The sequence below is a fragment of the Perna viridis genome, chromosome 1 (assembly GCF_037379345.1).
Source record: "Perna viridis isolate PV_CMFRI_1.1 ecotype Kerala chromosome 1, ASM3737934v1, whole genome shotgun sequence".
Lineage (NCBI taxonomy): Eukaryota > Metazoa > Mollusca > Bivalvia > Mytilida > Mytilidae > Perna > Perna viridis.
Window position 1 is genome coordinate 59209748 of NC_142445.1, and position 66997 is coordinate 59276744.

The following is a 66997-nucleotide window of genomic DNA, read 5'->3' on the forward strand; positions in this document are numbered from 1 at the left end:
ATCCCTGATGAAACAGTTACTGACACTTAACGAAACAATAGAAGAAATCAAGTTTAAAAGGCTTCATGCATCTAGTAACAATTCCTTGGAAACGAGTTCGTGTTACCTTGGAAACAGCGAATGGTCCATGGAAGGTTCCGAACAAGTGATAAATTGCAACTTGCAATCAGACCGATTGAATGTTCCAAAGATTCAAATAACCACGAACAATTGCAGTTATGATATGACTTCAAAGTATAACGACAAAAGATCGAACAATAATTTTGTTGAAAAGGACATGGTTATTGGAGGGAAAACGCGACACATAATTCATGGAAGAGGCAATTTTTCTTTGGATTCTGGTTACGATGAAGCAGACGACTATCAAACAGATCACGAACTGCCGGTGTAATGGACTGTTGTCCGTCACAACACAGACATTATCTAACCGCCCATCATATTGGTACATTAGTCCACAAATATAGACATTAATCAATCAAATTAACACGGCTGTGGACGGCTTGTTCCTTGATTATAATCTATAAATGAAGGCAGACGATTTGGACGGAACACGAAATACAGGATGGCGAAAGAGATTTGTCCACAAGGTAAATATGTAATCTGATAAAAATAATATATATTATAAGATTATCTTAATCAAATCTTAATTTCGATAATCATTCGTGTTAATCTTATTAATATAATGAATAATATAGTTATCTGTCAATAAGCACTAATAATCTTAATCTATCACAATAGTTGGTCATCGAAATTCCTTCAAGCCTTTCTAAAAACTTGACTTTAATTACTGACACTTTGACACAACTTATTTTATAATCTCGTCTAATTCAATTATTGTTTTGCCTTTCAGTGCTATGCCCGAAAAGGACAACAAGACACGCGGCATTTGACATTCTTGATGCCATGATTCTGGTCGGTATATGCTGTTATATGTACTATTTTTGATTTGTTAATTATCTTGTTACAAATAAATTGTTGAAATGTAACCTTTCCATTCATTGTTTTGAATGATGTATATGCAAGTGAATAAAAATAAAAAGACTGCCCTGTATAACAATGCTATATTTTTACATAGTACTTTCGTAAAGAAGGATCTGAGATTTCCACACAAAAAAAATTTTTAACATCAATATGGTTTCATAGGAGACATTTTAAATCTTTACAAAGAAAACTACATTGTCAAATCCTGCAAACAATCAATCTGTGATAAACACTTAAATGTAGATCTGTTGATTTTTTATCTCTAAATTTGTTAATTAATTAAGATTACTTTTACAGTATATATTTTAATGTAAAAATACGTCTGGCTGAATATAAAAAAGCATTTGTAAACACATTTTATTAAAATTTGAAACTGGTATTATGAATATTCTTCCAGATTCAAAATTTTGGAAAACACACAAGAAATAAAGTAAAAAAAAACGACTGTTACAAGTGTAGAACGATAGATAGTGACGTAAATTCCTACTACATTTGTATAAAACAAAGTACAGTTAACTTTTAACAAAGGGATTTGGGTTATATTGTGTAAATATAAGGTTTTGATTTTTTCTTGAAAAATAAACACCTCAAAACAAAACCAAAACCGTTGTCATACCTAACCTTACGACAAATGCTGGCTGACATAAGGTATATAAATGACCTTTGGTAATCTATCTTACCTTTAGACCAGACAATAGCCTGTTCAAACAATAACTGAAAAATGCAACTAAACAACACTGAAAAGTAAACTACACAATACCATATATACAGGTTCGTATATATAACATATTATAATGGTAATCATATATGTTTCACTGAATCCATGACATATCTAACGCCATTTGAGACAATTTTCTTCTGTCTGTTTTGCCTACCAGATAAAGTATTTGTATAAACCTTGTTTAGGTCATGAACAATGTGCTCTATTTCTTGGTCTCTTTATCCTGATATTTCGAAGGCATGATTTCGTTCATAATGCTTGTCTTTCAAGTTGATTAGATCTTTTTTATTGAAATACTACATGGGACCAATAAGCGCTGGAGACTACGGTTCTCGCCTTCACTTTCTCTGGAGACTACGGTTCTCGCCTTCACTTTCTCTGGAGACTACGGTTCTCGCCTTCACTTTCACCAATTTTAAAGACAAGAAAACCATATTAATAACCTCAGACACAACAGATGTACAAGAGGACATTATCATATACAAATCACATAACAATACATACAATAATTACAAAACATACAAATAATGCACAACACAGTATCAAGATGTAAAGTGTCTAACAGAGGAAAGGTTGGTTTTCACAGCAATTTAGCAAGATTTCTAACAAATGATGTCAAATTAATGTACAGTTCTTCATAACAAAATTCAAGAAGCCTTTTTAGTTTATACAACGATACATGTATATGATATCTTAGATAATTTTGATGAAAATTACTGGTGGTCGTTATCAAACGAACAGTAAAAATAGTCCATGTTAGCAGTATAATTATTTAAGTTTGATTTTTGTATGCTTCATCGCTTAATAGAAAACATTTTTCATTTAACGTTTCAGTAACATGTATTTGCTTGATACAATTTGTAAGAAAGACACATCAACCAGCAAGGCTAAGGTGCTATGTTGTGGATGTGTAATTACAACTGGGCGTATATCAAATAACATAAAACGTTACAAGAGATGGTATTACATTTGTGGTGTATGCCTAGTGCCCTTGTCTGATTTTCAGCAGTCTTCTAAAATGGCCAACGGTTTCTTTCAAAGAAAACGGTATAAATAAAAAAAAGAAGTTTGCAATATCCAGTCGTAGCCTTCTGCCTTTCCATACAACATGTCAAATGAAAATTGCGAAGTGAAATTTCAGCGAAGTACGACTTGCGGTCTAAGAGTAATTTGTCAACAGCAAATAGAACGAACGGATTCACGGAAGCAGGGACGAACGGACAGACAGAGGCAGGGACGAGCGCAGATCATTTCTTTTCGCCGGCTAGTAGGGGATTTAATATTGACTAGTATCATTTAAGAAATTCTCATCTAAGAGAATAAAGCATCCTACCAAATGCTCATGTACTTGTCTATTTTATTGTGAAATAGTCAACTGTGGTAGAGGGTAGGATACAATGTCAGAGACCTATATAAAAGATAGTTATAACGAGAATGGATATGGTGAATATGTCAAAAAGACCCCACCATTATGAAAAATGTCAGCCCAAGGCAGGTCTTGAGCATAGGTATTGGTTGAATCATGTAACTTAGTAAGATGATTCCGTTCAAACCCGAAGTATTTTGGATAAACATGAAATTCGAACAAAGCTGTTTCGACACTGCACGTGTTAACTGCTTTCATTTGGTCAGAGACTTTAAAATGCTAGGGGAATAAAATCTACCAACATCAATACCCGAATTGTCACTGCTACTACTGGGTAAAGATTAAAACCCAAAATTAAAATGACTTTAAAAACATTTACAGTTCTGATATCAATGAAAAAAAAAAGATTGTATTTTATATGTATTTAAAATGAAATATATAGTTATTAAAAAAAGTGAATTCGATATTAATGACATAACAGTTCACCTAATAAATAATACAAAAGGAACAAGAATTCAATCATTATGCTTTCAGAAAATGAAATATTAACACCACGTTAAGCAGGAACGCCCGACATATTAAGGACATAAACAACCATCTGTCAATGGCAGGGGATTAATGCACACAATTAAAAGTTGAAAACCAACCAACGTTAAACCTAGACACTACAAGGACGATTGCCGTTTCTGTAGTCTCCTCGGTAAATCACAAGCGTAGCTATAACCTTGCATATGACATTTCATTTTTATCATTATGTTTACTAAAAACTGACATCTAGTTCAATATCTTGGTCTAGATATAAGACAATGTCCATCAGAAAGTTTGTCATTTAGGTTTTTAGACGGTATTTTATAGTTCATTTAAAAGACCATTTATAACGGATTAGAAAGACAGACGAAGCGACGCTGCTTAAAGTTATGTTGATACTTTCATACACATTATTGAGAATGAATTCAAATAAATATATTGTACATAGAACCAAAGTTTTGAATTGCCTACGTTATTGATACGGAATATCAATCTCTACTTTCGCTTTCAGATGTTTTGATGTTGTTTGAAGAAATCCCTTACCTATACATGTACAAATAAATCTCTGTTTTTGAACAACACATAAGAGCTGCTTCATTACACAATGTAGCCTTATGTAGTCAAGAATCGTTCTGTAAATTTTCATTCTACACTGCATTGGTGTAATGATGTGTACGTATTCTTTCAGCTAAGCTATAAATACGATATCATATTTATGCATTAAAAGCACGATATTATATTTATGCATTTGTGGTCATTCAAACTTTGAAAAGTGGAGTAGGTCATTACTATTTTCGGAGAAACCCCTTTTAAGTAAGTGTTTGTTAAAACGTCCTATCCACCGATTTTAACCTTGAACCTTTAATCATATTCATTTAAAGGCGTTGAGGTTGTCCTATGTCCATTTGTTTTACACAAATAGGACCGCAACCTCTCAGTCTTGTTTGTTTGTAAACAGAGTTGGCCGAGGGTTAAGCATCGCCCTTAAGTGGTGTAAAAATTAATCTTTCCATTAAGATCTAACAAAATCGTTGACATTTATGCATTGTTGCCGCCATACGGACATCTTGTACTATTAAGTTGTCATTTATTAATAAGTAATCGCCTATTAAGTATCTTTTCCCCAAGGACTGGCTGTTTTGATTCGGACACACACACTATGGCTGTCAGTTAGCTTGTCACCTAAGAAATTAATGAAAAGGTTGTCAAATTTAATTTACTCATATAATTTAAATCATTTAATGACCGTTGTGTTTAACATGGTAGAAAATTAAATTTGCCATGATCACACATGTTATAAAATTATGTATATACACAGGCATACACAAAAGCAAGTGGCCCAATGGAGACGCTTCGTAACTGGCTCTTAACCTTCATAATACTGCTGTGGATGTGTACATAAAAACTGGACGCACATTTCCGAGAAAATCAAATGCATTTTTCAATATCGCGCGTATCAGTGATGAGTGCAATAACTGTGCCACTTGTGAACAGTGCTAAGAAATCAGAGGAATAGGTTTCACAGTTCCGTCAGCGATCGGAAACAAAGCGCATTGTGACAAGTATTTCATAACTACTTACGGCTAAAAATAAACATTTTGGTCAAGAACTTTGAACAGTGGGTGGTTTTATTTCACCGTCATGACAAGGAAAGTATGCACCACAGATGAAGCTAAGCACAAAACAATCTGTATCTATGCATTTCTTAGTATTTATTCTTTTGAAGTCATATTAGATGACAAAGGAAGACTATTTGTTTTAACTAAGCCATATTGTGCCGATGGTACAACACTAGATTGGCAGCAAAAGATCATCTTCAACATTAAAAGATATCATAGCTTATCAAAGAAGAGTTTGTCACGCTTGAATAAATAGTTATTCCTACTAACGACAGATAAGGATAAAAACGGAAAGCAACCAGATGTTGTCGAAACAACGTCACTAAGGGTGCACTATACAGTTACATTAAGGCGCAGTGTTTCTCACGCACACTAATTTACCCCCGTCAAATTTTGTAAAACTTAAAATTAAAAGTTGAAATTTGGTGGATATATTGCTGAAATGTAGATCAGCATTTATTCATAGACAAATGCAATATATGTTATGGTAAACAGAGGTAATTCAAATGGAGAATGGTATCCGGTACGCTTCAGTCCCCTGCCGTATTAGGTTCTCTCCTCAGCATCAGATGGATGATTTTCAAAATACCTTATTTCGCACGAACTTTTGGAACTAAAATTGTGAGAGAATGAATCGAAAAGGGTCTTATTATTTGTACCCTTTTTCTACCTACTCCATGCATGCTTTCATCCTGTGGTAATGTGTAAGTGCCTGATATTTTATAAAACATAGTATTTGGCTTTTAGTTTTGGAAAGACACCCCTAATTTGTACTGAAACTCAGTAATATTTTTTTGCAGTATGTTACCATGGCAACTACTGGATTTTATAACAATAATCACTACATTACTTTTAAATTACTTGAACCTCCACACGCCGTGGATTTCAAAAGTATGCACTTTTTTATCCAAAAAAAAAACAGAAGAAATTTCTGTGTGGACTGCCTCAAAACAGCTGTATTTCAACAAAATGAGACCAAATTTTCAGAAATGACCTAACTGTATTGTACTACCTTATAATAGTTACATGGGTTTAAAAAAACGAATGCGCCAAAGTCAGACTACTGTTGACGAAAAAGGTGGTAAAGATAAAGACCTTCGCTTTGTGGGTGAAATTGATGAATTGCAGCGATTTTATATGTAAAATGAATGAATCACAAAAAGACCATGTTCGCTTCAATCTTAACTTGTAGGAAGTACAGTTATTAGGTCAATTCTGAAAATTTTGTCTTTTTTGTTGAAATAAAATTTTTTTGAAGTAGTCAACGCAGAAATTTCAAGGTTTTTTTTCATAAAAAGTACACATTTTCCTAATTTTCCTTCCCAAATCCTTGATGTGTGGAGGTTCTAACAATATATATACATATTGCCATAAAAACCAGTAGCCATAGCAACATGCTAAAATAATATTACTTTTTTATATTATTTTCTTTTTTTACCATTATGCAGCGTTAAGTTAATTCCCTGTCGTGTTTTTGTTCCGTTTCGTTTTGTTTTGTTTGTTTTGTTTGTATAATTGGCAAAAATTAATATCACACATTTCTTGGCCAGCTAGTTTTCGGTTTGCTTGAAGAATACATTTCTGCATTAACTGAAAAATTTATTCTTTTTCCAGCTGAAGCGGGTGGAACCGTAGCTACAAACACTAAAATGCAAAGTAAAGGAATAAAAATTCGTAAAGAAATCGCAGCGCAAAATAAAAAAGAAAGCGAGAAAAAAAATACATAAAAAATTTAAATGTACGGTACTAAGATACGAAAGCCCATTGAGCTCATTTTCGTAGACTAAAGAAAAATTCGCTTAATAACGCGAATTTTTTTTTGTTTTGTTTTGTTTTGTTTTGTTTTGTTTTGTTTTTTTGGTTTTTTTTGGGTTTTTTTTGTTTTGATTTTGTTTTTGGTTTTTTTTTTGTTTTGTTTTTGTTTTTGTTTTTTTGTTTACGAAAAAAGCTCAATGATCATTCGTACTAAGATAACACAAAAGTGCACACCAAAAAAAGGAAAATAACTATAGCGCTTACTTGTATAGCGCAGATGGTTATATACTATTGATATCTTATGAAACGTTATTCTCAATTTAATTTGTACAAATCGGGAAAAATGTCTTTGAAAAAGTGAAGTTGCTGTAATTCTAACAATTTAGGTGTTTTAAAGAAATTTAATAACACATCAGATGGCAAGAATAAACACAAATTTAACAGAAACAGTTTAGATAACTAAAGTATCAGATAAAGGCGAAAGTGGCTTTGCCTTTGCAAAGAAAAATAGACAAAGAACTTTGGACAACGTTCGTAATATTTTGTCGAGAAAAGCACTCTCAAATCAGTGTCAACTCTTCCGGAAATAATTAATTAATCAATTATTGGTCACAAATCGAAAGACTATCGATTGATTAGCTATGATACTAGAACACGTATAGACCACAGACATAAGCTATATAGAAATCAGAAATCCACAAAATAAACTTAAGTGTTTTTATTGAATAAAGCAACCGTATTTCGTGAATTTAAAATATCTGAAGCATTTCTTGATATATTTCTTTGTTGCCATAGAAACTAGTTAGTAATTTGAAATGTTTTGAAATTCCACATTGATCTTAAAACTCATGTCAATATGAAAAATTAAACAATTAAAAATTCACTATGATGTAGACCTTACAACCGTGCGATCTAACGAGTACATCTTGACATTTACTGACAAAACACAAAATGTATTGATTTTAACATAAAAAGTGAAGTACCAATGCATGACAACTGTAAAGCACTTGTCATGTTTCATAAAACTTTGAAGGCTAAACATTTATAACGTCACGTAAACGCCATAATTACTATCAGGAGGCTTCCGACATTTCTGTGCTTTATTCTAAATCAATGTATTATATTTTGTGTTTGTTTGGTTGGATGGTTATTTCTCTATTTTAAGGTTTAAGCTATTACCGTCTTTCATGCAATCATGATTGAATACTGTACGTGGTTAGATTGAATGAGGATGTCTGCTAGCAAAAGTATGTGTAATGTTCGGGCATCTCAACCAAAAAGCTCTTTTTCCGACGCAGTCGGTGTATATTTTCGGTTTTTACCCTTTGATTTCAAAGACGCTCTTCCATGGAAACGCATGTCACCTGATCGCAAGTCTGTTTCCCGATTGGCCAAATACTGATAACATAGTGGCGTTCGAAAAAAACTATCAAAATTGCGTGCCATGTGTTATTTCCTGAATGAAATGCAGAAAATTAAAAGTAGAAAGAAAAACATTTTACTGCGTCGGCTATCTTTTTTAAAAGACAGTACATGTACTTTTTTAAGAAAGTGTACGACTTCTCCTTTTATCCCAGTGGGTATGATTGTCTTGTAACTGGTGGTCTTTATTCTTTTACGAATGAATAAAAAAAACAAGAAGATAAAGTTATATATGCATGAAATAACAAATCATATTATATGAATTTCCCCGTGCAGTTCCGGGTGTAAAAAGAATAGACCTGCAGCAGCGCTAAGCTTGTCGTAAAAAGCGACTAAATAGTGCTGAGAACCCTAGCTGGGGACTAGGGCGCTCGGCCCACAGAGCAACTGGGTTGGGTACCCTTGGCGTGTTACATGCTGGGGTTGTCAGGCTATAATACGGAAACCCTGACCACAAACCATAATGGTGCACCGTGTTGGGAAAGATGCCACGTTCCTCGCACGTGGTATTCGATAGGAGTAGGAACTTTTGCGCTCCTTTGCTAAATTGCCCGACCCTACCCATACCTCCCCTTTTCTAGTGGCAATCAAAATTTGTCGACCCTATTATCCTTGTGTCCCATCCCATTTTTCATTTCATCATCATTTCATGTTCATTTTATCATCCATTTCATGTTCATCGCCTGAATGTAGCTGAAATATTGCTGCTCGGGCGTTAAACCCCAACAATCAATCAATCAATTTATGAATTTCCGGTCTTTTTTTTTTTGTATTGTTTCGTTTTCACTTCATTTTCTTTTATGTTGCTGGAGTATAATGGAAGGGGGGCAACTATTTCGCTGTACCAGTATATAACGTTGTTTTGGGGACAGCTGCAGCCTGCCCTGTGATGTCATTCATTGAAGATCCCTGGGTGGCCTTGACCTGACATTTTTCATCCCGGTGGGGTTGTTGTCTGTTTGACATATTCACCATATCCATTCTCGTTATATTATGACTGACGATATACCTTGATGACTATAACATCTATGCAAAACGTATAAAGGCCACTTTTATTTTATCCCGTGGTGGTATTAATTCTGAAGGTCATCAATGAGCTTAATTCAGTTGACGTCATGTTTTACTACTATAAATTCAAGTGAATTTATAGAATTCGATGTTCCTGTTTTGCTCCGATATGTCCTTCTTTTAACCGATGCGTTCTTTTTGACCGATGCGTTCTTATGACCGATTTTACGCATCGATGAATTCTGGAAGACCCTCCTTCAGTTGACATTGCAAACGTGACCTGGTTGTAATTTTCAATTTTTTTTTATACGAATCATGTCCCTTGCTAACGATATTTACATTAAATATGTTAATCTTGATAATTATGCGGTGTCGAAAATGAATGGAATAATTGGTACGATTCCAGAAATTTTTTTTAAAAAGGGATTCTTGAAAAAAGTGGTTACAGGCTATTATTTGTTCATTTCCCCCACATTTTGTACCAAATCCACAAGCATAATTTTCCAAGAAAATGCAGAAGATACCCCACCCAATTCGCCACACACAAAGCTAAAAAATTACCACTGTATGCCTTTAACAAGATCTATCGTGAAAAAGTGCATGTTTAAGCATTCGATTTAGACCAACTCAGACATAGGGAACAAAAGAAGTTTTGAATGTTTATACTTGAAATACTCACAGTTGAAGAGATTAATATAAATTTCAGTCCAGTTCAAAACATTCTACTACATATAGTTACAAGAGAGAAATTCTTTAAGATAAGATACCGATACAGTGACAAGATTGTGTCCTAAAGACAATAAAAGCAATTTCGTTTGCGGGAGCTACAAATGTAACATAATACATAAAATTTACACGTGTAAAAATGTCATTGCGGAGGACATCCAATTGTAAGAAAAGATAGATTATCATATGATGTTCATTTCTTTGAACTGCATTTATCTATGTAGAAAATCAATGTCCAAAAAAGTCACATTGCTTTGCTGAATAATTCTGGTTGCAACTGTCTAATATTGAAGGTAATATATAATATAAAAATAAAAGAATAAAATATGTTTTATTCAAATGGAAGGGTCCCTACAGAGCACATATGACATTTAGCACCTGGAGTTTTCATAGCACAACTCATACGTTGTTAGATCTTACCGTAACTACGCAGACCTTTTGTACCGTGCTAGACTTCTTACGACTGGGCTTCTGGAACAGGGTTGCACTGCTTCAAGGTTGAAGTCATCGCTACAGAAGTTTTATGGTCGTCATCATGAACTCGTGGATCGTTACGGTGGATCCATCTGCATCATGAGAACCGATTTGTTCAATGTGTCATAGTTTTCCTTTCCTCTTACGTCTGTCCCTGACTTGACATTTTTATGAGCAACTCGGCGGGTGTTTCTAGAAAAGCAGAAGCCGCTTATCCTACCGGTGCAACCGGTCCATCCTCTCAGTTTTTAGTGGCGTCCGAGTTGCTCGTTTTCTTTTTGTTTCTTTGTATGTAATATTTTGGTTATTTCATGTTCTTTGTTGTGTGTGTCTGTTTTCCACAGCTGTTTGGTCTTTGTCCATGGATTGCGTTCTTTTGATTTCCTGTAGAATCATGGTTCCCTTGATTACTCTTTCATACAATTATAATTATGATCAGGGAGTTACAAATTAGAGACTGTCCATTTAGAAACCAGGGGTGGGGTTCTCGAAGCTATCTTATGGATAAGACGTGTCCTAAGACTATCTTAGAATTCGTCTCTGCCCTAAGTCGTGTTCTCGAAGTCATCATAAGTTAAGTCGAAGTCATCATAAGTTAAGACGAGTCGCAATTTTCATCCTAATATTAAGACGACTAAATAGGTGTCTTAGGATCATCCTATCGAAGAAAAAAACATATCACAGAATGACCGACATGCGTCGGTTGAAACATATTTTTAAGGAATGTGCATGATTTTAAACTTTGACCTGAATGTTTAACGATTCAGTGACACTTTATTAAAAAAAAAATGCTACTGTTTTATTTCTAATACATACATGTAACAATCGAAAATCAATAACTTCATTCGGTTTTTAAATTCTCACACATGCATATAATTAGGAAGCAATCATTTTATTATTATTTTTTTTTCATCGCATAAGGAAATAAATTGCGTTGTAGCATTTATTACAAACAAAATTATCTTTAGACAGCATGCTACCGGTTTCTATACACTAATCATTATACGAGCTTATTTAAAGTCTTTCATTTTTGTACTACGTTCCATGCAAAAGTAAATCATAATGTAGAACAATCTTTTATCGATGAGATTTTTACGGATATTACTATTGGATTCCAATATTAAATCCACAGAAAAAATCCCACGTAAAGGACAGTAATGCAGTTCAAAGTATATAAGTGGATTCACGTACATGCATGCATGTTTATAGCAGTGGCTATATCACAATCGACGTCTGACCAAAGATTATTTCAGACTTTATTTCATTCTTTGGCATAAAAGTGAGATAAAAGCTCTTTAATTAATATATCTACTCCACTTGTAGTGTAATTGGATTTCAGTGTATATTACACGGATGGCCAGGTACTTAATCATGTGACAGTTAGCTAGGTCACATGATACATGTACAGGTAAAGTACGACAGTCATTTTTGAAGGGATTTTTAGCATGATTTTAGAAGGTTTTTTGTTAAATGCACATAGACATCCAGCGTTAACCAAAAAAATCCTTTTTCCTGAAGAAAAATTTTATAAATGCACACTTTCAATCTTTTTTTTTTTTTTTTTTTGGTTAACGCTGGATCTTACTATAGAATAAGTAGCAGAAGAGTGAAAAATGCTATTTTATCGACAGAATAGCCTTCCAGGCGGTTTTTGTGCATTCGTTGCTGTATTGTTACTCATTAAATCACAAACTGAATGCTAAAAATTGAAAATTTACAATATATATTATATTATTATTTAGTTTTCTTCCGAATTGATTATAATTTTTTTACCAATTATTTCAGTAGGCAGAACAAGGCCTTATGGACCCCCATTCTTTGTAATATTAAAAATGAATTTGTTATATTAAAAATTCATTTTTTAATATTAGAAAACACTTATTTTTGTCCACTTTGGCTTGCCATATATACTGGAATAGTTCTGGGTAAACGTTAAAACTTATAAAAGAACATTATAGAAAAGCTGCAAAAATCATGATTTTCATCCTCTATCGATAATTTAATGGGGGCATGGCGTTATCATTTCGGTTGCAAGAGCGACAACTCTAAGTGGCAAAGTCATAATCTAGGACGTTCCGTCGATGTTATAGGTAAGTGGATGATTTGCCATGTCAGACGTTTCTGAAATGCCAGTTACTTTTAGTTTTGTGTATTTTCAGTTGAGCTTTGGACGCTGTGCTGCAAATTTTGAATTGAAGGGTTACGCAATTTTGAAACGTGTATGCGGAATCAAAACATGTTTTTATATATTTTTATATAAACAGTAATTTGTTCGTACTTTAAAAGTAACTGCTTACTGAAGCAGTTATTTGTCAATTAATTTTTATGGCTTACATTTATTTCTCATCTGTGAATTTTCATTGCCAAGTCCAAGGGAGTGTTTTTAAAGTCCAAATCGCCTAGAGCTATCTTGTGAGAGTTCTTTTTTTATCGTTTTTTTTGTCAGTAATGTAGAAGTATGCAGATGTCTATGCATTATAGGGTCAAAGGTTCTGTTTGTTTGTTTGTTTGTTTGTTGGGGTTTAACGTCCGAGCAGTAATATTTCAGCTATATTCAGACGATAAACATGAAATGGATGATAAAATGAACATGAAATGAAAAATGGGATGGGACACAAGGATGATAGGGTCAACAAATTTTGATTGCCACAAGATAAAAGGGAGGAATGGGTAGGGTCGGGCAATTTAGCCTCCTGTGGCGGAGCGCAAAGGATCCTACTCCTATCGAATACCACAGCAGGGTTCTTTAACGTGCGAGGAAAGTGGCATCTTTCCCAACACGGTGCATCACTATGGTTTGCGGTCAGGTTTTCCGTATTATAGCCTGACAACCCCAGCATGTAACACGCCAGGGGTACCCCATTCCACCACCTGGGGCACACATCCCAGTTGCTCTGTGGGCAGAGCGCCTAGCCCACGGCTAGGTTTCTGAGCACTATTTAGTCGCCTTTTACGACAAGCTTAGCGTTGCTGTAGGCCTATTCTTTTGACTCCCGGACCTGCACGGGGCTCAAAGGTTCTGAGTCTGACACTGCAATACATTCGACGAGTTATGAGTATCTCAGTCTGCTATACATTTGTGTATGGGATCCAGAGGGGGTATCGGACGTTTGGGAACTTTTTTAGCATGAAATATTTATTTTTGCAAATTCACGTAATTTTTTAGCATATAAAATATTAGGAGTAGACTTTTGATAGTCGTGTAAATGAAAACATTGCAATTTCAGGGTCTTTCAGAAAAAAAGCTGAAAATCTATCCATATGTCACTTGAAAGTGCTTAATTACCGTTTATTGATACAATTTAGTGTCTATTCATAGTTCACTAGCTTGTCTGCAGAGCTGGAAGACTGAAAACTCGATATAGTTAGGTTTCTGCTCTCCCATCTTTTTCTCTCTTTATCTATCTGTCTATCTATATGGGTATGTGCAACCGTTCCTGGGTTATTAATTGTCAGTCTCATGCGCAAACGGCATTTCGCTGTTCCAAAGCAAGCGGACTAATACGTAGTCAGTCAGGAAACGGGATATATAGATCTGCAGAGATCCCTGTAATATATGTTACAACCGTAATAAAATTGTTGGTAAAAAACATAGATATTATTTTGTGTCATGACTATGTGTGAGTATGAATGTGATGTTACGTTTATAAATGCTAAGCTGCACTTAAAAGAAAATCTCTATCTATCTGTAGGTCTGCAGATCTAGAGAAGACCTCCGTTATGTAGGTCTGCAGGGGAGATCTCCGTTATATAGGTCTGCAGAGGAGATCTCCATTATATATGTCTGCAGGGGAGGTCTCCGTTATATAGCTTTGCAGAGGAGATATCCGTTATATAGGTCTGTAGAGGAGGTCTCCGTTATATAGGTCTGCTGGGAAGGTCTCCGTTAAATTGGTCTGCAGGGGAGGTTTCCGTTATAGAGGTCTGCAGAGGAGATCTCCGTTATATAGGTCTGCAGGGGAGGTTCAGAGGATATATCCTCCTTTATATAGGTCTGCTGAGGAGATCTCTGTTATTATATAGGTATGCAGAGGAGGTCTCCCTTATATAGATCCGCAGAGATCTCCGATATATAGATCAGCAGAGGATATCTCCATTATATAGTCTGCAGATCTAAAGAAGACCTCCGGTATATAGGTCTGCAGGGGAAGTCTCCGTTATATAGGTCTGCAAAGGAGATATCCTTTATATTGGTCTGCTAAGGATATCTCTGTTATTTAGGTCTGCAGGGGAGGCCTCCGCAATATAGGTCTGTTGGGGAGGTCTCCCGTATATAGATCCGCAGAGGAGATCTCCGTTATATACATCAGAAGAGGACATCTCCATTATATAGGTTTGCAGAGGAGATCCCCGTCATATAGGTCTGCAGAGGAGATATTCGTTTAATTTTAGACCATAATTTTATCCTCAACATCATTCACAATTATATTTTTGTACATTATAAATGTATGTAAACACTTACTTCGAAATAGTGGCCGCTTTCTTTTCCTTTCTAAAATAACAGATAGGTACATAAATTTGGAGATTTATAACTTACTTACATACATGGAGCATTAGAGTATTATCATTTTAATCCCTACAGATACTTGGCCAGTAATAAACAAATTCTTCTGGTTAGATTTATTTAACAAGGCACCCACCGAAATCAAGCCGATCTTGGCTAGTTTGACTTTGGTAAAAATATAAGCACTCATTATTTGAAACGTTATACATGTAGTATTGCTTCAGTGAATGGTCTACACAAACATATACGTTGATATCTCACAGACTGTATTTTTCTTTTGCTCTGTGTTAAAGGTGGTTAAATTCTTGGACATTATTTGGGATTTGTTCTACTAATTTGTAGAACAGCTATATGGAATGTTGCATTTAATCCAATTTATTATTACAGACGGAAAAAAGCAAAGAATATATCCACATTTGAGTTTCTCCAACCAAATGCTGTAATTACCTCTGTCGAATAATTTTTCAGATTTGTTGTGCGAAAGTCTAACCAAAGTATGTCTGAAGATACTGCAACCATGAACTTAGAGGGAAAATTTACACAGATGGACGCCGATGGTTGGAATGAGAGATGGAAGCAAAGAAAAATAGGCTTCCATAAGGAGGCTATTCATCCGTCAGTTGTTTTTAATTTGGTTTAGCTACTGAGTTATGAGATGCAATGTTCAAAGTATGGTTTCTAGATAGATATTGTTTATGCATTGTTCCAATTATGACGAGAATGGATACGGTGACTATGTCAAAGAGACAACAACCCCATCGGGAGGAAAAATATCAGCTCAAGACCCCAATGGGTCTTCAATGAATCGCCAAGAAATATTTACACCACAGGACAGAATGCAACTAGTCCCAAAACAATATTATACACTGGTACAGCGAAATAGTTGCCACCATATAATTAAGCCATTAAAAAAGTGATGTAACAAGTTAAAAGTCTTGCTTATGTTGTGATTGATTTCAACGCTGATTAAAGAGAAATGGTTAGGGAATCATGTTTCTTCATCTATTCTTTCTTTAAAAAAAATTTCACTTTCTCTTTGCAGACTTCTTGAAAAACATGTAGATCAACTGATAAAGAATCGGAAAAATATTCGTGTGTTCTTCCCTATGTGTGGTAAAGCTCTTGATATGAAATGGTAGGTACATGTAGTTCCTAAAAACTTAAATAAAAACCGAAAATCAACAGTATCAACTTAAATTTTTTTTCTAGAAATTTTGAAATTTTTCAGGGTGCTTGTAGGAAACAAAATTAATAAAGGAACCGATCCACAATTTACCTGAACAGCAGTTATTTCATAGACCAAACGAGTGATACGTTACATGCGATACGATTACATTTCAAACTATAATTCATGTTATCATTCACTTAGCTTTATTTGTATTTTATTTTAAATCTGTGTTAGTCCCATTCTAAAGTTTGTAAGTACTGAAATACTGAAATATCTTTTAAGTGACTCTTTACCTTAAGCTGATAATTACTTTACTTGTACTAGTATCTTCTGTACTGTATATCAGTGTGTAAAGGGTAAAAATCTAAACAGGAAATATAATAAATCAGACCCATACCTATCTGGACTTCCATCATCGTTATTTATTTGTCAGCACATTAGTATCTTCAGTATTTGTATAACTATAAAAAAAAAATTCAAAATTACAGTGTATTTTTTTTTCTTAAAGAAATTAACTAATAATAGCATATACTGCCAAAAATGGCAAGGTTCAACATGTTTAAAATGAAGGGGGAATGATTGAATTCTCCACATCATGAGGTACCCATTTTCAATATGTATATGAACAATAAGCAAAGTTTAAATAATATTCGTTTAATACTTTTTGAAGTACAGATTACCCAAAGTGAATACTCCCTAACCACGACGGACGGAGTGGAATGGCTACTATACCTGATTTCACCGTTGGGGATGCAGGTCAAAGCTAAGAAAAAATAGTACTTTGCACGATGGTGAAGTTGTCATGTTTTTAAAGTCATTTTCGATACATCCAAAGCTCTGACAACAAATGATTAAATTGCTGATTTACTGGTAGATACTTAAAATCAGTATGCATCAGATAAAATGAAGGCGTGCGGTAATTACAAGTGCGAAAGAAAGTTATTTACAATGAAGCAAAATTGAAAAATTATATGTGTAACTTTGTAGTGAAACTACAGACATATTTGGAACAAATTTTGCAGGATAGCTGATCAAGGGCATACAGTGATAGGGGTAGAGTACTCAGAAATGGCTATTCAAGAGTTCTTTAATGAGCAAGGGCTGGAATATACTGTTGAACCTGTAGCTGCCGTTGATGGTAAAGTATTCAAAGTATGTTATTGTTTGATTTAAACAACTCATTAATTGTATTTGCCAAGTGGAAGGATGAAAATAAAGCATTTTTAACTGCACACTATATGTATATATGTATATTATTACCTGGTATTAGTGTAAACCTCGAAGGAATGCTAATATAATTCCATCAATAGATGGAGTCTTCTTTGGACGTTTTGGCGCTTATCTATGCATCTTCGTAGACCATTATACACTGATCCCATCAGTATTCCTCAATACTCCAAATATCTCTCTAGGGCAAAGATCTACTTTTAACTCTGTGCCAACTTCCCTGCTGTCTCATTCCTACTGCCTTAACATTCCTGCTCTCTTCTTCCATCTGACTTATCTCCTCTTGTACATAATCCCTTTGTTCCTTCTCATTTACTGTGTCCCACCTTGGTTTTGTCATCGTACAGAATGCATGTCTGGCAACTACTGCTACACCAACGACGACTGTGTCTTGGTATAATTTCAGATTCTTTCACTGCTTCTTCCGCTTTCCACGTTCGTCACGTTGGCTCCTCTCACTTTACCATATTTGGTGTCCTTTAAAATCCTAACCTGTTGAGCCTTTGTACTTACATAATCTTCTGTCAATGCAACTTTAAAGCGGTGCTTTACAAGGCTGTACTATTCAACTACTGAAAATTCTTGGTCACTCAACCTGTAAAGTCCGTCTTCCCTCAGTGATGTTTTTTGCTGCCACAGTCATGGCATCTTCAATTAGAGGTCAGACTGGTGACAATGATAGACCTCTGCTTGGTTTTCCACCGACTTACCATGTTGCAAACAGGACTACTTACACTATACACCCGTCAATATTCCTTCTCCTAATCTTTGCTGAGTTATGGTGAAGTTTCCTGATGCGATTCTCATCTCAGTCTTGTCAAAATAAAGCATTGTTCTGATTGTGAGTGGAACGTTGTACCACTCCAATATCAGATCTTCTTACTAAATATGATTCAATCAGCAAAGACAAGATCTAGCTATGTAAAACACTGCCAAGGCACTCCTCCTATCTAAAACACTGCCAAGTCACCCCTCCTGTCTAAAACACTACCTTTTCACTCCTATCTAAAACACTGCCAGGTCACTCCTCCCATCTAAAACACTGCCCAGTCACTCCTATCGAAAACAATACCAAGTCACTCCTCATCACTTCCCTTCAAATCTTTGTTATAATGTGGGTGTATTCAATGGACCAGGGTACTTCTGGCATGCCTTCTTTCTGAGCTGTGATGTCTATATATTCGTTACCCAACTCATGATGTTCTACTTTCCGGAGTTATCTTCCTCCAGTCTTAAACATCTGTCTTGAACCAAGACTGTCATATTTCCTCTTTTCCATATTACTCCCAGTAGCTTGCACAACTTTTTTTTTATCAATTTGGGACTGTTCTTGTATTAACGATTTGAAATACCAGTTATATGATCTTCTTTATTTTCAGAGCAAAGACGGATCCATTCATATTTACTGTTGTGATATTTTTAAATTTAACAAGTAGGTGTTAACTTAAAAGATCTCTTTTTAATTGTTACATTCTTATTAGTTAAACATGATTTAAGCTTATTCCAAGTCGAATATTCATGTACATTTATGGCTTTCCATTTTATTCTTACCCGAAATGAATTCCTTGTCTACTTTATAAAGCAACTCTTTTATCGTTGTACCTTGTTAATTGAAATAGTATGTCGTTACATGCTTTTCAAAGTTGTTATATAGAAGAAATCAAACATTGAGGAGTGACTTATTGAGAAATGAAGATATATATTAAAAGTTGATGACTAAATATTCATGTTGTAATGATATTGCTATTCATTGTAATGCTATATGGATTATGTGCTATAAACATTGTAGAGATATTGCTGGTCAATTTAATGCTATATGGGACCGTGGTGCATTGGTGGCAATAAATAGGGGTGAACGGCAAAAGTAAGATGAAAAGATTTATGATCAAATATTTGTCACTTATGTATTGTACATGCATTTTCTTTTTCCGCAAAATTGATTGGTGTATTTGAGAGAGATCTCTTCTCCACTGGGCACACAACAAACCATCTTTCCGTACTGTTTTCAATACATTATCATATCACTAAGGTAAAAGGAAGGTGTATAGTAATCATGATGTCCCCAGTTCTTAATCCACAACTTATCTGAAATCGTTTAATGGAATTTGATGAAAATTTCACAAATTCTTTATCACATGATTCCAATGTGGACCTCCTGTTTTTTTTCAACTGAACATCTTCCAAGGTTTTCTAAATTGTTTCTTGCGTGAGAGCAGGGGTATCATCTAGTAAGCTTTGCTCAGTGTATTTTAGCTTTAAATAGTAATATAGAAGTTTAAAATAATGATATAATTTGATATCTCCAGATTTATAATAAACAAAATGTTGTTACAGACAATTATATAACAATGACTACGAATTATGAAGTAAAGTACATGATAATGTAAATGTTAAACTACTTCTAATGTGACAAATGGTAACGTTTTGAAATTATCATAGGCACAAGGAAGATCTAGGCAAAACACCGCTAAGTTTTCTTTGTTTTCCTTCAGATTTTTCGTTATACCTCAGATGTATTCAGTGCACCAGGATACTTTTGTTATACCTCAAGATGTATTCAGTGCACCAGGATACTTTCGTTATACCTCAAGATGTATTCAGTGCACCAGGATACTTTTGTTATACCTCAGATGTATTCAGTGCACCAGGATACTTTTGTTATACCTCAAGATGTATTCAGTACACCAGGATACTTTTGTTATACCTCAGATGTATTCATTGCACCAGGATACTTATGTTATACCTCGGATGTATTCAGTGCACCATGATACTTTCGTTATACCTCGGATGTATTCAGTGTTCCAGGATACTTTTGTTATAACTCAGATGTATTCAGTGTCCCTGGATACTTTTGTTATAACTCAGATTTATTCAGTGCACCAGGATACCTATGTTATACCTCGGATGTATTCAGTGCACCAAGATACTTCTGTTATATAACTCATATGTATTCATTGCTCCATGATACTTTTGTTATAACTTGGATATATTCAGTGCACCAGGATACTTTTGTTATGCCTCCTTTCTATGGTGTTTATGTATCAGTTCCCTTCAGCATCTGTGTATGGAGTGTTCATATCACAACTCATACGTTATGCCAGAGCTTGCCGAAACTACGGAGACTCTTTGTATCGCGCTAGAACTCTAACAAATAGGCTTCTGGAACAGGGTTATATTGCTACATGATTGAAGTCATCACTACAGAGCCCCGTGCAGGTCCGGGTGTTAAAAGAATAGGCCTGCAGCAGCGCTAAGCTTGTCGTAAAAGGCGGCTAAATAGTGCTCAGAAACCTAGCCGGGGGCTAGGCGCTCTGCCCACAGAGCAACTGGGATGTGTGCCCCAGGTGGTGGAATGGGGTTTCCCTGGCGTGTTACATGCTGGGGTTGTCAGGCTATAATACGGAAAACCTGACCGCAAACCACAGTGGTGCACCGTGTTGGGAAAGATGCCACGTTCCTCGCACGTTAAAGAACCCTGCTGTGGTATTCGATAGGAGTAGGAACCTTTGCGCTCCGTCACAGGAGGCTAAATTGCCCGACCTTACCCATCCCCCCTTTTCCCAGTGGAAATCAAAATTTGTCGACCCTATTATCATTGTGACCCATCCTTTTTTTTTTCTTTTCATGTTCATTTTATCATCCATTTCATGTTCATTGTCTGAATATAGCTGAAATATTGCTGCTCGGACGTTAAACCCCAACAAACAAACAAAACATCACTACAGAAGTTTCATGGTCGTCATCTTAAACTCGTGGATCGTTATGGTGTATCCATCTGCACCATGAAAACTGATTTATTCAACGGGTCATAGTTTTCCTTTCCTCGTTTGTCTACCCCTGACTTGACTTTTTATGAGCAACTCGGTGGGTGTTTCTAGAAAAGCAGTGGACACTTACCCTACCGGTGCACCTGGTCCATGCTCCCAGTTTTAAGTGGAGTCCGAGCTGCTCGTTTGCTTTTGTTACTTTGTATGTATGATTTTAGTTACTTCGTGTTCTTTGTTGTGTATGTCTGTTTTCCATGTCTGGTCTTTGTTCCTGGTTTACATTTTTTGATTACTGCTAAAACATTGGTTCCCTTGATTACTCTTGTCAAATGGTACCTTATTATTCCAATTGCTAAATGTTACATTAAATATTTCCAGATATTCTGTTCTAATGAAGTCATTAATGGCATCAGACTGTCAGTATTTACTAGATACATTTGATTATAATGAGGATTTATATGCAGGTTAGTGGTATTTCTTAGGTATTTTGATTGTCCGGTGTAATCTACTCGAGACAAACACTACTGGATACAAAAAAGAACAAAATTAATAACAAAGTTTCTTGGCTTAAAATTTAATAACACATTACCAGTCCTACCAGTTAGTATTGTGACCCAAAAGTACAAGTCTGATATACTTTACTTACATAAACTGTTATATTGTACCAAAATGCTGGAAAGCATTTATGATAGATTGATGGGTGGCATTTTTATAACGTCCTTGATACATTAGCCCAATGCCTTAATATCGATACCAGTGCAGGGCTTATAACAAGGGCAATATGAAAAAATGTCATGTATTAAGTAATATCACATATTTTGATGTTTAAATTTGTATTGACATAAGTAGGTTGTGAAAGGGTTGAGAAATACATACTACATACAGTTTAATTTGTGGTTTCTAGACTTTATCTTGGGAACAATTAAGAGATGTTACTGCTGTGAGCTTAAGATACAGATCATGTCAGAAATTCGATATTTCTTTTTCACTGTAACATAGAAGTCCCTATATATGGTCAGTCAAATTATGAAAATGTAGCATTTCAGACAATTACTTGAATACTAATTGGGGTAATTTCTTCTGATTTGCCACAAAGTTTATGACCATATGATACAGATCAAACTTTAAAAGAAGTCAGTTTTAGTATTGAAGAGGGTGAGAAATGCATGGGATATATGAGTATGCTCACTGAAATCTTCAATTGTATCATTGTCTTTGTAGGACCACCTCATTATGTGCCTGAGAAACAGATTCCCGAATTATACAGTAAGACTATAATTATTCTAAAGATGTTATTCGTATACAACTTTATAACGAAATTGAGGTCAAGAAACAGGATAAACTATAATGATAAAAAAGGAGCCACAAATAATTAACTGATGACTAATGTTGCAGTTTGTAGTTTAAATTCATCAGTTGATAAGTGATGCTACAGATCACTGTTACTCACACTTTATAATTTGCGAAAAGACTGTACACTTCGACAAGAATAATGAGATAATTGAAAGAATGAATAACCACAATATGATCAGGAGTGCTAAATTTAACTTGTGTCCTGACGAGTTAAATAGCAGGAGCTATATATTTTGGTTATTCACGATATCCAAAATGTTATCCTATTTATTTATATATAGATTTTCTCAATAATTTAATGTAAATTTTCAGCATTAAGTTTACATTTTGTGATCGGTGGATCGATATTTGTGTTGTGACTTTTTGGCAGGTGAGAGTCCTAGCATGAATTTATCAAATTTATTTCACATGTGATTTATCGAAATTTATTATACAGGAAACATTCAATTTCTCGCTGCTTTCTATATAATAATAATATCAAATATTCAACTATACAATCTACTATATTGTGGGTGATATGTGTGATATTGAGGATGTTACTATTCATATTGTTGGAGATATGTGTGATATTGAGCATGTTACCATTTATATTGTAGGTGATATGTGTGATATTGAGCATGTTACCACCATAGATGCTTTGGAGGATAAACATAGGAACAGTTGGGGATTGGATTACTTCCATGAAAGAATCCATTTAATAACATTGAAAAACTGAATTGTATCTTATCAAATGTTATCAGTCATATGTTGTTTTTAATCAAATATAATTTGGAGCTAGTGTGAAAAATGAAAGATCAGTAAATATCCTTATAAAAGTAGGACTCTGTCCTAACTTACACTAAGATTTACTATACTTGAACATATGAAAAGAGACTAAGATGTGCACATACGAGAGTTCTTTTTTAAGGCTGGTGGATCTACATATAGTTCAGTATTCAGTATTAAATATTTATACAAGACATTGTCTGAATTATTTAAGGTGGTCAAGTTGGCTACTCCTTCATTATTTGTTGCTTATTCTATACTCGTGACTAAAAATGGTAAAAGTTTGTCTGAATTTATATTTCCGGTTCATTGTAATCAGTGTTGAGTTATCGACTGTCCCTTCTGATTGTATCCTTCGGTATCGGGGCTTGTCCTTGAAGTGTAATTAAGTGAGTAAGGTATCAAATGAAACCTTATTTCTGGCCCACAATTAAAAGTAATTCGTGGGCAACTTGCACATGAATCATTTTCTGGAACAGAAACAAACTTGCGTTCTTCAATTTGCAAAAAACAGTTTGTTATGTTACCTGTGTTGCACTCCGGTTATTTTAATAGTATATAAACTGATAAGGATTGTCGATATAACTACTGTATAGTCTCCTCTGGGTAAATCTGGGTAGATATGTCACTCTTACATGACATTTAACTGGAAATCTGATTTGATTGTTATTGTCTGAATTTAGTTTGTAGAGTTAGTGCCACACATGAAGAACTTACCTTAAGATATTTATTGTAGTAGAAGATAGACGATCCTGGTTATTTCATTATATTCAAACCTCCTTCCATTTACACAAAGGTGTACATAGACTAATACAAATAAAATTACGAATAAGTTACTGAAATCGTTAAAATTTGTATACTTAAAACAACAGTAATAAAATTTTACATTCTACATTTATATTTAACATGATATAAGTTTAGCCTAGAAAGGGATTAAATTTCATTACTGCAGTATACATTCACGTTACGATAAATGGTACTTTTCGAGTATGCGATAGAGACGTTTACAGATGTAGTAAGATCGTTGATTTTTATCCTGTGGTTGTTTCTCTGTGTACCTTGTTCTACAGAACACTTATTGACATTAAAATTAGATAAATCATGATGATATTAATTTAATTATCTTTGATGGGCGAATTGTGGTATACCGCTGTTTCTCTGTCCATCCACAGGTCAGACGACAACTTGGATCGATGATTTTTTTTTTTTTTTTTTTTTTTTATCACAGAAGAAAGCTTCGTTTTATATTTATTTTTTTCAGTTATGGGAATTCATACGATAGTAGTATGGAAGAGAGTATCATGTCATAGTGTCTTTTTTTTAAGAAAATATCCGTAACTGAATTTATTTTAAACAATGAAATTGATTTCCTGCTCTGTCACCGTTTTTAATCAAAGTGAAGCGATGTAACCCAGAAGATAACCTGTTCAGCTTACAGGCATGTTAGTTAACACCGTCATTAGAACGCTACGTACAACTGTATCAGTTCTTGGATTCCTGCATCTAATTTTATCAACACTTCACGTTTTGAAAGTGGAGAAATTGAATCCGTACAATGTAAGATATACTACTCTATTAAAGTGATATTTATACATGATCGTGGCGATATACATGGAACAGTTTATGCACATACTACTTTTTTGAAGTGATATTTACACATGATCTTGGCGAAGTACACGGAACAGTTTATGCACATAGTAATCATTTGTATTGACCCCGAATTATATTATACTATTTAGCAAAATAATTCAAAATCCGAGAATCATTCATTGCGTTGCACGTTAAAACGTCCTATTTCGATACTTTTGATTTTTAGTACTTCTTGTGTGCAATTACTTTTTGATTTAGATCTTCCTATATATTTGATTCTAATGCCGCTGATGAGAGGTTACTCCTGAAAACGTGTGTACAGTTTATCGAAACTTGCAATATTAATATGATTGGCATCTTTTGTATTTAATAACCACTGGGTCGGTGCAATTTCTGGTTGACCGAAAGTCGCCGAGGGTATTCACCAACCCAGTTGTCAGAATTGTCAAAACCCGATTTATATCATATATAATTATTTCAATGGGGCATCATTCCTTGTATTGTACATGGTTGAACCTCTTGGTGTTGATGTGGCTTCCTATTCTGCTATTCTGGTATTGTTGGTTTTGAGAACTTCTAGATTTAAATCTTCATATGTATTTGATTCTAAGGCTGCCAACAAAGATTACTCATTGAAAATATAGTTTATCGAAATTTGCAATGTATATTATTGTGATTTTTGTATCTAAAAAGCTGCATTTTAGGGAGAGTTTGGGTTAATCATTGTCTTTAAGTAGCTGTCTATGTAAGAGTAATCAAGGGAACCAAGGTTATAGCGGTAATCAAAAGAATGTAATCCAGGAACAAAGACCACACATGGAAAACAGACATACACAATAAAGAACATAAAGTAACTAAAATCATACATACAAAGTAACAAAAAGTAAATGAGCAACTCGGACTCCAATAAAAAACTGGGAGCATGGACCAGGTGCACCGGTACGGTAAGCGTCATGATTTGTTTTCAAAATTTCGAGGAGTTAATAGCGTTTCTTTTTTTTAAGATTCCAGTTCTATGGGATTTTTTTTTTTCGTTTGGGTACCAGTCTTTTGAAGAATTCGCTATTCGGTCAACATGATATGAAGTTTCCATCAAAATTTCATGATATATACCTGTTGTTTGAATCTGTGTAAACTAAACTAACATTAAGTAAGGCGTTTGTTATTATTGTAGGTTGTATCTTCAAGATCATTTTTAACGTAGGCAATATCAACAAACTACTTTTAATTATTTCAATTTTTGTGGATAGTTTTGTTGTTGTTGTTGTTGTTGTTGTTGTTTTGTTATATTTGTTTAAATAAAATCAGCAGACAAAGCCCAAAACAACATTGTATTTGTCTGCAAAACGTATTACATCTAATGTTTATTATCAGAGGTAGACGTAGAAAATAAAAGTAGTGCTAAGGCCTATACTGCCACTACACTCTCCAAAGAAGAGATAGTAGAAAACTATAAATCTGTGATATCTCTACCAAAGTCAATGATTGTAATCTTCCATCTATGTACTGGATTCCTTAACTCCACAAGAATCCATACAAACAACGCTACATAGCTGTATCTGCAAAATGTACTACCAAACCTCTTTCAAAACTTATAACTTCTATACTTAATGCTGTCAAAAAGTCCTACCACAACACTTGTTATTCCCGAAGTGTATTAATGTCTGGTCTTTGTCCATGGATTGCATCTTTTGATATTTGCTAGAATCTTGATTCCCTTGATTACTCTTAAACAGTTTTAACCCGTTTGTTTGTTTTTGTTTTTGTTTGTTTTTGGTTTTTTTATGTTTTTTTTTTTTTTTTTTTGTTTTGGTGACGAAGTATTTTCTCTTAAACCGTTTTTTAACGGAAATGTAAGGATTTATGTGTTTTTAGTGTTCAACTGCATGAAGTGGTTGTATTTGTTGTGACTCTTGTAAAAGTAGATCTAATCATTCGATTATTGATGATATGTGTGATATCAAATGATTGTTTCTATAGTAAATGATTGTGGGCATTTGATTTATTGAAGATAGTACATGCGATTTCAAGATATTTTTTTTTTTTTGTATTTTAAATTATAAAATGTATTTTGTTTTACTGTAGATAGTACGCATGATTTCAAGCGATTGTTTCTGTTGTAAATATGGGGCAAGGTTTTTTTTTCATTATTGTAAATGGTAAATGTGATATAATTTAAGAATTATATTGTTGTTGCTTTATTATCATTTTATTGTAGATTATATGTCTGGCCGTTTCTGCTGTAAATGATGCGCGTTGATTGTGTTGATTAAGTTCTCGTATAGAATGTTAATATCATTTAGAAATTGTGTTTCAAGTCAATCGTATGTTGTAGGTGATATGTGTTGCCACCATAGATTCTTTTGATGCTAAACTGAAAAGTGGATTAATTTAACGAGTGAAAATATTGCCATGGTTCAGCATGCATTTTTAACACGAAGTGATATTATTGGTTCAGCATTTTTTTAGTACCCCTTATTATTATAAATATTAAAGACTCGGAAGTGCGATGGGGACGCTGAAGTACGGTGGTTGCGCTAATCTGCGCCATTGTCGGGACAGGACATGCTTATTGTTACGAGGCACCTTATATTATTCCCTCTATTGTTTCATTGTGAGAGTTAATATTGCCAGTGTATTTTTTTCTTTTTTACATATTTGAATTGTCCCTTTGTTGACGCTTAAGTATTTTATGCCGATATTCATATAAAAATATATCTTAGACAAAAAACGGCATACGCATTGTAAACAACACCTAATATTAAAACCTTATTCTCCAAACTTGCTGACTATTTGTTTTTAATATATGAGTTTAAATCTATTGATTTTCGAGAGAGATTATTTTTTGCTTAATTTTGCGAGAAGTAGAAATCGCGATATTAATCATCGCAGGTAATTTCCATCATTATTGCAATTGACTACAAGTTAAACAGATTGTAATCCGCGAAAATACATATCAGCGAAGATGTATTGGTACCGTGAAATATGAATTTAAATATAAGCAAGTTTGTATTGGTACCCTGAAACACGAAAATAAAAATCAACGAATTTGTATTGGTACTCTGAAACACAAAAATAAAAATCGGCAAGTTTTTATCAGTACCCTGTAACCAGAAAAATAAAAGTAAACGAATTTGCATTGGTACTATGAAATACGAAAATAAAACGAATTTGCACTGGTACCCTGAAATAGTTAGAACACACCTGTTGTACAACGTTTAACTTAATTTTGTATTGTACAAATTTATACGAGATTGGATAAAGAAAAGTACTTGAAAATAATGTGTCCTCTCCTGAAAAAAAATTGTCCCTTTTTATAATCTAATTTTCATTGGTCTAAAACAACATTTTGAGTCCTCGGTAACAAATAAAATGATACTTTAACACAATATTTTTATATTTATTCTCAAATTACCACTACAAAACAAATTTCATAGAAAGTACAATGATTAACAAAGGGCAATTAAATACAATACAAACACAACATATGTGTCATCATAACAACTTTAATATTGGAACAAGATACTGATGCAGTTTTAGATAGCGATATGTTGCATATTTTGATATTTCAAAATGATATGTATTTAATATTGGCACAAGATGCTGAAGATACACTTGTTGATAGCGATGTGTTGCATGTATTAAAGATATGCTTATTGCATTCATTGACCGATAAAAAAACAGATTTCGATGATTTTATGAAGTTATTACTGTAATTTCACATATAATACTCGTTTAATTAATCCTAAGATGTCAGTACACTAAGTTACTTTTAAGTTGTCTTCGGAAGGATCCTATGATATACGAGAATTTGTTAAGTGCCGACAAATCAATGTAAGAGCCGAGTAAAAAACTTCAAATAAAACTGATGATATATTTACTCAACTGTTAATTGGTTTATCTCAGAAATATGTTTTCTTATCCAGGACGGGGAAGAAATGGTCCAGCTATTTTATTACATGTACATAGATAATCAGCCAAGGCGTATTTCATTTCTGATGCTTACATTGCCATGAACTAAGATTCAAAAGATTAGTTATTTTTATAAATTTTACCGTATTCACACCTGGGTTTAAAATATATATCTTTAGTTGTCTAAACTTTCCCTAGATGGAAGGATTGGACATAAAAAGTAAGGATACAAATAAAGGGGTGAGTGGACCTTCATTCCGAGTCAACTACATGTACATATTTCTAAAACAGATAACATAACATGACGATGCATCAAAGCCATATAAGAAAATAAAAATAAGAATTTAAAAAAAAAAAGACAAATGATTCGTGGTACACCAGACATAAAATAAATCACTCAACACTCGCATGAATTTAATAGCTTTTAATGTGTCTCACAAGGTCTCTTACCAAATTATTTTCTACATTCTTCTAAAATAATGAGTAATGATTTTTTTTTGGGGGGGGTCGTCGCAGATTTACCGATTATGACACAAATGCATGCACATGCTATTTAATCCAGTGTATTCAGGTCGCAATAAAAGATGGAGGTTTAGATTTCACCCACCATTTCATTTTAAATGCCTATACCAAGTCAGGACCATTGGATACCAGCTGCTCCGGTGGTGTTTCTACTACTTTGCCATATTTGTTCTTGACATGACTTAATAATGGGTGGGATAAGTGTTCAGCAAGTTTGTTGTTACCCTTATTTAACACTCCAGTCTTGTTTTAATGCTTACAAGGTTAAACGTTATCAAAAAAATTGAAAACCATGTACAAAATCCTTTTCCCATATTCTGTGGTTAACAAGTGGCAGTATATGTCTGGCACAGGGGAAATTACTCAAGCAAAATTGATGTTACTTTTGCCTAAATGTATGAATTATTTTTAGCCCAAACATATATTGCAATTTTTCCGACACAGTCGGTATAGTTTTGCGTTTTACCCTTTGACCTTAAAGACGCTCTTCTATGGAAACTCAAGTCACCTGATCGCAATTCTGTTTCCCCGATTGACCAAATACTGATAACTTAGTGGCGTTCGAAAAAATGGTGTAGATAATTATGTGTCATGTGTCTATGTAGAAAGAACAAAATTTTACTGCGTCGGCTATCTTTTTTTAAAGATAGTACTTGTTTCGTATGACATGGTATTGGTTGCAAAATTTTAATACTTTTCATTTGAATGTAAAAGTTACTATTCAATGGGTATATTTTTTTTCATTTAAATATATTATTTTGTCATTTAATTCGTATATTTTTTTTTTCGTTTGAATGAAATATTTTTCATTCAGTTGGTGTAATTTTGTATATGAATGCAATGTTTTGTCATTTGATTCATATTATTTTTAGTTTGAATGCAAAATTTTCATTCAATTTGTATATTTTTTATCTGAATGCAATCTTCATCATTTAAATGGTATATTTTTTATTTGAATGTAACATATGCCATTATTGCACAGGTGAAATACAGCAGTCAAATGATAGCTATCGCATTGAAATGAATAAAAATTATACCCAATTAAATGAAAAATATTGCATTCAAACGAAAAATTATACTAATTAAATGAAAAATATTGCATTCAAACGAAAAATTATACCAATTAAATGATTTTTTTTTTGCAACCAATACCATGCCAAGCGTATGCAGATACAATAGAAAATTAAAGAAATGTACTTGACCAAACATATATGTGGTAGTAGTTGCTTATTTCTACGAGCCGTTTTAATTATCCACTTTTCGAGTATAAAGTACAAAGTTTTGGACGATAACACGTTTGTTTGTATTTTACAGAAAGGTATACATGTAGTAACGTGGCGTATTTGTAAGTTCGTCATTGGTTGATAAAATAGGTGTATATTAAATGCTGTATCCAATGGACAGCGGCTAAAGTTGTTGCTGATGCTTTTTGACATTAACAACGGTGAGTAACGAGTTATTTAAATCGAATCATCCTTGGTTTCATCATAGAGCATCTTAGCTTTAGATGCACGGTTATTGTCCTATACCTACGATTGTTGACTTGGTAAGCATTAATTTTAAATTTAAATTACATGTTAAAGAGCAATTCGTCAATACTACATTTTGATTTAATTTTCTTTTCCGGTTATACTCAGGTAAAATATTTTACAGAATATTCAAAATTAGATTGCTGCAATTTATGTTACCAAATCAGCCGGAACAATTGTAGATAGTAATGTTATTTACATTTATTTGTTCTTTACCGTTAACAAAAGCATCAGTGCCCATCACATTACTCATATATTAGCCTTATAAAATAGTTAAAGGTCGAATATTCACAACTTTAGGGTGTCAGTTATTTGTATCAATTGAGATACTTTAAATTAATATGCTGGGTGTTCTTATTCGTGGTTTTGTTAATGTTTTATTGTTTAATATTTTTATTCGGCTGTAGTTTTCTTGAAATTCTGTATCAAAAGCGAACAAGCAAAAGTGTACTTTGCACATCTAATTTTTTTCAATGGATTAAGAAGTGTTTCGTTCCAAAACGAAGTTTTGATGGAGAAGAATGTTATTTTTATTTGACAGTACTCTGCTATTTGAACAATATTTTGACTCTAAACAATAACTTCTATTTTTATACAAAAGATATATATCCCACATGTAGAACCGTCTTTGAATAAAGCAAATATTGATATAAAGAATGTCCGTTTCTTGATCTTAGTATTCATATTGATAATGGTAAACTTGATACTACTATATAACTCATATATAGAGTTTACATATCATAAATAACCGAGACATTACTACATCAATGTTTTCGATATCACAAGCTCGAAAAAACATAATTATTACAAAATGTTTCAACCGATACGAGGAACTCATTCTCAAATACAGATGTACTTGTAAAGGATTAATACGTTAGGGTATCTCTCACCCTTTGTTTTACGGTAATATTCTACACAAAGCACAAAAAGTTCGATGCTTACCCAAAAAGTTAACTTAACCGTTGAAGTACTTGAGTATATAAGGGCAATTCGTTGTACCTCTGTATAATGATGTTTCGGGCCAGCTGCAGCCTGTCCTGTGGTGTACGGGTTTCCTCGTCGTTCATTGAAGACCAGAGGGTGGCCTTGAGCTGATATTTTCATCCCGGTGGAGTTGTTGTCTATTTGACATATTCCTCAAAACTATTCTCGTTATATCTGCTATCTTTTTTTCAGTTGTATTGTAGTACATGCTTGAAATGGTCATGAAACTTAATTTTTATCATTATCAAAGCGATGGAGGGGTGTAAATAGTAAGTTCAATAATTCTTTTTCATAGAAAACATTTATTTTCCTCCTATAAAAACAATTTAAATAAATTTATGTCTGTCGTTAGTCTTCTACTGTACTCTCTGCAGGTAAAGAGAATCTAGTAATAGCATGAAGGTCTGTCTACTTTCCATACTCGCAGTTGTCAATGCCAACCAACTATTACTCGTGTCAATAGATGGGTTTAGATGGGACTACCTGAAAGACTTCAATACTCCAAATTTGGATCGCTTAGCTAAACGAGGGACTAAATCAAAGTACATGAACAATATGTTTCCAACTAAGACACACACAAACCACTACTCTATTGCTACAGGTTGGTTGCCCATTGATCTCTTTTTTTTTGTCATTTGTTATAAGGATTCAACTGCCTATTCGTAATCCTTTATTCTATGATCGAAGTGATTAGATTTTAAAATTTATTTTTCTGGTTATTTTTAAAATATCTAAGGCAAACTTAATTATTTATTAAGCTGTATTTGTGTTTTGTGCTCTTAATACATTACTGTTACCCTCAGTGTACATTTCATGTGTATTTAACGATGGTGCATTGACTATAATCTCGGACACATTGGTTTACTAGACTGATCACTTAAAGTCTACCTTGATAATAGTTAACAAGTTTCATGTTCATCATTACTTACAGTGACTTTCCTACAACCATGACAGTCTTTTGTTACCAATCTGGTTAACAATTCAATAGATTGACAAAGCTATTGGGACTTGCAAACAGAGGAAAAATACTAATGCGGAAAACTATTGGTTGTGAATATTGTTTATATTTTTCGAAGAAAAAAAGCTTTAAACTCACAGGTCCCCAAGTGGATAGCAAATATAAAATGGCAAATTAAAGTAAAATAATAACACTTTCATGGAATGAACAATAACTTGAAGTTACAATGTTATAGTACTATTTATTTATTTGTCCAATCTCAAAGCTGAATCCATTGAATACTGGTTTTTAAATATATGCGTTGAAATATACTCCTTCAAAGCATCTACTTTAGTTTGGATTCTTATAAATTTCTTGCACATGTTTTCATATTATTTAAAATATACATGTACAAATTGTATATATAGTTCTGATGAAATTTAATGCACTTCAGCCATAAGTATAATGCCAATAAAATCATTTTCACACATAACACTCAAATCAGAGCTGTAAATCATAGCACTTAACCCAGAATGAAAATGAAACTAAGAAATATTCTCCATATAATTTCAGTTACATGTATATCATTGCACGTAAATCCAAGCTGTTTGTTTGTTGGGGTTTAACGTCCGAGCAGCAATATTTCAGCTATATTCAGACGATGAACATGAAATTGATGATAAAATGAACATGAAATGATGATGAAATGAAAAAGGGATGGGACACAAGGACAATGGGGTCGACAAATTTTGATTGCCACTGGAAATAGGGAGAGGTGGATAGGGTCGAACAATTTAGCCTCCTGTGGCGGAGCCCTATGGTTCCTACTCCTGGAGAATACCACAGTAGGGTTCTTTAACGTGCGAAGAACGTGGCATCTTTCTCAACACGGTGCACCACTATGGTTTGCGATCAGGTTTTCCGTATTATAGTCTGACAACCCCAGCATGTAACACGCCAGGGGTACCCCATTCCACCACCTAGGGCACACATCCCAGTTGCTCTGTGTGATCCAAGCTGTACTTCCAATTAAAAAAAAAAATCCAAATCTTTAATTTAAAAATAACCATTGCATTAGATACTAAACTACATTTTACGGTAATGAAAATCATTGCACTTCAACAATCAACAAAAGTTTCAAGGAAAAAAGCATTTAAATCCAAAGCTATGCATTCAATGAACCGCACTTAATCCAAAGAAGTTCCAATGTAAATAACACTTATTCCAAATCTTAAATTTCATTGAAAATCATTGCACTTATAATCCCAAATTATGATTTCAATCAAACTCAATGCACTAAATCCCAAACTATAACACAAATGAAAATTATTTTTAACATGAAACTTAATCCCAAACTAAGAAAACCAGTGTAGTTAATCCGGAACACCATAATTCCAATGGAAATCCTTCACAATTGATAAAGCACTTAATTCACTTTTAAGCTTACTCATACTCAAAATTGAATAAAATAAATTCATAGCACTATTTCAAAATTTGTTATTCACGTGAACCTCAAACTGTTTGCATTTTGTGTAACACTTGTTCCTTAACTATAGTATGAATCATATACTTTCCATTAAAAGGGCACATTGGTAGGCCTATTTCAGTTATATAAAGGGGAAATAAGTACTGATTGAGATCTCATATTTATAATAATATTTAAGACTTCTGTGCAATGTTGTTAAGATAAACAAAATACAAAAAAAATATATAATTTATTAAATTTGAACTCCCCTCACCAATGATAAATAGAATAACCCGGGTGGCTGCTTCAGATTTAAATAACTAGGAGCTAGCTATGAAAAGATCAGTGAGTATTCATCAACTCTTTTAATAGCAACTAGTCAGTTTAAATGCCCCAATAGCTTCGTCAATCCATTAAATTGTTAACCAGATTGGTAACAAAAGACTGTCATGGTTGTAGAAAAGTCACTGTAAATCCATACATGAATAAAATGGATAAAATGGACTCTTCCAATCTTTGGAGCAAAGTCAACGTTATCGTCGTAAGTGACCACGGAATGACGAAAACAGACCTAAGCAAAGTTATCGACATAAGCGACTATGTCGACATGAGCCTGATTGAGCGTCATGTAGAAAACGGAGCGTATATGTTCATTCATCCTGTCGAAGGGAAAATTGACAAAGTGGTTGAAGATCTGAAACAGACATCTCATATGACGGTCTACAGAAAGAATGAAATTCCAGATCGTCTGCACTTTAAGAACAACAGGAGAGTCCTTCCTGTTTTTCTTCTGGCTGATGAAGGCTGGAGCATAATTACGGTATGTTCTATAAAATGTCACTAATAACTTATGTAGGTTTTTATAAATTTATAAAGTTTCCTAATTTTTCAAACTAGAAAATTTGTTTACTAGTGTGGTATATTTAATTCTATTTAATTACTTATTATTATTATTTTGCAGAATAAAACCAAACTACCAGACATCATTGATACAGGTGCTCATGGCTATGATAACAATCTACTAAGCATGAAACCAATATTCATGGCTGCTGGACCTAATATCAAAAGAAACCACATTACGCCAGTGTTCAAGAACACCGACCTATACCCAAGGATGTGTAAACTCCTTGGCATACAACCTATGCCTAACAATGGAAGCTTAGAAGCAACCTCGTCTTTCATCGTTTGATTTGTAGTACAAATAGAAAGAAAATGAATAAATAAATAATTTTCTTTTAAGCATTGGCTATACATTTTGACTTGCATTTGACAACTAGTTGCATATTATGACATTATAAAAATGGACCTCCCATTACAACAAAAAGATCTCAGCAGATCATATTAGTTTACTTAAATTTATTTCCTAGTGTTAATTTCTTATGCAAATGATAAACCTATCATACCTCTTCTGTACGATGCAAAATTATTACTCAGTATTTTTCCTGAGAAAATTATGAACTATGAACTGCATATAAAGTGTACTCACTACTCGTACTATATTCAATATAAGTAGTAAAATATTTTAACAGAATGCCTTTATAATTTATCGATTTTAAATTTTGTTATCGTAATTTCAAATTCATTATATTATTTTCCTTTACCAACGATCTAGGGATACCAGCTATTTGGTATCTTAGGCTGTTCCCACATTTTCAGTCTTAGTATTCACTTCCTGGATCCCCAAGTAAAGGCTCAAAACAAAATATCTAGGTAATCTGAAAATAACTAATCTATCAAAATTCCAACATCGTACACAAAAAAAACGTAAGAAATCAATATCACCAAAGATGAAAACATGTATATTCGATGATATATGAAGTATAAACAACAGATATTGTCATCTGCACCTAAAGATTCCTTTTTTTTTCATAAGGTTTATAACTAAATGCATTTATATAATGACCAATAAAATATGTAAGTATTTTACAACAAGACATCAAATATTTCTCTAAATTGAATACTCGTCAAAGAAAATACATCAGATATGTCTCTAAATCATACCAACAAACGAAAATGTGTATATAATGAACGTAAATGCTACCAATTTCCTAAAAACTAAATAAAACATTTTTACGAGAAAGTTTTGCATGTTTCATCTGAGTCTGATGTACAAAACATAGAATGAAGTAGATCTTGTTTGTTGAAATATATATATATATATATTGTTAATATCGACCTCCAAAAATTTTCGCAACAGTTTTAGAAAAAATATGTATACTTTGTTTATATGCATAAAGAAAAACACATGTTGGAAGCTAATTACACAGACATACAAAGTTCAGAATCTGCCACATAATATATTTCACTGATCAAATTTTCGCCGCGTATGACAGTTGCATAGCGACAAAATTGTAGATAAACTACTGTAGATAGAGAAGAAAAGAAGATGGGTGGTACTTCATAAGTTTTATTATGCCTGATATTTTAGAAAACCTGACAATCAATTTTGGGAAAGCATCCAAAATTTGTTATGAAAACTGATATTTTTTTTATTATGTTACCACAGCTACAGAATTTCATGAGAAAATAGAAAAGAGTGTTTATATAATTTCATGGATCTCCATAATATAAGGTTTCGAAAAATATATACTTTTTACAGGAAAAAAACTGTTGTATTTTTTTGTTTAAGTGTCTCAATATATCTTTATTCCCACAAATTGTCATAAAGTCTAGCGTGGTACAAAAAGTCTGCGTAGTTACATCAGTTGGTCTGGCATAACGTAAGAGTTGTGTTATGAAGCTCTATACGTAGGTAGTGAAAGGATTGGCATTTCAAAACATTACAAAATCATCATATTGAATTGGGAAGAACAATTTCATTATTGGAGTTTTACCCTGGTCACGGTCACTGCTGGTATTATAAAGTACTAGTAATAAAGAAAAAAAACCTTTTTCAATAAAACTACCTCCTAGTAAAGCCTTTTTCAGCTTATTTTTTTCTATTGTTATGGGTCTAAAACGCTTTAAGTCCAGTAGCGTCCGGGGGCTTCGCTCCCTGTCCATCACTGCGAGCCTAGAGCGGCCATTAAGACCCCTTGCAGAATTTGGGCTTCCACCTCAAAAAAGTCGGGCTACGTCCCTGTCACTAGAACTATAGATAAATTTCAGAATCTTGATGGTTATAGCTTCTAAAGGTACCAAAAGTTATTCTTTTTGTTTTCAAGTATTTGAAAGAAAAAAATGTAAACACGGAAACCAAAATGCACAATGCACATTAGTGTTGATCCGAAAACGGGTCTTCTAAGATTGAATGAAATGGAGATTTTCCCCTTAATAAACGAGTTCTCAAATTATCGTTTAACTTAGGAAGAAAATTATGGAATGGAGCAGTATGCTTGCTTCAAGTGTTTGTGGGCTGTAGCAGTCATGTGACTAAGTTGGCCTTCTTAAGATGTTTGTACGTTGGAGCAGTCAAACTTCTTTTAAGTGCTGTAGGGTGTAGCAGTCTCTTTAAGCGTTTGTATGGTGGATCAATCAGCCTTCATAACGTGTTTGTATGCATGATGTGGCAGTGTATTGTGGATCAATCATCCTTCAAGTAGTGTTTGTAAAGTGTAGCAGTCGTGTAGGATGTATAGCAAACAGTCTTTATAAATTTTGTAGGGTATTGCATTCATCCATTATAAATTGTTTGAAGGATATAGCAGTAAACCGTTATAGAGTGTGTGTATGGTGAGTCAATCATCCTTCATAAAGTGTCTGTACGGTGTAGCAGTCAACAGTATATCTTCATTAATTGTTTGTAGGGTGAAGCAGTCAGCCTTCTTACGGTGTTTCTAAGGTAAAGCAGTCTTCAAAGTGTTTGTATGGTGGAGAAGTCAGTTGTACGATGGTGAGGTCGGCCTTCTTTAGGTATTGGTAAAGTTGAGAGAGGCTTAACTGGTTTAAGAGGAGGTTAACTAATATGTTATTTTGGTGTTAATCAGTGGTAACGAATAATCAGTTTGTCATATTTCTTGTATTTCTGCAATCAAATTAAGATGCCATGGTTATTTATTTATGATATACGATGTACAATGGTTTTCTTAACATACTTCTTCATTCTGACATGAGGTCTTATTTTCTAAAGCTTCTAATTCAGATTCTTTTCCCCGTAGATTAGAAGCGATGAAATGTTCATGACAAATACATACTCGTTTGACAATGAATCATAATACATCCACTCTCCATGTAAGTCATACATTTTCTGCTATAGGTTTGAACCTGGTAGGCCACATACTTTTATATAACAATATGTACGATCCATTATTTAACGTGTTCTTTTACTTATAATAAATATACAAATGAGAGTAAATGGTGAGATTAAGCTGAACCAACCTGGGCAAAAAATTGGCAACTAATGTCCTAGCACCCCTTTTTTGAGAAACCTCGCCTGGCACCCCTCCCTTTTCAAAATGTCTGGATCCAACCTGCTCAGGATACTTTTCATTGATATATTACCAGCACATTACAGAATAGACAAGGCAATTGATAAGACATGAAAAATGCAGTTCAACTTAGTGGCGCTCTATCTTTTTCAAAGTCGGCCGCGCTGGTCATTTTTACGGACCTTGTTCGAACTATTAACTTCAGACTGTTGAAGACATAGATTAAGGCAGGCTATAGAATCCCGCAACCTGCGTAGCAAAATAAATGTCATCATAGTTGGTGACGAAGCAAAGTAATTGACATTTATAGTGATTACGTCGACACGAACCTGATTAACCATCTGAAATAAGGGTAGCAACAAATTACCTAACTCTAATCCGGTCCATAATCAAGTCAATTCCAAAAACAATCTGGCAAAAGAAAAAAATGTTACACCACCCGCTGGTACCGCAATAGCCCTGACTTGGTACAGGCATTTCAAACGAAATGGTGACTTATGAAAGTTTAGGATTTCAACAAATAGTCATGGCTGCTGGATAACTACACCACAAGTGTTCAAGAACACAGACTTATACCAAGGATGTGTTTACTCCTTGACATACAACCTATGCCCAACAATGAAAAGTTTGAGGTTATTAATTTTGTCATTAATTAGAAACAAAAAAGAAACCTAGAATATTTCATGCGCTTTCAGATCCATAAAAAAATTTACACTATGAACGTTTACTGAAAAAAACAAAAATGGAAGGTTCTTCATAAAATGTTTTCCGAAATGTCAAACCTTTCACTGTGATGTGGTACAAATATTTTCATTTTCATTTTCATTCTTAGATTGAGAAATATAACCTTTATGATGTCTATGACCTGATGCAGTGTAGTCATTTGCTCCTAATTTATCATCTCTATTTCAAATGATCAATCAACATATAATATTAACTCCTTCCTCAACAAACTTGTATATGGTACTAACTCAAATGTACACTACAATATATCCAGCTGAAACATTTTTTATCTTAGAACTGTAACTGTTATAAGTCCATGTTATATTCATTCAGATATTATATAATTTGTTTATAAGATTTTTTGGGTTCTTTTTGTAAGTCATAATATATTTTGAAGCATATGCATAAAGTTATAGTAAAAAAACGAGGCAAAACATCATGTTCGTTTGCATAATGCTAGTCAGTCTGATAAGGACGTATACTGAAATGTAACTTCATTATATCCACAAGATCAATTTTTGTGTGAGGCCTGTCTGGTTATGTGTGGTGTGATCATGATGTTCTAGAAGATAGCCATAAATAATGTATGATCTGGAGCTGTCAGTTATTTGCTAGTGGTCCTTAGTTTGTACATTTGTGCAATTTAATATTCAGTTTCTTGATTTCCATTGTAACAAGGAACTCAAACCTTTTTGAACTGATTTTTAGATGTGTCGTGTAATATTTTTTTTTTCCACAGCAGCCAGATTTTAAAGGGGGAGGGTTGTGATCATAACAAAGTACTTTAACCACGCTGAATTTTTTTGCACCTGTCCTACATGTAAGTCAGGAGTTTCTGGTATCTGTTTGTCTTGTTTCATTTTCACCTTTAGTTTATTTTTATGTTGCTTGAGTATATAAGGTCTGTACCTGTGTATAATAATGTTTTGGGGCCAGTCTCAGCCTGTGGTCATTAAGACCAACGGGTAGCCTTAAGCATTTTTATCTGGTGGGGTTGTATCTTTGACATATTCACCATACCTATTCTCTCTATATGCTTTATCCAAATCAATTCAATGTAAGCAAAAATAAACAGAAGAATTAAGTGACAATTTTACTTCACATGTAAAAACATAAAAAATAGTGTCTACATAATTTCTCTTTAAAGATCTTCATTGCACATGGACATGACATGTTATGTTTAAGATAACTACAGATTACAATGCATTGAGCTAATGAGATGAAATTCATTGACCTCAGCAATAATATGATAACTCTTACTACATGTATTATGTAGTCCGTCTCATTCTTTTATCCAGGATCCACTGGTATATTATAAAAGTCTTCTTTTTTTATCTGTAAGACACATCAATGTGAAAAGACAAGAGTCTTCTTTCAAAATAGACATCTTATTTATTTGTATTTTCTGTTCCTAAGTGGTGTCCATTTTTGTAGCACTGTCTTCTTTGTTTTCTGTTTCAGCAGATTCTGTTTTCCCATTTGATGTCTTTTCTGAAAATATATATGAACTTGCAAATGAAAAAGTGACAACCTCATTTTCATTTGAAAAATTAATTATGTTTCACTCATTATTTTTTGCTGAATTCAACCCTCATTTAAGAAAGACTTATATTAAGTATAACTGAACTTCATGACAAAGTAAATCATCCCAAATATTCTTAATAACTCCCAGATAGATTTTTAAAGCCTTTTTATATCTCTGCTTAACAAATCCTGTGACAATTTCTACAAGTAACTTATAATATCATTTTCATGTGTCATATTAACAGTTTTAATACAGTATTCATACCTTTTTTATCTGCATTCTCGGTCTTTTCTTCACTAAAAATTTAAAACAGATTTTAAAAATTAAATAACTATTTACATGTTAGTCTTGTCAACTCTATTACATATAAAATATAACAACTAAATCATTTCAATGCTTCTTTGCAAAAACATCTTGTCATGAAAATTACATTCAAGCTTTGAATCTTTTCAGTAATAAATCAATGAAAATGATGAGTGTAATTTAATTCAATGGAGCAAATTCAGGCATAAATAAAAAAGTGGTAAATAAATTTAAACAAAGATTTTAATAGGACGCCCGACAAAGTTTTCAGATTCCTTCAAATTCAAAGCTTCATATATTAGAATTATTAACATACGTTTTTTCCTGTGCAGGTTTGGCCTCTTCTTTATTTTCTGTCGTTTCTTTCTTAACATCTTTGTTTTCTTCTTTGTTTTCACCTAAAAAATAAATTGAACTATACAGACAAACCATAACTCCAAGGGACTATGGAAATATGTTCCAGTTTTTTGAAGTTCGAAGTTTCCTTAATTTATTTCATTGCTGGTATAAGTTTGGTTAGACCATACGAAATCGATTACTAACTGCCAAGTTTTGTTAATTCTAAGATAGTTCTCATACACATTCAGAAGATAATGTTGATTTGTAGACTTTCAGAGTTCTAGTTTGTCAGTTTAATTAATTTATTTTTATTTCATCATCTTTACAGAGCATGTAATACTTCCATCACGAAGAATATTTTTGAACTTCAATTGGTATTTGTTAAATTAAAACTACCTTATCAGTGATGACATACTTATAACCTGTAATTACCTAAAATGACACTTTGATTAATGATAGGGCTTCATTTTACACACTTTTTATAACCTAAGCTGACAAAATGGCTGATGAGTAAGTGAGGGTTATTCTCTAAGATTTATTACTTTGATTGACTAGTTAGTATGAATGTTCATGAAATCAAAGTTCGAGAAATCCAAGGTTGTTTACATTAATTATATAGGAGATCATTTTGGCAATTTGTGTTCGAGGAATTCAAGGCATTCAAGCCATCTGAGTTCACGTGAGTCAAGTTCGACTGTATATGAAAATTTCTCATTATAACACTCCTATAATACAATGTTAATTGTTCCTGTCTTTTTGTTGTCTGTGACAAAACTGATCGCTCCACTATTTTCTATTTCTATAATATTGATGTCAAGGCTATTATGAGACAAAATTGAAATTGTGTGAATCATAGTGTGAGTTAAGATGGCTTGAAGTTGTAACACATTTTCCTGCTAGGAAATTTGAGATAAATCCACCCAGTTGGAACTGAGATTTTTGCGACACAAATTTTCTCTATCATTAAAAATTGTGAAAAATGGCAAAATCCCACAAAACAGGAAATCAGGAAGTTGATATCAGACAGCAATCTAAATCACTTACAATGTATGTCCATTTATACTTAGCCACACACCATTAGTTGAAATCAACCTTTAAATTGGGAGTTGAGGTAATTGCAACTGAATTTGGTCGGATGGAGAAGGAGATTCCAATATACCACCTACTCATTGAAAGGGGGGTGAAACAAAGTCTTAACCAATGTTTACATTTTATGTTTTGTTTCTACCATAGCTTATGATATATAATTAAGGACATTGAAATTCATTAGAATAAAAATAAAAATGAAAATACATCATAAGCACAAGGACACAGATCATTCTATGTTCTTTATTTGGTTTTATGTACAAGATTCCTGGAATAAGTCTATATTTCTTGTATAGTTTTTAATATTCTTCAACCCTTTCTTGTTTTGTTTCAACTTGGAACTATGAATCTGGAATGTCACCTTATTGATATTACTTCCTGTCTATTTTACCTTTTTCTGATGAGTTATTTTTATCATCATCAGTTCTGGGTCGTTTAGATTTAGGTTTGTAGTTCTGTTTGTCTTTCTTTCCACCTTCCCCTTCATCTTCACTGTCGGAGAAATCTTCATCACACGCAATTCTTTTGTCACTGGCTCGTACTGCAAAATATAGATAAAAAAAAAACATCTGACACATGTATCTTCTTCACCAGACCAATTAAAATAGAAATACATTGTAATAAATAAAGATTTCTCTGAAAGAAATATAGTCAAACTTCTGATCTAATTTAAGTAACACTCCAGATAAAAATCATGCAAATTCTGTAAAATCTGATACACCTGAAAAAAGGCTACATATTTTTATTTGTGTTGTTTAGTTGCTTTTTAGGTCATCATCTATATGATGAAATGTATAATTATTCATTCCAACCTGTCTGCTCTTGGGAGATAATCCACATGAAAAATCCAATAGTTTCTATAGAATTTTAGTGTCAGTTACAGAGTTATCTCCCTTAATTTTGAATTTTACGGTACATTCTATATAATTTTTATCTCCTAAGACCACAGGTTGTATAAAAAGCCACATGTTAATTTCTGTTAACTAAAACATTTTGAATGAAAAAATCAAAAATAAAAAAATGTAGCCTTTCCAACCATTAATCATATTTTGCATGATTCTTACATAGAGTGCTACTTAAATTCATACTTAATATGATATAATGTAACATAACATAATGCAAATACTTAGAGGAGTGCATACTTGAGATTCGTTCATCTGGGTTTTCCTTGTCATCATCTTCATTGCTTTCATCATTCAAAGCATCTTCAGGAATAGCTAAAGCAAAAACATAGCATTTCTTTAAGAATGGCCCATTTATTTCATGAAAATTGTGGTAGGTACTGATTCAACTGAAAACAATCTTAATGACAGATTAAACCTTGCATAGATATTTCTTCAAAATTTTAATTGAAGGTTCAACTGAGCTTCAGCCATCAGAACTATGAGAACACGTTCCATGAAATTGTATATTAAATTTTTTTCACATGACCAATACATGGCACATGTATGTTTAAATCATATGAGTAATTACTAGATAAGATACTTTCTCTCACAGATGAAATGATTTCTAAGAAAGTAATTTATTCATCTTGTTCTTACCTTGCATCTGAACACCAGGTGCATGTGGCAACATTCTGAGATTCTCAAACAGACGTGTTCTGAAAAATTATAATTTGAATTTTATTTAAACTGCATAACCAACAAATAAAATAGCTTTATGACTGAGTTTCTTAATGAAAACATATTGTTAAAAAAAATATATAAATAATACCAGTGTTCATTACAGAAAATTGCACACTGGCCCACTTGACAGTATAAGAAGGGGTCATTGAGGCCAATATGGCAGAATGATAGGTGGTCGTTTTTAGATATATGTAATAGGAGAGATTCAACCAACAATTAAGTTAGCCTGAGTGTATACTTTACAGTTTCATTTTTAGGTGAGAGGTATGCATCTCTAACAAATATAAAAATATTAGTTGATGATGTTTATTGTGACATTCTGCTGATACAATTTGTCATTCATTTTGATGTTGCAGCCCCACTTAGATTTTTTTCGGCTCTTATCGGGATCATATCCCACCCAGGCCCACGGACATTCGGTTTTTCATTATACTTGAAATTCTCCAGGTTCGCTGACTGTTCTGTTTGTTTCCAATCAGTCCGCTCATCTGTCAGCAGGGTCAGAGGAAACTATTATGTCCCCTGTGCCACTGTCTGCATTTTGACCAGAAAAATTGGAAAGGCCTGTCTGCAGCGATTAGAAAGAGAGGAGCTGCATAGAGCTTGGAAGTTTTTACTTTCATTTCTTCTGATAGGCCAAGGCTATTGGCAGAAACATGTCCGGACACGGAACCGAAAAAATCTGGAAATTTAGAGATCATCCTACAGAATAATGTACGCCCACAGGGCCCTCATGCCAGAGTTTTTAAAAGAATTTTAATGTAAAAACATAGGTCATCGAACTTGGTTTTGAGATAATTGAGCCCTAATAACAGCAATTTTTATTTGGATACTTAGGGGAATTTTTTTAAAGCTATAAAAAAATTGGTAGATAGAATTTTTTCCAAATTCATATGAAAAACACTTAACATTCTTTCATGTTTCAAAAAAGAAAATTGGGGTCCACCGAACCCTTTTTTCTTGTAATATTTAAAAAATCTAATATTCTCATTACGTTTCTTCAGAATCTTTTCTGGTCACTTATCTTTCCTTAAAAGAGGGTTTATACAATTATTATTATTTATAAATTTACCATATAATTTTAAATTAAAAAATTTCTTTTAACTAATTAAAATAATGATTTAAATAATTATTTTAAACATTATTAGATCATTGAAAATATTTGTCTGTATGATTTAGTAAGATGACAGAAAAGAATGCTCACTGTAATAGGTTTGATGTACCTTAAATGTTGACAACATTTAGAGAGAATTGTACATAGAAAAACATTGTTCCCTACTATCCTCAAACTTATTAAATAGTCCATGGCCAACGATTCAGTCATAAATGAGTAGACTGAAAAGAAACTTAAAGTTGACCTGTACCTTATCAAAATATACAAGTCTGCATACAAAACATTCAATAAAAATAGCTGAGAATAACGAAAGTGTAAACAATTTATGGTATTACAAAGTACAAAACTAGATGGTCCCATGCCCAGTGCAATAATTGGGACATTTTTCATGGACAAATAAAAAAATACACAAACCAAGAAATCAATCATTTTACAGTAAATAAAAAGCAAACTTACTTGATTTTATCAAGGTATTCTCCTGTGTTCTGATTTGCCATGTTTGATGGACTTAGATTGAGTTTGAAGTCAGGGCCATAATATTCAAAGTAATCATTGTATGGCAGTTCTGAAAGTTGTAAGAATAATGAAAAAATGATGTTACCAACCACAAATTCAAAAATGCAAATAAAATATTATCCACACTTCTTGGTAGAAAAATGTGATTGCAATGTATGTTACAGAGTGGACTGCAAATAAGATTTTTTTTCCAAAATTAAGTTACCTTGTCTGAATATCATAATATAAATTGATATGGGTTAAAATGTTGCCTTCATACTTTTTTGAAAAATTATTCTGTGTACATGAAATCATTCAATATATAGACAATAAGATCAAACATGTAAAGAATTATACCATTAGCAACATCAACGCCCAGTGCTAATGATGTTTCGTATGTCCAACATCTTGCAACATTCCTGATAGTATATCCTCCACCTCCAAGTAACAATAGAGGTAAATTCCATTTCTTCATAAACTCTACACATTTACCATGACCTTAAATAGTACAATATTTACTCTGTAAGTACTGCAAAGCTTGTTTGTTTGTTTGTTGGGGTTTAACGTCCGAGCTACTGCAAAGCAATGAGATTTCTATAACGTCACCATTGACAAGCTGGATATTTAGGAAAATTATAATAGGATTACAGACTTTTTAAAACATGCCATTGACTTAAGACAAAAGTATACTTTATCAGACAATCTGCACTGTTCCTCTTATACCCAGCACAATAATAATAAGACTGTACGTATAAAGTTAACAGTCATTTTTTACAATAATAATGTCTCCATCATTTAATTCTTGTACAGTGGAACCTGTCAATACTGCACCCTAAATCAAACTGAAGAACGTGTACAATTAGACGGAAGTCTGGTTTATACAATAAAATTCTATAGATACTTATATATGGGTACTAAGGAAGAAGTCTGGTTTTACTGTATGTAATACAGATACTTGTATATGGGTACTAAGGAAGAAGTCTGGTTTTACTGTATGTTTATACAGATACTTGTATATGGGTACTAAGGAAGAAGTCTGGTTTTACTGTATGTAATACAGATACTTGTATATGGGTACTAAGGAAGAAGTCTGGTTTTACTGTATGTAATACAGATACTTGTACATGGGTACTAAGGAAGAAGTCTGGTTTTACTGTATGTTTATACAGATACTTGTACATGGGTACTAAGGAAGAAGTCTGGTTTTACTGTATGTTTATACAGATACTTGTATATGGGTACTAAGGAAGAAGTCTGGTTTTACTGTATGTAATGAATTGGACAAAGTATTATTTTTCCCTATCTTCTCTAAATCTTCTACATATAGTACTATCATTTTTATAAATAATATGCTAATCTGCTGTATCTACTTTATAATATCTTGACTAAAATGTGCAGTGTGTTACTAATTATTTGTAAATTCAAGGATTTTTCAAGGTTTTAAAGTGTTTTTTCTTGAACATATGTCAGGCTCCTCCACACAATATCAATACTTGTTGACAGATTATAAAAGTACATTGTAAAGATAATGAAATAATTCTTTTTTCTTTCTTTTCAATGTTCATTTTTGTCTCATTTTAAACTACATCTTTATACAAACATATATGTATATAAATAGTGTTCAGGGATTTATGAAACTTAAGCATTTTTAATGAAAAAGATACCAATAAAAATCATCTTGCCAAAAACCAATGTCAGCTTCCCAAAAAGTCCTTCATAAAATATCAATTTTCTACTTGTGGAACTTTCCCTCACTGAAACATTGCTTGTTCCAGTACACTAACACCAAAATCATTTAAAAAAAAGTTTGCAAAATTGAAATTAAACAAATGGAGTTTGTAAGGTATAACTGTTACATTATACATTTTAATTCGACTCCTTCAGGACAACCTCAGTATATACCTTTAAGTGTTAGATTAAAACATCCAAGTCTGTCTCCAGATAACGAGTCAGCACCACACTGTAATACTATTGCACTTGGCTGGTACATCTCCATAACTTTGGTCATTACCTGTCAAATTCATTAACATATACATAGTAAGAGGGGAAGTAACTGCAATATGATAAATATTTAACACGTTTAGTTTTGTGGATATTCTATTGTATGTTTTTAGGGTAGACTATATTCTATGGTATGTTTTTAGGGTAGAGTTAATTCTATTGTATGTTTTTAGGGTAGACTATATTATATTGTATGTTTTTAGGGTAAACTATATTCTATAGTATTTTTTAGGGTAGACTATATTCTATTGTATGTTTTTCGGGTAGACTTTATTCTATTGTATGTTTTTAGGGTAGACTTTATTCTATTGTGTTTTTCGGGTAGACTATATTCTATTGCATGTTTTTAGGGTAGACTTTATTCTATTGTATGTTTTTAGGGTAGACTTTATTCTATTGCATGTTTTTAGGGTAGACTTTATTCTATTGTATGTTTTTTGGGTAGACTATATTCTATTGTATGTTTTTCGGGTAGACTATATTCTATTGTATGTTTTTAGGGTAGACTTTATTCTATTGTATGTTTTTAGGGTAGACTTTATTCTATTGTATGTTTTTAGGGTAGTCTATATTCTATTGTATGTTTTTAGGGTAGACTATATTCTATTGCATGTTTTTAGGGTAGACTTTATTCTATTGTATGTTTTTAGGGTAGACTTTATTCTATTGCATGTTTTTAGGGTAGACTTTATTCTATTGTATGTTTTTAGGGTAGTCTATATTCTATTGTATGTTTTTAGGGTAGACTATATTCTATTGTATGTTTTTCGGGTAGACTATATTCTATTGTATGTTTTTAGGGTAGTCTATATTCTATTGTATGTTTTTAGGGTAGACTATATTCTATTGTATGTTTTTAGGGTAGACTTTATTCTATTGTATGTTTTTAGGGTAGACTTTATTCTATTGTATGTTTTTTGGGTAGACTATATTCTATTGTATGTTTTTCGGGTAGACTATATTCTATTGTATGTTTTTAGGGTAGACTTTATTCTATTGTATGTTTTTAGGGTAGACTTTATTCTATTGTATGTTTTTAGGGTAGTCTATATTCTATTGTATGTTTTTAGGGTAGACTTTATTCTATTGTATGTTTTTAGGGTAGTCTATATTCTATTGTATGTTTTTAGGGTAGACTTTATTCTATTGTATGTTTTTAGGGTAGTCTATATTCTATTGTATGTTTTTAGGGTAGTCTATATTCTATTGTATGTTTTTAGGGTAGTCTATATTCTATTGTATGTTTTTCGGGTAGACTATATTCTATTGTATGTTTTTCGGGTAGACTTTATTCTATTGTATGTTTTTAGGGTAGTCTATATTCTATTGTATGTTTTTAGGGTAGACTTTATTCTATTGTATGTTTTTAGGGTAGTCTATATTCTATTGTATGTTTTTAGGGTAGACTATATTCTATTGTATGTTTTTAGGGTAGACTATATTCTATTGTATGTTTTTAGGGTAAACTATATTCTATAGTATTTTTTAGGGTAGTCTATATTCTATTGTATGTTTTTAGGGTAGACTTTATTCTATTGTATGTTTTTAGGGTAGTCTATATTCTATTGTATGTTTTTAGGGTAGTCTATATTCTATTGTATGTTTTTAGGGTAGACTTTATTCTATTGTATGTTTTTTGGGTAGACTATATTCTATTGTATGTTTTTCGGGTAGACTATATTCTATTGTATGTTTTTCGGGTAGACTATATTCTATTGTATGTTTTTCGGGTAGACTTTATTCTATTGTATGTTTTTAGGGTAGTCTATATTCTATTGTATGTTTTTAGGGTAGTCTATATTCTATTGTATGTTTTTAGGGTAGTCTATATTCTATTGTATGTTTTTAGGGTAGTCTATATTCTATTGTATGTTTTTAGGGTAGACTTTATTCTATTGTATGTTTTTCGGGTAAACTATATTCTATAGTATTTTTTAGGGTAGACTATATTCTATTGTATGTTTTTTGGGTAGACTATATTCTATTGTATGTTTTTCGGGTAGACTATATTCTATTGTATGTTTTTCGGGTAGACTTTATTCTATTGTATGTTTTTAGGGTAGTCTATATTCTATTGTATGTTTTTAGGGTAGTCTATATTCTATTGTATGTTTTTAGGGTAGACTATATTCTATTGTATGTTTTTAGGGTAGACTTTATTCTATTGTATGTTTTTTGGGTAGACTATATTCTATTGTATGTTTTTCGGGTAGACTATATTCTATTGTATGTTTTTCGGGTAGACTTTATTCTATTGTATGTTTTTAGGGTAGTCTATATTCTATTGTATGTTTTTCGGGTAGACTATATTGTATGTTTTTAGGGTAGACTATATTCTATTGTATGTTTTTAGGGTAGACTATATTCTATTGTATGTTTTTCGGGTAGACTTTATTCTATTGTATGTTTTTAGGGTAGACTATATTCTATTGTATGTTTTTAGGGTAGACTATATTCTATTGTATGTTTTTCGGGTAGACTATATTCTATTGTATGTTTTTCGGGTAGACTATATTCTATTGTATGTTTTTCGGGTAGACTTTATTCTATTGTATGTTTTTAGGGTAGTCTATATTCTATTGTATGTTTTTTGGGTAGACTTTATTCTATTGTATGTTTTTCGGGTAGACTATATTCTATTGTATGTTTTTAGGGTAGACTTTATTCTATTGTATGTTTTTAGGGTAGACTTTATTCTATTGTATGTTTTTAGGGTAGACTATATTCTATTGTATGTTTTTCGGGTAGACTATATTGTATGTTTTTAGGGTAGACTTTATTCTATTGTATGTTTTTAGGGTAGACTATATTCTATTGTATGTTTTTTGGGTAGACTTTATTCTATTGTATGTTTTTAGGGTAGTCTATATTCTATTGTATGTTTTTCGGGTAGACTATATTCTATTGTATGTTTTTAGGGTAGTCTATATTCTATTGTATGTTTTTAGGGTAGTCTATATTCTATTGTATGTTTTTCGGGTAGACTATATTCTATTGTATGTTTTTAGGGTAGACTTTATTCTATTGTATGTTTTTAGGGTAGTCTATATTCTATTGTATGTTTTTAGGGTAGACTTTATTCTATTGTATGTTTTTAGGGTAGTCTATATTCTATTGTATGTTTTTCGGGTAGACTATATTCTATTGTATGTTTTTAGGGTAGTCTATATTCTATTGTATGTTTTTTGGGTAGACTTTATTCTATTGTATGTTTTTAGGGTAGACTATATTCTATTGTATGTTTTTAGGGTAGTCTATATTCTATTGTATGTTTTTTGGGTAGACTTTATTCTATTGTATGTTTTTAGGGTAGTCTATATTCTATTGTATGTTTTTAGGGTAGACTTTATTCTATTGTATGTTTTTAGGGTAGTCTATATTCTATTGTATGTTTTTAGGGTAGTCTATATTCTATTGTATGTTTTTTGGGTAGACTTTATTCTATTGTATGTTTTTAGGGTAGACTATATTCTATTGTATGTTTTTAGGGTAGTCTATATTCTATTGTATGTTTTTAGGGTAGACTATATTCTATTGTATGTTTTTAGGGTAGACTATATTCTATGGTATGTTTTTAGGGTAGACTTTATTCTATTGTATGTTTTTCGGGTAGACTATATTCTATTGTATGTTTTTTGGGTAGACTTTATTCTATTGTATGTTTTTAGGGTAGTCTATATTCTATTGTATGTTTTTTGGGTAGACTTTATTCTATTGTATGTTTTTAGGGTAGACTATATTCTATTGTATGTTTTTCGGGTAGACTATATTCTATTGTATGTTTTTAGGGTAGACTTTATTCTATTGTATGTTTTTAGGGTAGACTATATTCTATTGTATGTTTTTAGGGTAGTCTATATTCTATTGTATGTTTTTAGGGTAGACTATATTCTATTGTATGTTTTTAGGGTAGTCTATATTCTATTGTATGTTTTTAGGGTAGACTATATTCTATTGTATGTTTTTCGGGTAGACTATATTCCATTGTATATTTTCATGGTAGACTTTAAGTTCTATTTTTTCTCCTTCAAATTTCTGTATAGCTTATGTTTATCTAGTTCTTTCAATTTATCTATGGATGACCTAATTTGCGTCAGGGACAGAATTTTTTTTGCCTGTGCTGTGTAACTTTATACTGTTGTTTCATTTATTTTTGTCAATATAAATTTTCGTGGTTTGTAGGTCAATAAGTAAGAAAAACCTACAAATTTGTCAGCACATTGGTATAATTATTACCAAAGCAAAGTTCTTTTTTTGCCAAAAAGCAATATAAAAAATTGTGTAGACCTTTAGTTAATTTCAATTACAAGTTTTACAACAATGACATTTTACAAGGCATTCCATGAGACAGAAATAATTGAAATTACAAATGGAAGTTACATATATGATACATCCATAGGAGAATCAAGACTCCTGTTTTCATTTCCAAAATAATGAGCAAGAGTCCCAGTAAATAAAACAATGGAGACAATCTTAATCTTGTGGTTCCACACCACCCACTAAAACCATCAATTTGGTACCCACAATTATGATAATAAAACTACAGTATTTACTAATACTATAAAACTTTCTTCTTTCAATAATCATATCATCTTGTACTTACTGGTTTGAAAATGGATTCATATGAATCATCATCAATACCATCTCTGAGTGGGAAATTAACAGCATAGTATTTACCCTTACCAGCACCAATATCCTGAAGAAAAAAAGCAAATAACTATAAATTAGTTTCGCAATACCCAGTGTTCTAAGACTACTCATCAATTTAAAATAGTTCAATGATAACTGGCATGACAGAGCACATTACCCTTCGTCATAAATTATGACATTGTGCACCTTCACTTCAACCTCATGAAAAAAAATTCAGAATTCATCGCATTGAAATTCACCATAATTGACATCAGTCTTGCAAATATATTGGCCTAGATATCCAGTAGCTTGTCAAACAAGTTTATGTTGACATATCAGAGCCCAAATACAAGAAGATATCCTTTTTTAAAAAAAAAAACAAAAAACAAAATGAAGAAAACGATTGAGGGTGTACATAAATAAATACTAAATTCATTCAAATACTTTTTGTTGATATTCAAACAGTGAATTAAGGGTAAAGCTTAGGAATTTCAAGGTTTTGAGGGTTAGCAAAGACCGAAATTGTGCTAATATGGCAATTTGTTTCATTCTTTTTGAATTATTGTCACTTTGACATGAACCTTCAATTTCAATTTGAAATATGGTCTTTAAGTTAAATTCTGTACACAATTTAGTCAACTCAGTTAAATATATTGCAAAAACATGATATTCATGGATTTTTAAATCCAGTCACAATAGCATTTTTTCTCAGCATTGCATTACATCTAGAATACACCCAGCCTATGATTAGTAACAAGTAGAATAAAGCAGATGCTGACTGAGAACTAACACATGTATATAAAGAAGCATGAAGCAGTGCACAAATATAGGTAAGTTAGTATAGAGGAAGTGTGTCTTTGATTTTTATAGGTATTTTTGATATTCTATTCATTTTTTCTGTGCCTTCCTATATCATAAACATAAGATGGGTGTATTCTAAATGTTACGAAATACTGAGAGAAAAAAAAGGGAATATTTTTTCTATTTTTTTTTTGGGGAAATTGCGCCTCCATAAATGCACAATTTTACAACAAAGATCAAAGGTCAATATATGCCCAGAATAGCCCAGATTGTGTCTCCTGCAATCTAGATTTTCAAAATTTTTCAGGGGGGAGAGCGCTCAGACACCCCCTCTGTGGCACTTGTTGCATGCCTTTGTCCCTTTGTTCCTGATGATTCCACCAATATTTTTTTCTTCCATCTACTAAAAGAAAAAACCCTGAATAATGATTTTTTACTTACTGTCCTGGGAACTATTCTTCATGTCTTAGGAGCGAGACAGTCATGACTCTTATCTGTGTACCTACCCTCAGATGTCCTCAGCCTGGCAAATATTCCCCATATTTATGGAATGATACAGTCATGATTCTATTTGTACCGACACTGAGATTTCATGTGCCAGGAAAATACTCCCCATATTTACAGAGTGAGACAGTCATGACTCTATATGTGCCTATCCTGAGATCTCCTGTACCAGGAAAATATTCCCCATATATACGGAGTGGGACAGTCATGACTCTGCATGTACCTACCCTGAGATCTCCTGTTCCAGGGAAATATTCCCCATATTTATGGAATGATACAGTCATGACTCTATCTGTGGTATAAAAGGCTTCCTCAACACCATCACCATGATGTATGTCAATATCTACGTACAGAACACGCTGATGGTATCTGAAATAAACAAGTTTTTTAATGAGTATTCATCCTTTTTTAGCTAAAAGGTTTTATTTTCTGGTACTTATATATATTATTTGTGTGTACATGAATTTTAGAAGATCAACAGATTTGGTCTCATTGCACAGGTCTTTCCTGTTGTACATGAATTGTAGAAGATCAACAGATTTTGTCTCATTGTACAGGTCTTTCCAGTTGTACATAAATTGTAGAAGATCAACAGATCAGGTCTCATTGCACAGGTCTTTCCTGTTGTACATGGATTGTAGAAGATCAACAGATTTGGTCTCATTGCACAGGTCTTTCCTGTTGAACCAGAGACCCATGTGCCATTATTGGTTCACTACAAATGGTGCACCATAAAAACCTGGGGTAGACTTGGTAAAAGTAGGTTCATATTAGTTAATGAAAAAGGCAAGCCATGTTTACTCATCATGCAAACCACCATTGTGCAAAAGCAGACACTTTTATGTTTTCATTTTTGTTGTTGTAAATACTGTTGTATTCAATCTGCTTTTTAAATACAGGTGAAAAAAGCATATTTCAGAATTAGCAAAAAGTTTTTCTAAGTTTTGTAAGGATAAATAGGTACTTTCTTGAACTTATAATTTCAAAAAATAAGTTAGCATGACATTGATTCTTACTTAAGTAACTCAAGAATTGCCAGCACTATATCATTAACATAACAAAACCCTGAAGCTTCTGATTTTTTGGCGTGATGAAGTCCACCAGCCCAGTTAATAGCTATATCTGCTGCCTGTTTGTTAAGTTTTACTGCTCCAGCTATAATAAAAAAAAAAATACCACATAATAGTACACTGAAACAACTCTTATTGAATAATTAACAGTAAAAATCTTCTGATACCAGTAGTCATAGACACAGTTGAGATTGTTTCCAATGACCATTTTCTTCAATTAGCAGATTCTTTTGATGTGTTAATTTAAAATTATGACAGAAAATCCAATGGGAAGATGAAAAATACAAATTAATTTGACAGGATTTTTTGTTAGTGTAAAAATAAGTTTGAGAACAGGTTATGAAGTAACACTTTACGGTTTACCATTCTATGCCAAATTATCACATTCATTCACAATTCCAGTGGGTACATATAATCTCATGTTAACTGAAAACATACACATTGCCTTTAGTTCTATCTAACAAGTATTCAAACCTTATCTTATTTAATTTTATTACAAGATTAGCTATGACATCTCAAGAGGAATGGTCTAAAAAAAATTATGTGTTAAGGCCCCAGTAAATGAAATACCCTTGATATCTTTTGGGAACATATCCAAACATTTTGAATTAACCTCATTTAAAGGAAGACAAGTAAAACTACAAATGCACATGTATTCATCATCTGTCTTACCTCCAGGGGTTGCCTTCATCCATCAGTATTATCATTTAGTATTTCTTCGTCGCTTTTTGTTCAGATTTTTTATACATTTGTACACAATATAAATCAAACCAGTACAGCTATGCATATTCTAGACTTTTGTTTATAACTATAAGTTTCAACAGATAAGTTCCAATTAACAATTAACTTTAACACAGCCAATGCCTTCTTTCAAAACTTAACAAATCCTTACCTAATGAAGAGGATGTGGAACATAATAAATAACTTTTCCTCATTAAAATTTCTGTGGTGTCTCAAAATGGGAATCCTAGAATACTGCCACAACATGCAAATAAAATGTTTTTATACATATTCTCATGGTTGAACAATACCTATGTAGTCAAGTAGCATGACCTGTACACAATGATTTGATTTTCATGTACGTTTGTGTTAAAGCTGTCTAAGACTTATTCCTCTACTGCAATATACAGATACTGATCATCACTACATGTGACTATATTACACATCCTTACCCACTGATCCACCAGTTGATAACTGACAGAATTCATACATGCCATCAAATACTGGACAATCTTCTCCAACATTGACTGAAATGAAAAGATAAAACAATATTCAGATATACGACTTACAAGGAGTTTTAGACTTCTTCGTAGCACTTGTTGAAGAAGAGTTCAATGTAAAACTGCTCGACACTGAATTCTTTGACTCTCTCTTAAAATGTGACATTGCTTTATTTCTGCTATTGTAACTTATTTCTTCTATATAGGGTATGTAAGTCTCGTCATGTGACTCAGTGATTTCATGAGAATGGACCCTAATCTACCATTCAAATGCATGGAAACTTTGTCATTAACAAATATTTGAGTTCAGAATTAAAAGTTCAAGACTTTCCTATATAAAGATATCGATAAAAATGACAAATATACATTTCTACATGATAACAGTGTTTGGAAAAGCAATAAATAGAAAATTTTCATTGTAATGTAGCGTCCTGAGATCCCGGAGGTAAACAATATAATGCAGTTCGGTCTTCTGATTTCAATACACTCTACATCGAAAATTCTGGTAAGGAAAATGAAACTAGAACAAGTCTTACAAACCCTATTGGCAGTAATAATGGCTTTTGCCATTTTACAAATTGTCAGTTACCCAAACTACCGACTATAATAAACAAATAATTGTCTCAAACTCGAGGAGACAGAAAAAAATGATCAGGATGCATATGCAGGAGCCACAGCCACGAGGGCATTACATTTAAACCGTTCTCAGCGGTTGATTACTTTTCAAGGGAGATAATCCTTAAGTACATTCAATCACATAAGTATCAAAGTATTAATATAAAATCAAGTAATATCAAATTAAGTACTTACACCTTTGCATTTGTTTGTTGTAGTCTGACATATTGTCTGGTCTTATGCTCCGTAAAAATTTAATGTAGTCATCACTATGAAATTTCGTCATCTCCTCTTGTGTGGCCTTGTGCGGTCTCTGAAATAAAATGATAAATACAAGCATGCAGAATGACATTCAAAAAAATAAGTTTCTGGCATCATTTCAGAGGGGGCATGTGTCTGATCTTACATCAAAATAAAAAAAGACCCATAAAATTATCAAATGAGTCTACACGGCCCACAAAATTAAAAATGACAACTAAAAATCCGAAGTGAACAATGCAGTTCAAGAGTTCCTTTACAGATTTTTTTCTCTTTAACATAAACTCATTGATAATTTAACTTAAGGTGACCCAATGAACAAATCATGATTCCAGAGGAATCCTTGAGTTTAATATTAAGGGGAACATACCTGTATATACTGATTATCATTAACTGATTGATGCTGTTCAAATTTAAGTATAATATTAAACTCAAGGATTCCTCTAGAATGACACAGACAGAAAGCTACATTTTGTAGTTTAAGCTGTGTATTATCTCACTAGCCTGATAAAAATTCATTAGATAAAATTGAAAACACCATACACAAAGACCATCATTTATTGTATACTCTGTATTAATCTACAAAATGTGTACAATCTATACCAATACATTGTATTTTATCATACCTATAAGTATGACTGCATGTGTATTATGTACTTACATATATTTCCATTTTTCTGTACAATCCATAGTTGAGAATGAGATTATGTGTCATACGTATTCTGTGTGGTTTCATGGGATGTCCTTGTCCATAATAGTAGTTACCAATGTCTCCTATGATATAAAACATAATTCAGAATAATTCATGTGTATTAGTTTCAGCAGAGCATAATGCACTTCAACAAAATTCACAATAAAACGAGCAGGAACTCTAACCCAGGGGACCCCTGGCACCATGTTCTGATGCTTTATCAACTGCACTAATTGGGTATAAATGTGCTTCACTAACATGGCTACTGAAGCACAGCATTTTTAAAAATTTACTGAAACTTTAAAAGGAAGCCATCACTACAATCCCCTACCTCAAGATCAATAACAAAATCCACTGTCAAACCCTCAGCCAACCTCAAAAGTGTAAACAAATGTCATCTATTTTCCTTAATCAATTAATGCATTTCAAAGTGTTTTAGACACTTCCTGATGGGATAATCATCATAAACTGGATGTAATGTATTCTTTAATAAGGTAAATCTGTTTCTAAATGTAATAAATAGTTTAACAGTGCTGTGAAGCTTGTATATACATGTACCCATGTGCACATAGCCATGATTGTGTTTTGATTCACCTTCTTGACAAAATGATGTGAGTTTTGATTGGCTCAATAATATACAACGTTTTAACATCTGATTGACACCTCATGGTTCTCCAAAGGATTTTCTGATAGCGTTGTATTCAGCACACGTGACACAACGTTAATATGTCTCGAGTCAAAACTTGCCACTTTGTATTTAATGTATTATATAAAGATTGATCAGTGTATTAAAAATGTAAATTTGTACATTGCTGTTTATGTTTACATGAATTATTTGAAAGTAATTATAACTTAATACATTGTACCATTTTTTATTTTTCATTTTTAAATTAACAGAAAATTAAAGATATTCTATCAAATTATGATAAGTAATTCTTCATAAATATTTCCTCTTATTCATACACATCCAGTGTTCTTCAAATTTTTGCTGACAGCAGACCCTTGGAAATTACAATTTTTCATTTGTTTCGGGGCCTCAATGGCTCATTTGAATGTGATATTCATTTGATTAAGAGCAATCTCTATTAAACTCTTTTTCTAGTCTCAGTAACTTTCCATTTATCTATATATTTAGAATATTATTTAATCAGGTACATGTAAAAGACTACCCTGGTCTTGATATTCATGTTTCCAAAAATTTTGTTTTGTTTTTAAAATATTATGTTTTTTATGTAGTTTATTCATGACAAAAAGCCCATATCATGATTTACAAAAAAAACTCCCCACACCTGTTGTACTATTTTTAGACTTGGGGGATTTTAGAATCTATTTCTTAACTAATTTTCCCGCCAAAAGACATGTGCTCTTGATACACAACAAGGCAATGTAAACAAAAGACAGCCATTTCCTTTTTTCTTTTCAAAGTGTTTTGGAATATCTGATGGAATAAATATTGTTTGGGAATTTAATATGTTCTTTTATAAGGTAAATCAGCTTCTTAATGTTGAAAACATCATGTGATTGTGCAATTATTCAACTTTGCATTTATAAATAGCCACATGTTTTTGGCCAGGGTTGAGTAAATTTTTACCATAGTCAGTTTTGATTGGTTCAGTATCAGATATTAATATCTGATTGACACCTTCATTAATATTAATTTGTGGCCAGGTGGGGTGACTGATAAAGAATCTTGTCAGCAATGTCATAACTTTTATTGGTTTCAGACACCTGTGTGTTCACGCAGTGATCAACTGACCATAGCTTATTTACTGCTAATTAACTTGTAGGATACCGTAAATGACCATGGGACACACACGTTTCCTGTCATAATTGATTTTTAATCCTCAAATTTCAGTTTATAGCACAGCACTAGTAGCAAGATAGCACAGTACCGATCTTGATAGCGAAGCGCTCAATCTCAATAGCGATGTAAAGTGCAGCGCTTTATGGAGTTGGGGAGAACACTGCACCTCCCATGAAGATGAATGAATTGTGAGTCGGGGTCTAATTACCAATGATTGGCTACAGTTGTACATGTTAATTGATTATGGTCAATTAACCTTCACCAGAAGTCAACTCAATTCCTTGATTGGAGGGAATACTTGTTGCTGATAATTTTGAAGTTGCTGTAATTTTAAAATACAAAACATAGGTGCGAAGAAAATAACAAGTTATTTTTGTCACCCTGTGCCCCTGGTACTGTAATCTGACTACCAAGCTTAAGGAGTACAGCACTAGCATAGCGAGCAAATTCATGTAAGCAATCGGATGTGTAAATTTTCATACATTATGCATTAAGCATATAGTGTTGATAGCAAGTCCAAAGCCAAAAGACTATGAAAACAATTATGAAAAATAAAACTGTATTCTGTATAAATGCTGTAAACGGAACATTGGCTATGGGCTTCCATACTTTTTTTGAAATACTGTTCCGTGTATCAAATGAAATTTACAAACTTGTAGATGGATGTTTTCAAGTCCTTAGCGCTAAGTTGTAACGATTTTAAGCAAAAAAAAGTCGAATGCAATTATTTAGCAAGTTCGGACATTGAGTAAGCAAATGAGCAATACCGTACACCAGAACAGGGAAAACGGGCTTCCATAGTTCTTCACAAAATATAAGTAGAAATTTGACGAGAAAAAACGGATTTTAAATGATAAAATAATTTCCTTTGATTTCAATTAATGATATCAACATTACATTGTAGCTGAATATTTTTTTTACTTGCACAGTTTCTATAAAAACATTAAAATAAATTTAAAACAACCGAGGCCACGCGAGGGGGAGTTCAACAATAAAATAAAATATCCCACGAACATAGAGGTTTTTAGTGTGATTCATCGAATAGATGTAATGAGAATTTTATTTCTGACATATTAATTACAGAAATAAGATAAAAGCTTACCATCGTAATAATAACAGACTCTTTTCTTGCTGTGAGGTTGCGAGGCCATTGTTCAAGCGATGTAAAATGTGACGACACCTGAGGGTTAAGAACGATAACTCTGATTCAGTGTGACGCGGCAAATTCGAATACAATATTTATAACTGAGAAATTTAAGAGTTTAACATTTTTCAAGCAAAGCATTAAAAAAATATTTTAAAGCATGGATTGCATCTTTGATAATATGTCTATGCGCAGATTTTATAGTAAAATATGAGTACTTTTAAATAGCTTATATAGTTGACCATGACAACATCCTTCATGGGCATACACTGAAAACAGAAACATCTACTAAATACCTAGGATTAACTGTAAAATCAGATCTAAAATGGAAGAAACATATAGGCAATATAACATCAGACAATTGAACTTAAGACGCAACATCAAAGTACCATCGAAATAGTAAAAGAAAGTTCATCAATGTCAATAGTACGACTCAAGATTGAATACAGCACCTGCGTTTAGGACGCACATAATAAAAAAAAAACAAATCAACCAATTAGAGATGGTCCAAAGCAGAGCAACTCGTCAGTTTACTTGTAACGGATATCATAACACCAGTTCTGTCTCAGACATGCTAGAACATCTACAATGGCCAAAATTACAGCTTAGGCGTATTCAGACAAGACTAGTAGTATTTTTTAAGATCACTCACAGTGGCGGATCCAGAGTTTTAGGTAAAGGATGGGGGGGGAATTCTTGACAAGTACACCGGTGAGGATCACGAAGTGATCCGAATTTGCTAGGGGCGTTGTGGGCATGCCCCCAAGAAAATTTTGAAATATTAAAACTCAAATCTGGCATTCTGGGGCATCTTGGACAATTTTTCAACAATTTCAGTTTAAAATTGCAATTTTCTAAGGTGGGCCCCCCCCGGCTCCCTGGATCCGTCACTGATTCACCATTAACTGGCAATATACCAACAAAAATTTACCTATACCATCTGATGATATAACCAGAAATAAACATCCTTACCATTATAAATAAATTCAGACAAAGAAAGACACTTATATATAAATTTTCATATTATCCATATTCCACCATATAGTGGAACATGCTACCAACATCTATGCGTTCTCTGTACTGCAGTTTTAAAGAGCTAGCAAATTAACTTATCTACTCTTTCACAGATTTTCTTAACAGCAAGACATGTACATAGTTGAAAAAAATCACTTTTGACTGAAAAAAAATCACTGTATATAACATTTTTCATCACTTACATTAAAAGTTCTTTTAAATTTATGCGGTAGACACCCATGCAAACGGCACGTACTAGTCAGCATAATTACGGAGTGCAGAAGTATGAAGATAGATAGAAATACTTTGGTCAGTGTATGCTACAGAATATTATAGGCCAACTGATCACAATGAGTGTGTATTGGAATATAAAGTCCCTACTGATCAGTTCAATTTCTGAACAAATGAAAAAGCAAACTCCGAGCAGATTTTCAAATATCATACCTTCGGAAAGAGTCTACTATAGAAATAAATAAAAAGCCCTTAAAGTCTTAAAGGGTAATCAAAAGGAACCAAGATTCAACCGGAAATCAAAAGGATGTATAAATCCGGGAACAGAGACCAACAGTCTGATATGATGTTGTGACAGGACGTCCCTCATAGATAGTAGATGCATTGACTTGGCTAAATGTTTATTTCTCTTTGACAATGGTCTCAAATCGAGCAGACTTGGAATCGATCCTCGGTCGGTGGCGGCGGTGAAATTAAAGTTTGTGAATCGAATCATATGCTCTCCTGTTAAATTGTGACTTTGACATTAATTTCTCGTGTATAAAGTCGCTTACTCCTACAACGTAGGATGTTGGGATTCCGTTCCTCCATACCCCAACCTCTTACTTCCGAGCGCCATATTGCATAACGCTCGTTCCGCCGTTCCTTGAAATCGGCAGAACCGTAGTAAATTATTTTCCATTTAAAACGTTTTATACGGTTTCTTTACCATTACACGGGAGAAAGTGACTAAACTAAAGAAAAACAATGACCTACCTGATGAGAAAATCCAGCAATCCTGGAAATCCTTTGTAAAAGCAGTTAAAATGAGCTTCATATTTGTTTTTTAGCTTTTTGAGTATGTAATTCCGGTTGATAAAATTACGGATTTTAAAATTTGCGAAATGAACATATCAAATTAACCAACGAATTGCCTTTACCAACTTTAAGTTCGTTTTGTCAAAAATATATTTTATTCCGTAATTATTAGTGGCCTAATTCAAAATTGCTGGTCATTTTGACAACTGTCTTCATTACAAATGTTTTCTAGGTATTTTACAAATATTTAGGATTTTTATCGTTCGATTTCCGGTAGGTTAAACTTCCTCAATGTAAATAAAAGACACAAAGTATTTTAAAACACGTTTAGATAATTAACATTTGCGGTGGCTTTCAACATGTCAGATGTTGGAGGTTAGGATGGCACCAAGTCAGAAAATAGCTTGTCAGGCAACCTCTAGCATTGCTGGAGTAAAAGTCGCTAGACTGTACCTTTTTCTGACTCACTTCCCGGTGTGTAAAAAGTGTTTGGCCGTTGAATTGACTATTAAAAACATTACACTGAATGAGTCTTTAAATTGATTAAAAATAAGATTCGCGTCCTCTCAGTCAATGAGTGTATATTAGTGTAATATAAAGTCCCTGTTTCAGCCTTTCTATCCTGTTCCATATGACGATTTCATATTAACTATCGATCAAGTCTTGCTCTTACCTGAACTAATATAGTACTTTAGTATAATTGCCTTGTCAGCACAAATCATTTCGGTTGACAGTTACGAAACCGTCTAAAGAAACTAAAAAGTTACTGTGTGACATATGCTTACAGCAGAAAGATACTTGTATACCATTATACATCCTGTCTTGATAAGCATAAAATGCAATTTTCATGAAGCTTTGGTTAAGTGTTTATAGTTCTATTGGTGTAGGGTCCTTTTCAATTCTTATAATTTTCTAATTTTACAGGTTTTCAGTTATAGGAAAAGAAAGCTATGGTGAGCATCCTAAAGACCTTTGGGCGGATTTTAGAAGTTACTTGGGGACGTAAATAAAGACAAAGATATAGAAAAATGAAGAGAGTTGAGAGAAAGAAGGAGAAAAGGACGACACGGACTAAAACAAGTCTATACTCGTTGTCTCGGTGTCTTTCCACCATGAAGAGACGGAAAGGTATGGTATCTTCGTTTTTCATGTAAAGTGTTTTAATGCTGCTTTTCTTCTAAATCGTGCTAGGGTGTAGATGTGCACGAACTACACCATAATTAAAAAAAAAACAAATGGAAACTGTGGAATTTTGTTTTTCACATCCAATTCATGTCAAGTGATGAACCGATGAATTTGCTGAGAAACAAAATTAAATCATACCTTTGTAAACTTGAAAACAATGCTCAACACGAACTAATTTTCCATTGGATGAACAGCTGATTGTCATGTAGTTAACATTAGAACTATTTGTTCATACTGAATACTATTTGTTAGGCATCAACCATTTGATTTTTGAGGGGGATAAGGATTTTTTTTCTGAGACAAACTCTTTTTTAGCGTTTTAAAACAATTTATTTAGTTTTTTTTTGTGACAAATCGATTTTTTTTTTCAAATATAGTGAATAAGATTCATTGCTCGATTGATGTTTTTTTTTTAATACACGACTATGTTAATTCCTGTTCTGCAGTGCATAGTAACTGATTGTTAGTTCAGTTGTACATGCAGACATTTATGGCAACTTTACAGTTGTAACTGATATCATCATAAATATAGTAACGTAACGAAATCCCCAAAATATGTAAAACGGTGCATGTATGAATTCGGGGAACAGTGTTACATGCATACATACAATGAAACCTCCTTCTTCATACTTGACTAAGTGTCGCTAAACGTCCTTGGCTTCTCTAAGAGTATCGAACGAACGAATTGTTTGTATTTTTTTACAAGGCATTTTTTTTTTAATTTTTGATTGTGTTAGTAATGTTATTGGTTGACGAATGCGGCAAAGTTTTAATCTTTTAAACTAAGAACTTATTGTTCGTGACTGAGGGGGCGCATACAATTCATTGGGGATCCAGATTTATTTAGCCGTGATGTATGTTTAGTCAGTTATACAAGTCACGACTATGCTTCGAAGTACAGCGATTTATTTTCTCTATATTTTTATTCCTTGATTACCCGACCCTCAAAGGACAGCTAATACCCAATATTTCTAATCCATCCAAATGTTCTTTTTTCTCAAAGATGTTGGATGAAAGTATGCCTTAACATCACCGAATATCGTTTGAAATAGTTGGGATTTGATATTGTCAATTATTAACTAGAGGCTCACAGAGGCCTTAATCACTTACCTGGGTCATTCTTTTTGCCTTTTATGGACAATAACTCTATATCTACAAAAAGTTATCCTTCAGCTTCAACCTAATGGAGACTTTGGTAGCACGTATATATCTAAAGATCATTAAACAATTTATTTTTTTTATCTACTTTTGTTCAAGATTTCGGCTAAACACTGAAAAAAAATACATTTTTCGCATGTCAAGGGTAATAAATATAACAAAGAGTCGTAGTACAACTTCAACCCAATGGAGACTTTGATAGAGCTCCTCAAATCCAATAAGAAAAGTCACTTTCTGGGTGATATCAGGAAATAGAACAAAAGTAGATACAGCAAATAAACTGTACATCTGCATACATGAACAACGCAAAACAATTACATATGTATACCACAATGAGTAATATCACACGTGTCCAAAACGACACACAATTACACCTACTCCAGCAATGCTAGAGGTTGTCTGGCAAGCCATTTCCTGGCTTGGTGCCATACTCCAGCCATGCTAGAGGTTGTTTGGCAAGCTATTTTCCGACTTGGTGCCTCCCGTTGGGGTATGGAACTGAATTGCATCCCCTTACATTGTAGGAATAATTTACACCTCGTTCACATTTGTTTAGTTAGATTTATTTTGTAAACCATGTTTAAGAAACAAATCACGGAAATTCCATTTTATCACATCATGGGCTGGCCATTTATGCTGCTTTGTTTTTATCCCGGGCGATAGGGAGGGGTTAAATAACGACATAAATGGTCAGCCCGTGATAAAACAATTGTAAAATGGGGTTTCCGTGATTTATTTCGATTAAAAAAGGATTAGTTTCTTCAAACTTTTAAACAGACGCAGCCTACGTGTTGCCCGAAATGTTGGTCATGTGTTTATCACTTTTTCACCATGGCTTTTGTCTAAAGAGCTCTGAAGCACGTCATATGAGAATTTTGTATGTTGTAAATGTTCTCAGTCTTAGTCTTCGACTCTAAATCAAGAGTTCAAGTTGTCGTTGTGATCGTAAACTAATGTCATTCTCGCATTGTTAGGGGTCTATTCGCCATATGTGTTTGACCTAATAAAATACATACATGTAGACAAAATACAAAATCTAAATGTATTTTATTGGTAAAGAAAAACAAAGAATAACTCTTCACATGAAAACAAATGAAGTTGTAATGTGAAATGTTCTACATATGAAATATAATAAAGGTGCAATAATTTTAACTAAACTATTATATATCAAAAGAAAACTACGAATTATTTCAATAAAACTTTAAATTAGATGCTCAATATGCGTTTGAGGACTGTTCCCGTGAGAAGATTTACGTTTTGATTCTTTATTTACGTTATCAACTGAGTATTGTGAGCTCGATTTGTTCATAGAATAAAGCGACCCGACATTACTAACAGAATTTTTTGATCCGAGTTTGTTTACAGATTGCTGAGAGGTCGATTTTGTAATAGGGAGTTGAGAACATGGATCAAATGTATGCTGATTTTCAGAAAAGTCTCTTATTTTCACCGAAAAATGCGACATAAGTCGACTGGAACGTTTTGACTTGGTTTTATCAATTTCAGTATTTTCGTTGTCACTTTGGTGTTGTAGATGATCGCTCTGTAGCAACCGTTCTGCTTCTTTCTGGTTAGCAATCCTTGCTAACTTTTCCTTCTCTAGTACTTGGAGCCGTGAAATAACTTGCTGTACTTTCTCGTATTTAGGACTCCATACGGGATCTTGACGAGATGCAACATAACTGTCATACATCCTATCTTCTTCCATTTCACGCTTTTCTCGTTTTAAATATGAAATAATTCCAACTACAATACCAAGCGAATAAAACAATAGTGTTATGACTATATAGAGCAGGGCATGAATTTGAGATTTTTCAGCTTCCGGTTCCGCTATAGATGAGTTGGATGAATTCACTGGGTGAACAAGTTCAGAAGTATTATATTTCATTTTCGATAGCAACAAAGTACAATGTGTCATATTAACTGGTGCCATTTTAGTTACTATTACTCTGTGCCTGAAAAAGAAAATAAAAT

The 66997-nt window shown here is 33.0% G+C and overlaps 5 protein-coding genes across 8 annotated transcripts in view; 3 read left to right on the forward strand and 2 right to left on the reverse strand.

Annotated features, from left to right (window-relative positions):
* Positions 1-986, forward strand: part of LOC148629614 (uncharacterized) — a 2786-nt gene extending 1800 nt beyond the window's left edge. The window contains exons 2-3 of the mRNA XM_088554217.1: positions 1-587; positions 851-986. The exon at positions 1-587 is cut by the window's left edge and continues 23 nt beyond it. Coding sequence (XP_088410343.1) covers positions 1-391 — 391 coding nt within the window. The 3' untranslated portion in view covers positions 392-587; positions 851-986. The remainder of the gene's footprint in view (positions 588-850) is intronic.
* Positions 987-11986: 11000 nt separating this feature from the next.
* On the forward strand, positions 11987-23578 carry LOC148629615 (putative thiopurine S-methyltransferase). Of its 3 annotated transcripts, none has more exons than XM_088554230.1 (9): positions 12612-12690; positions 15573-15719; positions 16147-16239; positions 17295-17424; positions 18879-18931; positions 19289-19363; positions 21645-21730; positions 22488-22532; positions 23216-23578. In XM_088554230.1, exons 2-9 carry the CDS (start codon positions 15601-15603, stop codon positions 23332-23334), a joined length of 720 nt encoding a protein of 239 aa, XP_088410356.1. In that variant the 5' UTR covers positions 12612-12690; positions 15573-15600; the 3' UTR covers positions 23335-23578. The 3 variants fall into 3 exon arrangements, with proteins under 3 accessions (XP_088410370.1, XP_088410356.1, XP_088410363.1); XM_088554237.1 differs by lacking the exon at positions 12612-12690 and adding an exon at positions 12711-12819; XM_088554244.1 differs by lacking the exons at positions 12612-12690; positions 19289-19363 and adding an exon at positions 11987-12008.
* Positions 23579-34813: 11235 nt separating this feature from the next.
* Positions 34814-35548, forward strand: LOC148629616 (glycerophosphocholine cholinephosphodiesterase ENPP6-like). The gene is made up of 2 exons (XM_088564772.1): positions 34814-35143; positions 35285-35548. Exons 1-2 carry the CDS (start codon positions 34814-34816, stop codon positions 35510-35512), a joined length of 558 nt encoding a protein of 185 aa, XP_088420898.1. The 3' UTR covers positions 35513-35548.
* Positions 35549-40493: 4945 nt separating this feature from the next.
* LOC148629617 (putative histone deacetylase 1-B) lies at positions 40494-60673 on the reverse strand. Its single transcript, XM_088554257.1, has 16 exons — positions 60596-60673; positions 57660-57772; positions 56936-57053; positions 56078-56152; positions 54852-54990; positions 54063-54204; positions 52505-52597; positions 47803-47911; positions 46258-46398; positions 45862-45970; positions 44208-44266; positions 43809-43883; positions 43058-43207; positions 41558-41639; positions 41203-41234; positions 40494-40904 (listed from the first exon to the last, which is right to left on the reverse strand). The coding sequence occupies exons 1-16, from the start codon at positions 60642-60644 to the stop codon at positions 40825-40827; spliced, it is 1566 nt and encodes a 521-aa protein (XP_088410383.1). The 5' UTR covers positions 60645-60673; the 3' UTR covers positions 40494-40824.
* Positions 60674-66055: 5382 nt separating this feature from the next.
* The window catches only part of LOC148629618 (uncharacterized), a 6352-nt gene continuing 5410 nt past the window's right edge, over positions 66056-66997 (reverse strand). For both annotated transcript variants that reach the window (XM_088554278.1, XM_088554269.1), the window contains exon 2: positions 66056-66978. In XM_088554278.1, the coding sequence (XP_088410404.1) occupies positions 66225-66956 (732 nt within the window). In that variant the 5' untranslated portion in view covers positions 66957-66978 and the 3' untranslated portion in view covers positions 66056-66224. The remainder of the gene's footprint in view (positions 66979-66997) is intronic.

What these genes read in the sequence shown, in the direction of transcription:
- LOC148629617 (XM_088554257.1), bottom strand. Translation starts at nt 60,644, where the DNA reads ATGGCCTCGCAACCTCACAGCAAGAAAAGAGTCTGTTATTATTACGAT. An exon ending in TTTTAATCTAACACTTAAAG is followed by an intron (nt 46,399 to 47,802) that starts GTATATACTGAG and finishes GTACTATTTAAG; the next exon opens with GTCATGGTAAATGTGTAGAG. An exon ending in AAATAACTCATCAGAAAAAG is followed by an intron (nt 41,640 to 43,057) that starts GTAAAATAGACA and finishes TTTATTTTTTAG; the next exon opens with GTGAAAACAAAGAAGAAAAC.
- LOC148629616 (XM_088564772.1), top strand. Translation starts at nt 34,814, where the DNA reads ATGGATAAAATGGACTCTTCCAATCTTTGGAGCAAAGTCAACGTTATC. An exon ending in AAGGCTGGAGCATAATTACG is followed by an intron (nt 35,144 to 35,284) that starts GTATGTTCTATA and finishes ATTATTTTGCAG; the next exon opens with AATAAAACCAAACTACCAGA.
- LOC148629615 (XM_088554230.1), top strand. Translation starts at nt 15,601, where the DNA reads ATGTCTGAAGATACTGCAACCATGAACTTAGAGGGAAAATTTACACAG. An exon ending in TTGATGGTAAAGTATTCAAA is followed by an intron (nt 17,425 to 18,878) that starts GTATGTTATTGT and finishes CTTTATTTTCAG; the next exon opens with AGCAAAGACGGATCCATTCA. An exon ending in AATAGGGGTGAACGGCAAAA is followed by an intron (nt 19,364 to 21,644) that starts GTAAGATGAAAA and finishes AAATATTTCCAG; the next exon opens with ATATTCTGTTCTAATGAAGT.